Source organism: Theropithecus gelada, chromosome 17 (assembly GCF_003255815.1).
Source record: "Theropithecus gelada isolate Dixy chromosome 17, Tgel_1.0, whole genome shotgun sequence".
In the NCBI taxonomy this organism is placed as follows: Eukaryota; Metazoa; Chordata; class Mammalia; order Primates; family Cercopithecidae; genus Theropithecus; species Theropithecus gelada.
This window is the reverse complement of record NC_037685.1, coordinates 70,262,371-70,334,182: the sequence shown is the minus strand read 5'-3', so window position 1 is coordinate 70,334,182 and position 71,812 is coordinate 70,262,371. Positions and strand designations below refer to the sequence as shown.

The 71,812-nt window shown below is 38.4% G+C and overlaps 3 protein-coding genes across 5 annotated transcripts; 1 reads left to right on the top strand and 2 right to left on the bottom strand.

The window, feature by feature from the left end:
* Positions 1–28,640: 28,640 nt before the first annotated feature.
* Positions 28,641–40,580, bottom strand: NHLRC3 (NHL repeat containing 3). 2 transcript variants are annotated; one of them, XR_003116489.1, is made up of 7 exons: positions 40,171–40,580; positions 39,599–39,751; positions 39,175–39,322; positions 34,752–34,843; positions 32,067–32,179; positions 31,060–31,544; positions 28,641–30,598 (listed from the first exon to the last, which is right to left on the bottom strand). XR_003116489.1 is itself a non-coding variant. In XM_025364292.1 (7 exons), exons 1-7 carry the CDS (start codon positions 40,252–40,254, stop codon positions 31,292–31,294), a joined length of 1,044 nt encoding a protein of 347 aa, XP_025220077.1. In that variant the 5' UTR covers positions 40,255–40,580; the 3' UTR covers positions 30,941–31,291. The 2 variants fall into 2 exon arrangements, 1 of the variants encoding a protein (XP_025220077.1); XM_025364292.1 differs by lacking the exon at positions 28,641–30,598 and adding an exon at positions 36,917–37,117 and having other exon boundaries at positions 30,941–31,544.
* Positions 40,581–40,797: 217 nt separating this feature from the next.
* On the bottom strand, positions 40,798–41,510 carry LOC112610787. The gene is made up of 2 exons (XM_025364293.1): positions 41,367–41,510; positions 40,798–41,255 (listed from the first exon to the last, which is right to left on the bottom strand). Exons 1-2 carry the CDS (start codon positions 41,394–41,396, stop codon positions 40,953–40,955), a joined length of 333 nt encoding a protein of 110 aa, XP_025220078.1. The 5' UTR covers positions 41,397–41,510; the 3' UTR covers positions 40,798–40,952.
* PROSER1 (proline and serine rich 1) lies at positions 40,817–69,846 on the top strand. 2 transcript variants are annotated; one of them, XM_025364290.1, is made up of 13 exons: positions 40,817–41,698; positions 44,683–44,748; positions 47,147–47,215; positions 49,415–49,509; positions 50,489–50,582; positions 52,406–52,516; positions 54,241–54,324; positions 55,667–55,745; positions 56,376–56,471; positions 61,867–61,911; positions 65,252–67,022; positions 67,479–67,629; positions 68,217–69,846. In XM_025364290.1, exons 1-13 carry the CDS (start codon positions 41,654–41,656, stop codon positions 68,337–68,339), a joined length of 2,829 nt encoding a protein of 942 aa, XP_025220075.1. In that variant the 5' UTR covers positions 40,817–41,653; the 3' UTR covers positions 68,340–69,846. The 2 variants fall into 2 exon arrangements, with proteins under 2 accessions (XP_025220075.1, XP_025220076.1); XM_025364291.1 differs by lacking the exon at positions 44,683–44,748 and having other exon boundaries at positions 68,217–69,559.
* The last annotated feature ends 1,966 nt before the right edge of the window (positions 69,847–71,812 follow it).

Here is a 71,812-nt window from a genome sequence, read left to right as displayed (position 1 = left end):
AAGTGGGACGCCAGAGGGCCATCGCTATCGTAGAGGCTGCGAAGGCCCCAAGCCCTGGGAGCCCACGGTATTTATGGGTAATCAGCAAAGAAACAGGTGCTGAGAACGTGGAGGTCAAAAGGACATGTTGCATTAAGCACACGATTTACAGCTGTGATGGTTTAGCATTTATATGGAACATGTTCTGCTACTTGAGATAATGGGAATAGGAGCCTAGGAGCCTAGGAGCCTAGGAGCTTAGGAGGGCTATAAGCAAGGAGCCAGCAAGTCTAGACACATTCCAGAGGACATTAAGCAAGCCCTACCTCAGTTTCCCTCCCAACACTCAGCTTTTTCCCAACACATGTGTCCCAAATCCCCATCCTCAGCTGAGACCTTCTTCCTCAGCTCCAGGCTGGGATATACAGCTGCCTGCAAGGCATAAAATCTTGAATAAACCACAATCATCTCAAGTTCTAATTATGTCCCAAGTTGAGTTTGTTGCTTTTCTTTCTCCAAACCTCCTGGAACTTATCTCTTTCCTTTTCCAGAAACCCCAGCCAGGATCTATCTAGAATCATTCTAAACTCTTCACTGTTCATCACTTTACTCATCCAGTTTCATGCAACCTGTCTTATGGATTCCGTAGTTACAAATGCTATCCATTTCTAGCTCCTCCTTTACACCCCCTACTGACTTAGCTCATATTCTCTTTACACCTAGCTCTAACTACTTCAGTGATTTGAAGAATCCCTGTCATTTGGTCATCTGTGCCCTTTATCTCCCTTCCCAAACATCCTCCCCCACAGTGATCAATCTGACCTTTTCAGAGTGTCATTTATTAAATGACATAAAGGTACATTTACTTTGATGTTTTAACCCTGTTTAACTCCTGTCAATGTCTCCCCATTTCAGAAGTCCCTAAACATGAGTTTAGGGATTACTGCTGGGCTGTGTTCAGTAAGCTGATTAGAGGGGGTGACATAGATGAGAAGAATATGTATTTTTCAAAAGCTCCCACTATAGGATTCTAACATACAGCCAAGTTTGAAATTCTCAGGGCAAAAGGCCAAACCAAAATCACATATACTAAGGGGATTAATCACTCTGGATGACACATTCATACTAATTGGGATGTGGGCCAAGTGGTATCCTGTATTTCTCAGGACTGTTGAGAATCTCTGACCAAGAGGTCCAAGCCAAAACTCAACAGGTACAGAGGGCTTCCTATCATCTGGTCCTTGACTCAATGTGCTGCGTCATCCCCTGCCCCCTCCAAGCATCCTGTGTTCCAACCCTATGAAGCTGTTACAACTCCTGGCTGGGCGCAGTGGCTCATGCCTGTAATCCCAGCATTTGGGAGGCTGAGGTGGGCGGAGCACGAGGTTAGGCAGCTTGAGACCAGCCTGGCCAACATGGCGAAACCCCATCTCTAATAAAAATATAAAAATTAGCCGGGTGTGGTGGCAGGCGCCTATAATCCCAGCTACTTAGGAGGCTGAGGCAAGAGAATCGCTTGAATCCGGGAGGTGGAGATTGCAGTAAGCCAAGATGGCGCCATTGCATTCCATCCTGGGTGACAAGAGCAAGACTCCGTTTCAAAAAAAAAAAAAAAAAATCCCTAAGCTTATTGTGCTGTTTTGTACTGACTGGAAAATTCCTACTCATTCTTTAGACCACTTTGAAGCTTCTTTGCTACACATTCCTAGGCTCAGGAAATAAAAGTGAATAACTTCTCTTTTATGCCCGTATTATTCCTGGGACATGTTTCTATGCACTTGCACTGCACTTTAACTCTGTGTACATTACCCATTAGCCTGTGATAGCCTTAAAGACAGAGATAATATCTCAGACATTTTGGAGGCTCTAGAACCTGAAACATTTGACTCATAAATATTCAATCTATTGAATGAATGTATTCCTCCAAAGAAGATCTCCCCAAAAGATTAAATGCTGAAATATTAGAAAATGAGCTAAATGACAAGGATTCGTTCAGTCTTTGATCTAAATTAATTCAATAAGTCAAAAGCTTGATTAGTATCATCTACTAGTTATTCTAGTCCCTAATACTTTCCCTTCATTCTGATGTGCTAATTCATGGGCCATTTGGTGAAGGGCACAGATATTTATCCAGTGAGACTCTGGAAAGACCAGTGTTTGCAGTGTTTATTTTTTCAGTGACAAAATGAAATAAACTATCTGAGTGATTTCCATCAATGATCAACTATTATCTGTTGTGGAACCTATTATATGCCAGGCATTATACTTGGCATTGAAAATGAAAAGATGACACAAACAGAATTATGCCCCCCAAATCTATTAGGGTTCCAAAGAGATATTTGATGAATTCTGCCTGAAAGACTGCGCATGGTCTATGAATTCATGAAATCTTAGTTTGTGAAAGCCAAAAGGTGACATCTTAGATAATAAATGGCTATTATTCACAACATTTACACAAACAAGATGACAATAATGCATTTGTTAATTGTACTCAGCTTATGGACAGGAGCCCAAGCTGTAGATGGCAATAGTGGCTATTGCAGAAGGCAGTGATGAAGTAATCAGCATAGCCAGGCCTATGTGAAGTTATTTATTGAGAGGTTTAATCATTTATTATATCAGGGAGAGCCTTATGCCTTAATTACAGTTGATAATAGAAAAAAGTATCGACTAGGCCTGGATTTCTGTCATGAAAGGAGAGATTACAAGGTACCTTCTTTATCAGTAGACCTTGTTGACTTTAAGAAAGGCAGACTTTCCTTCAATCTTAGTTTTGTGGAAAAATGAAAACTTATTTAATAAAATTTTTATAAAAAGGGGACCCAAAACCTCAGAGATATAAATAAATGATTCAGAGTCACACACTGGCAGTCAATTTCACTTAGACCCTAAGCCCACCCTCTTTTCACCACATCCAAGATTGGATGACCATCCAAATTGACTGGATCCACAATACAAGTGTAGAGTGTTACTGATTCCCCTCAACCAACTGATCTGTTCTGTTCTAAATATGCTGTGGTGCAGCAGACAGCGCACCAATCAAACATAGTAATGAATGCTACATGTAAAATGGGTGCATTGTATTCACACTTTTCCTGTCTGAAGTAAAATATGAATAACTTGGGAAGAATAGTATTTTAAGGACGTCAGGAGAGTTATGGTTTAAAATTTCAGGCAGCTTCAAGAGCGGACAGGCAAATGAAATTTCCCATTTTGATTTCTGTCTTCATGTGGTGGAGCTTGTGACTTGAAAGGTGGAGAAAATGTCAAGAATTTTGGTTATAAACTATTAGGCACGTATCAGCCAGTAGTGGGAATTGCCAGGCTCTAGAGGCAGACAGGCCTTGGCTGAAACCCAGCTCAGTTACTTCCTATGCTTGTAATACTGGCACTCAGTTTCCTATATAAATGATAATACTAATAGCTGCCTTGGAGGGTGGCTGTCAGGAATAAACAAAATGATGTACCAAGAGGAGCCTGGCATGAAATTCTTAGTGAGGCTCCCACCTTTCTCCTTTCTTTTGTGAGGCCCAAACTATTTGTCAGGTTCAGACTGGTTCCCCAGTCTTCACCCTAAAGCCAATGTTAGAATGAAGTGAGTGAGGCACTCAGCTCAGGCACAAAATTTATGAGAATGCCAAAATGCAGTAATCAAGATAAATAATGCAATATTTTAACAATCAAAATGCCAAAAAAAAAAAAAAAAAAACTATGACGAATACAATTTCAGCAGTTTAAAATTAAGATAGGGTCCAGCCCTTCATTTACATGACTCAACCTCACTTGCCTCACCATAACATTGGCCCTGCCAGATCCTATCTTTATTTACAAGTTTGATATTTTGTTCTTCATGGGTTTCTCACATTGTGATTTTAAAAATCACTTCAGTAAATATTATTCAGATTGATGACTGAGTTTTTTGGTGGGCATTATATTTTATGTCTGAGCCAAGTGTATCACTCACCTCCTCTTAATCTTGAACCTATTTCTTCCTTCAACCAGGCCCCAGGTCTCAGGAGCCTTTCCTATCTATCCTCCCCCTAGGAAGCTGGCATTCTAGTCTTAGAGCTCCTCAGTGCTAGACTTGCTGCAGTGGGAGGCAGTCTATGAAGGGCAGGTTCTTTTTGTCTTATGAAGCACTTTGAAGATATAAGGATAAGACAAATGTAAATGGAAGAGGGCCAATTTATCCACTAGGAGACCCCCACACAGGGCCAGGAACCATTGAGGTAGAGAGGAGAAAAGTGTGGTGCTGAACAACCTAGTAATTCCACCTCTCACGACCTGTGTAACTTCAGGAAGTTACTTAAGCATTGCCCTGTACTAGCTGTGTCATTTTGGGCAAGCTATTTAAGCTTTCTCCTTATTGGTTTTTTCATCTAGGGCAACTTACCTGAGCTCCTTTACTAAAAATTAAAGATAGCTGTTGTATCAGCTAGATTGCAGGTAGCTAGGTAGCTTATGCAGATGTCAGAACTCTGTGTCCCTTTTCCATCTCCTTTTGATGAGAATGGTAAGTCTCCTTACCCTTGTATGTTCACATAAGGAAAAAATTAACCTATTTAAGGTTTGATCCCTGATTTAGCAACAGAGGGATCCTTTGGGCCTGAAAAACTGGCTACTTAGGTCCTAGGGGAACAGTCTTTCCTCTCTGCTCCAGCCACTTGTGAGGGTCTTGCCCTTGACACAGCACTGCTCCTCTGTGCTCAGCTCTGTGCAGACTAGAAATCCCGCCCTATAGCTTTTCTATTCTCCACCATTGAAGAATCTTTGAATCCAAGTGCAGTCGTATTAGTTGTGTGTTTACTATGTCATAGTACTAGGTGAGGCATTCGAATGACATCAAAATTCTGTTCTGTTATTTTACAAATTTGATAAAAGTTAAGGCCTTATAAAAGCAACTGAGAATAATAAATATACTAAGGTTGAAACTAAGGAATAAATAATAAGAATGGAGAAAAGAAGAGAGACGTTTTCAAGAAATATTTCAAAAGCTATTAAAAAATAGTCATGGTCTTGATAGTTCATGACGTATCAAATGCTCCAAGAGAATTTTCATTTAAAATTTGCCTTTCATATTTTTCTAAATGGGAAAAGTAGTGTTCATTTTCTTTTTGTGATAATTATAAGCTCTTGTTTCTACATAAATATTCATAGGTCTGATATATCCAAACGAGGCAGGTAATGACTTTTATGTGCATTTTTTTCAAATTCATTGAAGATTGACTTTAAATATGATTTCCAGCTGTTTCTTCAGAGTCAGCTGCTTTATTGATGATCTGAAACCTCTTTGTCTTCCTTTTCTCCAGTAGAGTCATACATCATCAGCCCTATTAAGGGCCTGAGAGGCTGAAGACATTCTAGCCCATTTTTTTGTCCACAGTAAACTTGTCTTCTGCCTTGTGGAGTTATACCCTAGAGGATCCTCTGCATTACAGACTGAAAGGTCCATGTTAAACTGGGAGACAGGGCACAAAGTTGTCTTGAAAATAAATTGTCGCTAACAGCCATAAGTTAAGGAGAATATAAAACAGTGTCAGAGCTAAAAGTTGAGTTATTTCCTACAGAAAGGACAGGAACTTTTTCTAAGCCTATGACTGACAGAGGTGTTTTATATTTTCAGCTTTGGCTACCTGCCATTGCTAGTAATAGCTTACTATTTCGTAAGTAGCTTAGTAGCTTGCCAGTAGTGATAGTTTACTAACTTGGTAAGATCGTGTCACATAATATATAACTGATCATAGAAAACTTTTCCTAGTTCAGATTATTCTTATCTATCATCTTTTCCTATCTTACATACATGCTCAACCTCTTCTTCATGCCAACCAACCTTACCGTTCCTACCTCTTCCCCATCCATTACGTTTTCTGTTCAAATTTTTTAGCCATATCTGCATTGCTTTTCCTAACACTATACATTCCTTGTTAGTCATATGCACTTCTGTAATCCCTAATCCTTAGTAACTTCTGCTCTTCATGTTCTCTGGGCCACAAACCACAGTGAGAGAAAGCAAGGGAAATAAGAACACTCAACACATTCAGTATTCTTGCTCTCTGATTTCAGTTGGCAATCACTTCATTCGTGTTGCATTTTCTAGTATGCTCTGTGTAACAGATGTTCAAATCCTCTTTACTTTCTCTTACACCCAACTACTTTTCTCACTTAACAGATGTATTATAGGTTAAAGTTACTTTGCAAGTGTTCTCTCACCTACCATTCCTCCACTGAAAAGTCTCTTTTTTGTTGTTTTCATTCTCCATTCTACAACCTTCTGTTTTAGTTTCGTCCCATTCTTTAAATCATTTGATTAAAAATAAAGTTTTAGGTTTAATTTACATTCAATAAAAAATGCTCATTCAAGTATACAGTTCAGTGAGCTTTAACAGATGTATATACCCATGAAAATATCACTAAAATAAAAATAATTTTTTCATAACCTGAAAAAAGTTGACACATACCACTCATGATTAATCTCTGACACCCACCATAACTCAAACACTGATCTGCTTGTATCATGAGAGATTAGTTCTGCCTTTCTAGAATTTCATATGAATGAAATATTTGGTAATTTTTCAGATGTTATTTTGTTATTGACTTCTAATTCTAATTAGATTACAAGCATATTCTGAAAGGTTTCAAATATTTTAAATTTATTGAAACTTGTATTATGTCTCAGCATGTGCTCTATCTTAATGACTATTCCATATGCATTTGAAAAGAATAGGTATCCTGCGGTTTCATTCTTCTGCAAGTGGTTAGCCAGTTTTCTCAGCACCATTTAATAAATAGGGTGTCCTTTCTGCATTGTTTACTTTTGTCAACTTTGTTCAAAAATCAGCTGATTATAAATGTGTGGCTTTATTTCAGGGGTCTCTATTCTGTTCCATTGCTCCATGTGTCTATATTTGTACCAGTACCATGCTGTTTGGTTAAGGTAAGCCTTGTAGTATTGTTTGAAGTTGGGTAATGTGATGCCTCTGGCTTTATTTTTTTGCTTAAAATTGCTTTGGCTATTCAGGCTCTTTTTCAGTTCCATATAAATTTTAGAATAGTTTTCTAATTCTGTGAAAGATTGTCTTGGTAATCTGATAGAAATAGCTTTGAATCTGGAGATTCCATCGTATAGTATGGACATTTTAACAATATTGATGTTTTCAACCCATGAGCATGGGATGTTTTCCCATTTGTTTGTGTCATCTATGATTTCTTTCAGCAGTGTTTACAGTTTTCCTCATAGAGAGCTTTCACCTCTGTGGTTAGATGTAGTCTTAGGTATTTTATTGTGTGTGGCTATTGTAAGTGGGAGTGTGTTTTTGATTTGACTCTCAGCTTGAATGTTATTATATGTAGAAATTCCACTAGTTTTAGTACGTTGATTTTGTATCCTGAGGTTCTACTGAAGTCATTTATCAGGAAAAGGAGTATTTTGGTGGAATCTTTAGGGTTTTCTAGGTATAGAATCATATCATCAATGAAGAGAGATAATATGACTTTCCCTTGGATGTCTTTTATTTTTCTCTCTTGCCTGATTCCTCTGGCTGGGACCTCCTCCAGTACTGTGTCGAATAAGAGTGGTGAGAGTAGACATTCTTGTCTTATATCAGTTGTTAAGGGGAATGTTTCTAGCTTTTGCCCCTTCAGTATGATGTTGGCCATGAGTTTGTCACAGATGACTCTTATTACTTTGAGGTATCTTCCTTTAATGCTTAGCTTGTTGATAGCTTTTATTGTGAAAGGATGTTGGATTTTATCAAAAGTTTTTCTGTGTCTATGGAGATGATCGTGTGGTTTTTATTTTTAATTCTATTTGATGAATCACGTTTACTGATTTGCCTATGTTGAACCACCTTTGCATTCTGTGAAAAAAAGTTTAATTGATCATGGTACATTAACTTTTTGATATGCTGCTGGATTTAGTTTGCTGGTATTTTGTTGAGGATTTTTGTGTCTACGTTCATCAGGGTTACTGGCTCGTAGTTTTCTTGTGCCTTTGACAGATTTTTGGCATAAAGATGATACTGGTTTCATAGAATGAGTTAGAGAAGAGTTCCTCCTCCTCAATTTTTTTGAAATAGTTTCCGTAGGACTGGTACCAGCTCATGTTTATATATCTGGAAGAATTTAGCTGTGAATCCATCTGGTCCAGGGCTTTTTTTGGTTGGTAGTTTTTTTTTTTTTTAATTGTTGATTCAATTTTCAAACCTGATATTTGTCTGCTCAGGGTTTCAGTTTCTTCCTGGCTCAATCTTGAGGGGTTATGTGTTTCCAGAATGTGCCAATTTCCTCTAGATTTTCTAGTCTGTGTGCATAGAGATGTTCTTAGTAGTCTCTGAGGATTTTTATTTCCATGAAATTGGCTGTAATGTCATCTCGGTCATTTCTGATTGTGCTTATTTGGATCTTCTCTCTTTTTCCTTGTTAATCTGTTTATCAGTCTATCAATTTTGTTTATCCTTTCAAAGACCCAACTTTTTACTTCATTTATCCCTTGTTTGGATTTTGGATCTCAATTTCATTTGGTTCTGCTCTGAGTTATCTTGTTCCTTTCTCTAGCTTTGGGTTTAATTTGTTGTTTTTCTGGTTTCTTTAGGTAAAAGGTTGTGTTGTTAATTTGGAATATTTCTATATTATTGATGCTATAGTGATGCATTTAGTGCTATCAGCTTTCAAGATTGCTTTTGCCTACAGTTGGGGCACTGTCCACTCTCATTACTCAATTTTGGCTGTTGGGTCCCTTCCCCCGTCCAGAGTCAGCACTCCAATCTCTGGTCATCTTAGAGGTTTTGGTATATTGTGCCTCTATTTTCATTTGTTTTAAATAATTTTTTGACTTCTGCCTTTATTTTGTTGTGTACCTAAAAGTCATATAGGAGCAAGTTGTTCAGTTTCCACATGTTTATGTGGTTTTGAAAGTTCCTCTTGGTGTTGATTTTTATTTTTACTCCACCGTGGTCCAAGAATATGCATAGTATAATTTCATTTTTAAAAATTTACTGATACTTTCTTTATGACAAAGCATGTGGTCAATTTTGGAGTATGTTCCCTGTGTAGATGAGAAGAATGTGTTGGGAGAATGTTCTGTAGATATCTATTAGGTCCAATTGGTCAAGTGTCATATTTAAGTTACAAATTTCTCTTAGTTTTCTGCCTCTATTATCTATCTAATGCTGTCAGTGGGGTATTGAAGTTCCCCACTATTATTGTGGGGTCGATAGTCCTTTCTTAAGTCTTGAAGTAAATGGTTTATAAATATGGGTACTCCAATGTTGAGTGTGTATATATTAGGATAGTTAAGTCTTCTTGTTGAATTGAACATTTTATCATTATGTAATGCCCTTTGTCTTTTTTTTTTTAAACTATTCTTGGTTTAAAGTCTATTGTATCTGATACAAAATAGTGATGCTTGCTCTTTCTCGTGTTCCACTTGCATTTGCATGATAGTTCTTTCTCCATCCCTTCACTTTGAGCCAATGGGCGTCATTACATATGAGATGGGTCTCTTGAAGACAGCAGAAGGATGTCTTCTCTATGTCTTTTAAGAGGAATGCTTTGGTTATTTACATTCAAGGTTAATATTGATATGTGAAGTTTTATTCTTGTCATAAGATTAGCTAGTTTCTTTGTAGTCTCTATTGTGTAGTTGCCTTATGCACTCTTTGCGCTATGTGCTTGTGCATGCTTTTGTAGTAGCAAGTATTGCTCTTTCATTTCCACATTTAGAACTCCCTTAAGTATCTGTTGTAGGTCTGGTCTGGCAAATTCCTATTTGCAAATTCCTATAGCAATTGTCTGTCTGGGAAAGACTGTTTCTCTTTCATTCATGAAGCTTAAATTGGCAGGATATGAAATTCTTTGCTGGCATTTCTATAAGAATGCTAAAAATGGGCCCCCAATCTTTGGCTTTTAAGGTTTCTGCTGAGAAGTATGCTGTTGGTCTGAGGGGGTTCCCTTTGTAAGTGACCTGATCCTGTTCTCCAGCTGCCTTTAAGGCTTTTTCTTTTGCATTGACCTGGGATCATCTGATGACTATGTTCCTGGGGATTGTCATCTTGTATAGTATCTCATAGGAGTTCTTTGGATTTTTTTTTTTTAAATCTGCATGTTAACCTCTTTAGCAACATTGAGGGAAATTTTCCTGAGTTATGTCCTCTAATATGTTTTCTAAATTGCTTACTGTCTCTTCTCTCTCAGGAATGCCAATAAGTTGTAGACTTGGTGGCTCTATATAATCCCATATTTCTTGAAGGCTTTATTTTCTAAATTCTCTTTTTCATATTTTTGTCTTGAGTGGGTTGATTCAAAGGACTAGTCTGCAAGCTCTGAAATTCTTTATTCTGCTTGGTCTAGTCTGTTGTTAAGGTTTCCTATTATATTTTGAAATTCCTATAGGGAAATTTTCAATTCCAATAGTTCTGTTTGGTTATTTAATATAGTAGTTTGTCTTTCAAATCTTGGTTCATTTTTCTGGCTTCTTTCTGTTCAACTTTCTATTGGATCTCACTAAATTTCTTTTTCATCCATATTGTGAATTCTGTATCTATCATTTCACACATTTCATTCAGGTTTATACATTGCTGGGGAGCTAGTGGAATCCTGTGGAGGTGACAAAACACTCTAGCTTTTTGTATTGCCAGAGTTTTTGCGCTGCTTCCTTCTCATCTGAGAGCGATGATGTGTCTTTTGTTTTTTAAAATTTGCTGTTGTTTGGATGGAGCTTCTTGATTTTTAAATTCTTCTTTCCCTTGGGGTTATGGCTGTTATGTATATTGTGTCTAATCAATTGGCTTTACTTCTGGGTGCTTTTAGGGTGCCAAGGACCTGTAAAGGTTACTTGGTAGCAGCTATGTTTATGCAATGACTCTTTCAGATATTGCTTTTTATAATGATGTAAGTTTATTTGGCAGTATATTTTATGCTGTATTCCAATAGATGGTGCTTAAGAATAAAAGCCAGCAGGTAGGGGAAGGGGTGGAGCCAACAAAGAATTGTGAAAAGTGCCCTCTTCTGGCATGTATTCACCTTGAGAGGGAGAGGAGCCACTGGAGAAGCCTGCAAAGCAGAATTTTTCAGCCCATGTTCCCCAGGCCCAAATGGGGAATGTCCCTGCTGAGCCTGCAACAGCACACTGAGAACGGGGGTTGGGGGGGCTAGAGATGAACCCCTCTCCACGTCCATTCCTGGACTTTGGTGGTGCTGCCTTCAGTGGCTGGCACTGCATTCATGTTTCCTTTGACCCATGGGGGGGACTTTGGTGGGCTGCATTCTGCACTCCCTTAGGGCCAGTCTGTATTGAGGGTTAGCTTTCCAGGGGAATGGGGTCTGCCTCTCTCCTGCTCTTCAGAGCTAGTGGAGCACTGTCCCCCAACTGACCAAGGGAACAGGCTGGGACACCCAGTAATGACACATGGAGACCAGTTCCGGGTCACAAAACTGTTCCTGGCTGCATGTCTTACTGCCCAGGAGAAACCTCGGCTTCAGCAACTCTCCTTCTGTTCTAGTTCTGTGATGGGAGAGATCGTAATTCCAGTGCCTACAGCTGGGGCACTGTCCACACTCATTACTCAATTTTGGCTGTTGGGTCCCTTCCCCTGTCCAGAGCCAGCACTCCAATCTCTGGTCCAAGACTAAAATGCCAGCTGTAACCACCACAGCCAGGTCACCAAACAATGTGTCTAAAGATTATGCCCGCTGTGGACTTGCAACTGCAGAGGTTGGGCCCCTCTCAGACAAGCAGTATGGGCAAGAATCTGGAGGAGTGTGGTCCACTTGTGTCTCAGTCTCACTACAGCCTGTAGCAGAGTGTTGGGCATTATCCTAGGCAGGCGTAGGAGAACCTGGCTTCCCTTCACTTCCTTAGCTGGGTGGCAGCTGAAGCCACATTAGGCAAAACTCAAGCCAAAGGTGGGGCAGGGCTCAGCATTACAATCTCAAAAATGATACTTTGGGCCTGCAACCAGGTAGGATGAGGCACTGTCTGAGCAAGAAGCATGGGCAAGAAGCTGTGGGGAATGCAGTCCAGCTGTGTCGCAGTCTCACAGCAGCTCATTGCAGAATAGTGGGTATTGTCCACTATATGCATAGGATGGCCTGGCCTCTCTGTCCCTCTTTGGCTGGGTGGCAGCTGCAACTACATCAGCACAAACTTGGGCCAAGGGTGGGGTGAAGTCCAGCATTAGCCTCTCAAAATAGCACCTTAACCTGGGGCCAGAGTTGTGGCACCATCCAGGCACGAAGCATGGGCAAAAATCTATGTGAGGTGCAGTTCACTCATGTCTCGGTCTCAGCAGCAGCCCCTTGCAGGGTAGCAAGTATCCTCCTGGGGTTGTACAGGCAACCTAGGAGGTTCTCACCTTTTCTTTACTGGAGCAATGCAGCAGCTGAAGCTCTGCCTGCAGATTCCCAGTATCTACGTTCTGAAAATAGTGCCCAGCTGAGGATGCTCCAGGCTCGGATGCCTGTGGGATTCTGTGTGGATTCCCTTTATGCAGCAACGTCTCTGCAATATTTAGGCAGCTCTGTATGTCAGGCATGAGGCCCTAGTGGGTTGAGGGTTTCTCCTGTAGCAAAGATCATACAAACTCATTTCAGAGCTCTGGGGATTTCTCTCTTACTGTCTCCCTGTGTCAAGGAGCCTCTCTTGGTGCTGTCAGTTTCCAGCTGGGGAGGCTGCCTCAAACCCCCTCCTTATTTACTTCTGGCACTTCCTGTCTCAACTCTGATGAGCTCAAGTGTTCTCTCCTAGATGATCTATTCAAAATGTATATACTTATTATTCTGGTTCTTCCCTATGGAGAAGGAACACACTACCTGTGTCTACTCAGCCATCTTGATCCCTCTAAATGAAAAAAAATTTTAATGAAAAAATGTATTTTCCCTTTAGCTATAAAATTTACCATTTTGGGTCCTTTTTCGTTTTGTAGAGACAAGTTTTCAACTGACATTATTTTCTTTCGGCCTAAAGATCTTTCTTTAATATTTCTTATAGTATAGGTTTGATGGGAATGAATATTCTCAGCTTTTGTTTGAAATGTCTTTATTTTCCTTCACTTAAAAAAAGTTTGCTGGATATAAATTTCTAGGTTGACCAATTTATTTTTCTTTCAGCAAATTTCAGACATTATTATACTGTCTTATGATTTGCAAGGAAGATTCTATTCCTTGCCTCTTCCAGCTATTGGTAGCTGCTGGCATTCTGTAGCTTTTCACGGTCAAGTTGACTTCTCTGCTATCCTGGTTTAGGAAGTGAATATCTTGTAAAGCCATTATTTAGATTACAACAACTACCTATTTCTTTTCTTCAAGTAAAATATTTCCCATCCTTTCAGCTTCACAGAATGTCAGTTGGACACACAAAACTCAGAAATTAGAAAACAGCTTCATCCCCAAGGTGATTTATGGGGACAAACAGTAGGAAAGAAAGTTGGAGATAGCTGTGTAAAATGTAATGTAGGATACAGAATATATCTGAAGTTGCTTTGAAAATTCAATGTTTCAATATGAGAAAGGATTCTTGAGTATATTTAGATGAAGAGAAAGTGAGAGGTAGCATGAAAATCATACATTCACAAAGAAAAATGCAACACAAAAAAAGAAGGCAATGCTGAAAGTCACCATATGCATCTGGGTATCACAGTGAAGCCTAGGATACTGCAAAAAGAAACAAACCTAGAAATGGGAAAGAAGAGGGTAAAATAGTGATGGGTGAAGAAAGGCAGTAAGAAAGGAAAAAAGAAGAAAGGAACTAGGTCTCAAGAAACCAGGCTAGGACTAGTGCAGGCTGGTGGGCGGATCCTGCCCACAAGTCTGAAATAGAATCTAAGCTGATAAATTACTCAGATCATTTGACCTGAGAAGTTTAAATTGAATTGATTAAATGATATAGTGAACTATTAAAAGACATGAAACTCAACAAAGAAACTAAGTTATGATACAAGGTAATGAGAGTCATTCACTTAGTCACACTTGACAAGTACTTACTGACCACCTACTATGTGCCAGGCACTGCAGTACTGAACAAAGCAAACTCATCTTGCCCTCATAAAGCTTATATTCCATTGAGGGAAATAGGTGATACACAAATAAAAAAAATAAATGAGCAGTGTTAGAAAATTATGAGATATAACAAAAATAAGGCAGAATAAGAGAAGAGAGAATGACAGGAGTCGAAATTTATTTATCAATAGAGCAAATGTTCAAGGTGCACCTCTTTGATGAGCTTGTATCTGAGCAGAACCTGAAAGAATAGAGCCATCCTCAGTATCTGCAGGGGACTGGTTTTAGGAACTCCTTAGGCACCAAAATCCATGTCAAGTCTCTGATATAAAACAGCATAGTATTTGTATGTAACCTATGCACATCTCTGATGCTCAAGTCTCTTGATATAAAATGGCAAAGTATTTGCATGTACATATATGCACATCCTCCTGTATACTTTAAATCTTATCTAGATTGCTTATACCTAATACAATGCAAATGCTATGTAAATAGTTGCTATAGTGTATTTTTTATTTGTCCATTTTTGTTGTATTATTTTTCCCTCAAATATTTTCAATTTGCAGATACAGAACCCATGAATATGGAGGGCCACCTGTATGTGGACTGAGTCACAAAGATTTGGAGCAAAGGTGTTCCAGGTAGAGAGAAGAGCAGCTAGGTAAATAAATGGTGATACTATTTTGAGATGAGGAAAAGAGATCAAATATCTATTTTACACATGTTATGCTTGAAATAACCATTACATGTGCAAGTGGAAATGTCAAGGAGGTAATTGTCTATCCAAGTCCATAACCCTGAGGAGCACTTTGAACCACAAGTGTTAGTTTGGGAGTCATTTACATTTGGATGGTAATCTATTTCATCAGACTGATGTGGTGGGATGAGTACAGATAGAGGGCAGGAACAAGCACTGAGTCCTGAGGCACTCCACCATTTAAAAGTCAGGATGAAAGAAGCAACCAAAATGTAAATGACAAGTTGATGGGTGCTGAGGAGTTGATGGGTGCAGCACACCAACATGGCACAAGTATACATATGTAACAAACCTGCACGTTATGCACATGTACCCTAGAACTTAATAATAAAAAATAAATAAATTTAAAAAAAAAAAACAAAAAAAAAACAACAAAGACACTAGGAAAGATTCTGTGAGGTAAGAAGAAGTCCAAAGAATGTGAAACCCTGGAAGCCATGTGAAAAGTGTGTTTCAGGGACATGTAATTTGGAAAACCAGTGTCCTAACTTTATAGTCAATTTTGTAATTTTTACCAGTGAAACTCTCATATTCAAAATAATTCTATTCTGAATTATTATGGAGTGCTAAGATGTAGTGGCTTTCAGAGAGGCATGGGAAAGGAAAAAGGAGAAGTTGAGGGAAGTAGCCAGTATTAGTCCATTCTTACACTGCTATAAAGACATGCACAAGACTGGCAATCTATAAAGGAAAGAGGTTTAATTGACTCACAGTTCCACAAGGCTGAGAAGGCCTCAGGAACCTTAATATCATGGCATAAGGTGAAAGAGAAGCAAAGACACATCTTACATGGTGGCAGGTGACAGACAGCGAGCGAGTGAAGGGGGAAGAGCCCCTTATAAAACCATTAGGTCTCATGAGAACTCACTCACAATCACGAGAACAGCATGGGAAAAACCACCCGTAAGATCTGATCACCCCCACCATGTCTCTCTCTTGACACATGGGAATTACAATTCAAGATGAGATTTGGATGGGAACATACAGCCAAACCATATCATAACCCAAACAAATGTGCCTGGAAGGGTTCCATTCTAGAAGGGTAATTTCCCCCTTTTGCTTTATTGAGTGTGATTGCAAATGAGGTCAAAATCCTTTTGGGGTACATAGGATGATACCTCTCTCCTGTGATTCTGCCATACAAACAGTACCATTATTATCATTTTGATCTCTCCTGGAATTTGTTGGTGCAATGAACAGAACTTTAGTTCTACATGTACACTCTGAAGCTAGATTGCCTGATTTCAAATCCTTGCTCTTCATTTACTGTTGTTAGACTTTGACCTTAGTCTATCTGTAGCCCAATTCCTTCAGATGTAAAATGAGAATAACGATGACAACTACTTACAGGATAATTTCTCTATGATAATTAAGTAATACACAATGCTTAGAACAGCACCTAGTTCAGAGGAAGTACTATGTACATTGTTATTTAGTTATAACCATATTAACATAATGGACATCTTATAGTCTCACATTGATTACTACAAGTCTTTCTCATTTCATGTTGTCATAATCATTTTCCGAGTGGTTTATTACTCTTCATAATCATTTTTAAAGCCCACACACAAGGGTCAATGTAGAATAAACAGACCATACATTATTTATTGCTGTCTTGTAACACCATGACTTCTAAATTTTTGCTACTTAATTAACAAATATCACAGTTTGAGATATTCCTTAATATAGTCACGTTTGTGCACATATGTGTGTGTATCCCTCTGAGAGAAGCAGACTAGCATAATGGTTGAAGCACAGGCGTTACAAACAGACCACAGGTGGTATGACTCCCAACTCCCCTATTTACCAACTGGGGCAAGTTGTTTTCCTTGCTGTGATGCAGTTTTCTTGTCTAATAATGCTTACTTACCTCGAGGCCATGGTGAGGATTTAGCTAATACATGTTAAATGCTTACAGCAGTGCCTGCCAAGTAGAAAGTACCTATTCAATAAATGCCACCTATTATTTCACTTGAAATATTTCTCAAAGCAGATCACTTTGTTGAAATACAATTATTAGCTCAGAAGTTATTAAATGTTTATAGCTTTTAATACATTACTAAACTAAATCATTAAAAGATTGCATTAATTTATACTAACAATATTATATAAGAGTACCATTTCAACACATCTTAATCAGCATTCACCACCCAAATTACATTAAAAATAATAATTTAACAATAATTCCTTGTGGATTTTTTTGCATGCACTTTATTATGCAAAGAATTTAATTGCATTTAACTGCCAGTGCCTTATTTTTCTAATCCTTTTATTTGAATTTCCAAAGTAGTTACTTGATGCTAAGTATGTCATTTCATCCTTTGCTTGTCTTAATTCAAGACCCATTTTACTCAACTTTCATTTTTCTACATCTTGAGGTAGCCTTCTTTCATATACATATATGATCATTTTATTCAGATTTAGGTATGTTTCAAAATATACAAAGTGCTTGGGTACAGTGCAACTCTCTGAAAGATAATGAAAATCTACTTAAGTTCTACACCTACTCTTTGTAAAAAAAGATTGCCCAGAACAGGAAGAAATGTGATATATATGATTAATCATTCATGGATCGCAATCAGTACAATCTGGTTTTTTTTATTGAGACAGAGTCTTGCTCTATTGCCCAGGCTGGACTGCAGTGGTGTAATCTCAGCTCACTGTGACCTCCGGCTCCCAGATTCCAATGATTCTCCTACCTCAGCCTACCAAGTAGCTGGGATTATCGGCGTGCACCACCCACCTGGCTAATTCTTTGTATTTTTAGTAGAAAAGGGGTTTCATCATGTTGACCAGGCTGACCTCAGGTGATCCGCCCACTTTGGCCTCCCAAAGTGCTGAGATTATAGGTGTAAACCACTATGCCTGGCCTACGTAATCTTTTAATCAGGAAAAGTATCACTGAACAAGGTAGTAGGGATGATAGACCACCTGAAGTGACAGAACACTGCTGAAGGGACAGATCTGGGCTCCACCCTCAGCTTACTCACTAACCCTTGCCTCTCACATTGCTTGTCTGAAAAATAAAGGGGGTTGGACAAAATAAGAGGTGTCTTAAAGACTTCTGCTTGGCTTCATGCTCTTCTTCAAAAGTCCAAGTTCCACTTATCATTCCATATTGAACTCAGATGTCCCCTTATGTGTGAAGCCTTTCAATATTCTCCACATTCTCATATTTCCTTTTCTTTGTTCTAATATTCTCAGCCCATACCTCTACCTAAGCACTGCTCAACACTGAAACAGAAATATTTGTCCTCCCTTAAATCACCAAAGGTCCTGAGGGAAGGTACCATATCAGTGCCTGCTATTAAATATGGTACTGGAAGTCCTAGTCAGAGCAATTAGGCAAGAAAAAAATAATAAAAGGTATCCATATTAAAAGGAAGAACTAAAATTATCTCTGTTCACAGATGACATAATCTTACATGTAGAAAACCCTAAAGATTACACACACACACACACACACACACACACAGAATAAACAAATTCAGCAAAGTTGCAGGATACAAAATCAACACAAAAAATTCAGTTGTGCTTCTGTATACTAACAACAAACAATCTGAGATGGAAATTAAGAAAACAATCTCATTCACAATAGCATCAAAAAGAATAAAATACTTCGGAATAAACTCAATAAAGAAGGCAAAAAACTTACACAAACTATACAACATTGCTACATGGAAACACATTCCATGTTCATTGATTGGAAGACCTAATACTGTTAAAATGTGTGTACTACCCAAAGCAATCTACAGATTCAATGCAATTCCTATCAAAAGCCCAATGGCACTTTTTTTGTTGTTGTTGTTGTTGCAGAAATAGAATCAAAATATTTTAACATTCTTATGGACTCTCAAGAAACCCTGTGTTGCCTATACAACCTTAAAAAAGGTTGAAGATTTTATACTTCTTAATTTCGAAACATTACTAAGCTATAGTAATCAAAACAATGTGGTATGTCCAGGCACAGTGGCTCACACCTGTAATCCCAACACTTTGGGAGGCCAAGATGGGTGGATCACTTGAGGTCAGGAGTTTCAGACCAGCCTGGCCAACATGGTGAAACTCCATTTCTACTAAAATACAAAAATTAGCCAGGTGTAGTGGTGCTCACCGGTAGTCCCAGCTACTCAGGAGGCTAAGGCAGGAGAATTGCTTGAACCTGGGAGGCAGAGATTACAGTGAGCTGAGATCGCACCACTGCATTCCAGCCTGGGTGATAGAGCTAGACTCTCATCTCAAAATACATAAAAAACAAACAAACAAAAAACAATGTGGTACTAGTATAAAGACAGACAAATAGACCAATGCAAAAGAACACTGAGTACAGAAATAAACCTTCACGTATACAGCCAAATAATCTTCAACAAGGGTGCCATGAATACACAGTGGGGAAAAGGACAGCTTCACTGACAAATGGTGCTGAGAAACTGTATCTCCACATGCAAAAAAAAAATAAAACTGGACCTTTACTTACACCGTATACAAAAATTAACTCAAAATGGATTAAAAATATAAACATGAAGACCTAAAACCAGGCCAGGCACAGTGGCTCACACCTGTAATCCCACCACTTTGGGAGCTAAGGCAGGCGGATCACTTGAGCTCACAAGTTTGAGACTAGCCTGGGCAACATGGCAAAACACGGTCTCTACAAAAAAATACAAAAGAAAAAAAAATTAGCAAGGCATAGTTGCGTGTGCCTGTAGTCCCAGCTACTGGTAGGGGTGCTGAGGTGGGAGGATCACCTATGTCTGGAAGGCAGAGGTTGTAGTGAACCTAGATCATATCACTACACTCCAGCCTGGGCAACAGAGCCAGATCCTGTCTCAAAACAAAACAAAAAACAAAAAAAGGCCTAAAACCATAAAACTCCAGAAGAAAACACAGGAGAAAAGCTTTATGACATTGGTTTCACAATGATTTTCTGGATATGACACCAAAAGCACAGGCAATGAAAGCAAAAGTAGACAGAAGGTATGGCATCAAATGTAAAAACTTCTGCACATCAAAGGAAACAACAGAATAAAAATAGGCAACCTATGGAATTAGAGAAACTAATGGCAAATCATGTATCTGATGATAAGCAGTGAATATCCAGAATATACAAAGAACTTTCACAACTGACTAACAAAAAAACAAGTAACCTGATTACAAAGTAGACAAAGGACCTTTATAGATATTTCTCCCAAGAAGACATACAAATGGCCAACAAGCACATGAAAAATACTCAACATTACAAATTATTAGGAAAATGTGAAGCAAAACCACAGTGAGATATCAGGTCACACCCATTAGGATGGCCACTGTCAAAACCCAGAAAATAATAAATGTTGATGACAATGCAGAGAACCCTTGTGCACTACTGGTGAGATTTTAAAACAATGGAGCAGCTGCTGTGGAAAACAGGATGGTGGTTCTTCAGAAACTTAAACATAGAATCACCATGTGATCCAGCAATCCCACTTCTGGGGTATAAATCCAAAAGAAGTGAAAGCAGAATCTTGAAGAAATATTTGCACACCCATGTTCACTGCAGCATTATTCACAATAGCCAAGAGGCAAAAGCAGCCCAAATGTCCGTCGACAGATGAATGGATGGCATGCATGTACAGTAGAATATTCTTCTTTTTAAAATAAGAAAATCCTGTTATATTCTACAACATGGATGAAACTTGTATGCTAAGTGAAATAAGCCAGTCACAAAAGGACAAATACTGTATGATTACGCTTACATGTAATATCTAGGGTAGTCAAAATCATGGAAAGAGTAGAATTGTGGCTGACAGGGAATGCAGGGAGGCGGAATAGGGAGTTGTTCTATGAATATGGAGTTTCAGTTTTTAAAGATGAAAGAGTTCTAGCTATCTGCTATACAATAGTGTGAATACTGTTAACATTACTGACCTGTATATTTAAAAATGGTTAAGATGGTAAACTATATATTATTTGGTTTTTGCTAAAACTAAAAATGAAAAATAAAGCCAAAAAATCTCACTGCCTGGCATGGGGCATCTGTTAACAAAAAACATAAAAGGAATAAACTCTCTCCTCCTCAAGGCTGATAACATGGCTTTACAATCAGATATAAGAAGCGACTACAGAAACAAATAAATGTTTTGTAATTACTCAGGAATAAGGAGTCCAATACTAATCATGCCAAAACAAAAACTACTGAAAAAGAGGGAGGAGATTTTTTTCTAAAGTTCAAATAAAAAAAAAAAATACGGAATAACTCATTCATAGGCCGATTTGTTCAGTTACCTACATTTTTGTAGCTAACTTAGTCTGGGTGTTACTCAAAATGAGGTCACCTTGTAAAAGCAAAGTGTGTAGAAGACACCACCTTCTCTTAATTTTTTCTTGGTTAAAATTACCTCCATAAGGACTGAGTAGGTAAAGATTTGTGCTGTTTATAGTCTGGCATGGTAGTTCAGAAACTCAGTTTGGTTTGGATCCAAAATGACTTTTTAGAAATTACTGATCTTCTCCATCTGCTGCCATCCCCTTGGGCTCATATCCACACACACACAAAAATGTAAAATCCAAACACCCCCCACAACTCCAAATTTCTAAGCATGAAGGTCACATTGGATAATACGTTATATTAAGGGGTTGGCAGAAGGCAAATTACACAAATGAACAGGGGAATTCAGTGAAAACAAATGATTTATCATCATTACGAAAATCTAGTCACCTACTAAGCATCCAATATAGTAGCCAATAGCCACACGAGACAATTTAATTAGAAATATGGTAGAAAATTCAGTTCCTCAGACACACAGCTACATTTCAAGTGTCCAAAAACCACATGAGCTAGAGGCTACCCTATTGAACAGCAGAGATATAGCATATGACATATATGTATAAGATGAAATATATATTATCATCATCACTTCTATTGGATAGTGTTGAAAACTAGGCATCCAGTCCGTGGTGTGCGTGCCAAATATGAATGCTTACTGAGTTACTGATTTAAAGACCTCGTCCCCTTTTCATGTCATTCTTGACTTTTCATCACATAAAAAAATGAACATTTCTTTCTATTATATTTTTGTTTAAGATGTGTTGTTTTGTTTCACTGACAAGGATCCATGCAATGAAAATAGAAAATATTTTGTGGAGGGAGGAGGACAAGATGTCTGACTTGATGCAACTGGGAAGTGCCTCTCCCACCAAGAGAAACCAAAATATCAGGTAAACCATCACGATCTCTTGAGCGGAAAAACTGAGTGCTGATAGAAGGGTGATATAGACATTGAGGTGGAAGAGGAAGTTGGGAACCCTGCATGGAGTAGCCAAGCACTGGGACCAGCTCCAGGCCTTAAATAGGTCGTGAGGAAGGGGTGAGCGAAGGAACTGCAAGGCAACACTCTCCTGCTGTGGACCTCCAAGATCCTAGCTACAAGAGCTCCCACCACCCTCACAGATATTCGGATTGGCAAGGGGAGCTGCCCAGAGAGTAGACAGAGGCAGAGTTTGAGCCTGCATGGAGCCCAGAAGGTTTTGCATGGAGGCAGCTGCAGCAAAACACGACTATCAACAACCATTTCCCTGTGGCTCTAACCTCTGCTGACCACCAAGGCCAGGAGAGAGCAGGGCTATCTTTCCCATGAGACCAGGGTGACTCTAATCTGCCACGCCAATTTCTCTGCCGGCCCCTCCCAAGTCTTCTGGCTGGCTGCTCCCATAAAAGCATACACATAGCACAGCTTCCACTGCCCCTCCTGAGTGCTTTGCTGGTGGCCTAGGAGCACTTCAGACCCCCTGCACAGCCTGTGCTCAACCCCAAGAGGTCAGAGGACAAAGTCATAGGTCTGATCCCAATCCCCCAGAGTTCGGACACACAGCCGGGGAATATCCAACCGAGATCTGTGGCCAGAGCTAGATTGGGGTAAGAGCCCCTACTCTCCAAACACTGAGAAGTATAAGGTGCGGGTTCGTAGGCCGGAGCAGGAGCAGAACATGCTTCCGTCTGCAAGACCAGCCAGGGAAAGGTGTAGCCTGTTGGTCAGCCATAGCCTCTGCCAGAAGGAGCCCCACAACCCAGAAGAACCAACAGCTCAGCAATCTGGGTGCAGATGGAATGGGACAAAACTAGCTGGTCAGGCCAGCTACTAGGATAGACACCGTAAGGAGATCCCATTGTGGGAGCACGAGTGGAATGGTCCCCACAGCCATCTGCTAGGGGAAAAAAACCCAGGCTGCAGTCACCACACCAGCGGCATACCCACAGCAACACTGCCCTGCCCAGGGATCCTCACCCTTGACCTACTGCATCAAGGGGCCACCTGTTGACATATCCCGCAACCTGCTCTGACTCTGCCAAGCACAGAGGACCAGTGGGTCCCCAGGGACCTGTGGGTCTCCTGGTAACCTAAACTTTGGCTTGGGTGACACTAAGGGAAGGGAGAACACAACCTACCAGCACCCCACTTTGGGACTAAGAAAACATGAGCATGGCACCAGTGATTGGAGGGGGCTCTCCAAGACCCAGGAATGGATTTGGTGAGGAGGTTATCTCTTGCCCACCCCGTCTAACTCACCCCAGAGTACTGCTGTGAATGCACCAAAATATTAGAGGCATATGACTGAGTGCCTATCTACCAGCCCTTACTCTTTTTTAAAAATTATTATTTTTTATTTATCAGCCTACATCATGCTTTTTCTTTTTTAACGATTTTTTTAAATTAAAAATTCTTTCTCTTTGCCCTTACTCTTAAGAGCCACGTACTAGATCACAGCCTTAATTAAACCACCAAACATAAATTCTTTCACCATACATCACCAGTGAAACCCAATGCAGGAATCTAACCACAAAGAAAGATCCCGCACAGAGCCTTGACCCTCTGAAAGCACTCAGGAATGAAGTCAGTCGACTATAGGCAGCATACACCAGTCAAACCCTCAAGGGAAATAAAGAATATAAAAACAAAAAGCCTCATCCAAACAACAGCCATTTCAAAATGATACGGCAACACCAGCCCTCTCATATGAGAAAGCATCAGCGCAAAAACTCCGATGATTAAAAAAGTCAGTGTCTCCTTACCTCTAAATAATTGCACTAGCTCCCCAGCAATGTCTGGTTCCTAACCAGATTGAAATGGCTGAGAGAGATGACAGACATAGAATTCAGAATCTGTATGGCAAAAAAGCTCAATGAGATACAGGAGAAAGTTTAAACTCAATCCAAAGAAGCCAGTAAAATGGTCCTGGAGAGATGACATAGTAATTTTTAAAGAAAGAAACAAACTGAACTTCTGGAATTTAAAAATTCACTACAAAATTTCATAGTACAGTTGGAAGCCTAAAGAACAGAATAGACCATGCTGAGAAAAGAATCTCTGAGCTCGAAGACCGGTCCTTCAAATCAACCCAGTCAGATAAAAATTTAAAAACAAAATTTTTTTTTAATGAACAAAACCTGAGAGAAACATGAGATTATGTATCAGGGGAACCACTCCCACAATATTTTAACATAGGTTCTTTTCTATTTCCCTAAGTGTCAGCTGGTCTAAGAAATAAAGGGAAAGAGTACAAAAGAGAGAAATTTTAAAGCTGGGTGTCTGGGGGAGACATCACATGTTGGCAGGTTCCGTGATGGCTCCTGAGCCGTAAAACCAGCAAGTTTTCAATAGCAATTTTCAAAGGGGAGGGAGTGTACGAATAGGGTGCGGGTCACAGAAATCACATGCTTCAGGGGCAACAAAAGATCACAAGGCAGAAGGTCAGGGTGAGATCACAAGGTCAGGGCAAAACTAGAATTGCTAAGGAAGGTCCATGTCCCACTGGGCACACATTGTCACTGACAAACATCTTAACAGGGTTCAAGAGCAGAGAACTGGTCTGACTACAATTCGCCAGGCTGGAATCTCCTAATCCTATCAAGCCTGGAGGTGCTGCAGGAGGCCAGGGTGTGTTTCATCCCTTATCTGCAACTGCATAAGGCAGACACCCCAGAGCAGCCATTTTAGAGGCCCCCTCTGCGAATGCATTCTTTTCCCAGGGCTGTTAATTATTAATATTCCTTACTGGGGAAAGAATTCAGTGATATTTCTCTTAGCTGCTTTTTGGTAATAAGAGAAATATGGCTCTGTCCTGCCTGGCCCACAGGCAGCCAGACTTTAAGGTTGTCTCCCTTGTTTCCTGAAAATCGCTGTTATCCTATTCTTAAGGTGCCTAGATTTCATATTGTTCAAACACACATGCTTTATGAACAATTTGTGCAGTTAACACAGTCATCACAGGGTCCTGAGGCGAGATACATCCTCAGCTTCTGAAGATGATGGGATTAAGAGATTAAAGTAAAGACAAGCATAGGAAATTATAAGAGTATTGATTGGGGAAGTGATAAATGTCCATGAAATCTTCACAATTTATGTTCTGTCACGGCTTCAGCAGGTCCCTCCATTTGGGGTCCCTGACTTCCCGCAACATCTATGTAAAGAGACCAAACCTACAACTCATTGGCATTCCTGAGAGAGGAAAAGAGAGAGTAAGCAACTTGGAAAACATATTTGAGGATATAGTCCACAGAAATTTCCCCAATCTCACTAGAGAGGTAGACATGCAAATTCCAGAAATCTAGAGAACATCTGCAAAATATTATACAAGACAACCATCCCAAAGACATATAGTCATCAGATTCTCCAAAGTCAACAGGAAAAAAAAAATCATAAAGGTGGTTAGGGAAAAAGGCCAAGTCACTTACAATGGGAACCCCATCAGGCTAACAGCAGAGTTCTCAGCAGAAACTTTACAAGCCAGGAGAGACTGGGGATGTATATTCAGCATCCTTAAAGAAAAGAAATTCCAACCAAGAATTTTATATCTTGCCAAATCATGCTTCACATGGAAAGGAGAAATGAAATCCTTTCCAAACACACAAACACTAAGGGAATTCATTACCACTAGACCTGCCTTACAAGAAGTACTTAAGGAGAGAGTTCTAAATGTGGAAAGGAAAGAACAATATCTGATACCACAAAAACACACTTAAGTACGTAAGCTACAGATCCTACAAAGCAATTACCTAATTGAGTCTACAAAACAACCAGTTAATAACAAAATGACAGGATCAAATCCTTACATATCAATATTAACCTTGAACATAAATAGTCTAAATGCCCTACTTAAATGGAACAGACTGGCAAGACCCAACCATCTATCTTCAAGAGACCCATCTCACATGTAACAACACCCATAGTCTCAAAATAAAGAAATGGAGAAAAATCTATCATGCAAACAGAAAGCAAAAAACAGCAGGGTAACTATTCTTACACAAGACAAAACAAGCTTTAACCAACACAGTCAAAAAGGACAAAGAAGGGCATTACATAATGATGAAAGGTTCAATTCAGTACTACTTAACTATCCTAAATACATTCGTACCCAACACTGGAGAATTCAGATTGATAAAACAAGTACTTCTAGGAAGGTATCAAATTAATAATCAAACATTGTCCCCAGAGGAACTAGAAAAACAAGAACCTCAATGCTACCAGAAGAAAACTAAAATCAGAGCAGAACTGAATGAAGTTGAGATGCAAAAATACATACAAAAGATCAATGAAACCAAAAGTTGGTTTTTTGAAAGGATAAACAAGATTGATACCCTGCTATCTAGATTAATAAAAAGAGTAACAATACAAATAAGTAGAATCAGAAAAGACAAAGATGACATTACAGCTGATCCCACAGAAATACAAAAGATCCTCAGAGACTAACTACTAAAACATCTCCATGCACTCAAACTAGAAAACCTAGAAGACAGCCTGTGCAACACAGTGAGAACCCATCTTGACAAAATATTAGAAAGTTAGCCTGGCATACTGGCATGCACCTATAATCCCAGCTACTCAGGAGGCCGACGCAGGAGAATCACTTGAACCTAGGAGGCGGAGGTTGCAATGACCCGAGATTGCGCTGCTGCACTCCAGTCTGAGTGACAGAGCGAGGTTCTGTTTCAAAATAAATAAATAAATAAATGAAAGAAAAGGAAGGAGGGTAGGGAGGAAAGGACGGAAAGAAGGAGAGAGAGAAAGAAAGAGAGAAAGGGAGAGAGAAAGAAAGAAAGAGAGTAAGGAAAGGAAGAAAGGAAAAGAAAAAAATCTGGAAGCAATGGATAAATTTTTTCATTGCTCAAGTTCTATTCAATTCTTATACACAAAAGGAGCATCTACATGTCATTTAGTGTTTAGAGGATTAATTTATAAACTCATGGATTCCACAGAGTAGTTGACAAAGAAATGACTTAAGAGCCTTTATAAAAAACTTATTTTTCTTATTTGTAAAATAGCAACCACAAGGTGAAATTGTTTTTTTTTTTTAAACAATGACGACAACAAAAAACACCTACTAGGGAGAAAAAAGAATAATTCCCCACTAATACAAATTCATTCTCTATCGTACTAAACTTACACATTCAGATTATAGTTTCACCTTCATTTAAAATAAGTTAATTCACTTCTGGCTGTTAGTTTGAATTACTGAAAAGGTTTAAACGTTTCTTTTTAATTGTGGACAAGTCCAATTAATCAGTAAAAAATTTCCAACAATGCTTGGAAAATGTTTCACCCATAAACCAATTTCCTCAAGATGTAAGCAAGTTGTGGAAAAAAGAAAAACAATGAAAGTATGGTGAACATGGTAGCTTCAAAAAAAAAAAAAAAATCAAACTATGAAGCTTAGCTCATGTTTGATTTCAAGAAATGCTTATAAGCAGAACACTACTGACCTCTTGTGTATCAAGAATGTAACATAACGCAAGTGCCAAAAATGGTACCTCCTAAAACTACTGAAAGACAAGGTTTAAGTAGCTTGTTTTCCCAACCAGGTAGGGAACTATTAGAGCAGAGGATACCTGCCTGAGTGCCTTTATATGTTTGTTGTCTCAAAACTTTTTACTGAATCAATAAAGCTGATTGATTTTTTTATTGTTGCTGAAAACATATAGCAGATAATACAACAAATTAAAGTAATACATTTAGGACTTTTAAAAACTCTCATTTATTTTGGTGAGCCTAAAAAGCAAAACTTGGAGAGTTTCCATTTTAGTGCTGACCATCCAATCTGTCCTGTCTTCAAATGCAGAAGTGCTTAAAACCAGCAAAGGCAAAACAAGTTAGGACTTGACTGCCTTAGCCTTACACTACATTGCTTGAAGCAGTCTTTTAATCTGTTAAGTGACCTAAGAACATAATCCCAGCAGTTTGGGAGGCCGAAGCAGATGGATCATGAGGTCAGGAGATCGAGACCATCCTGGCTAACACGGTGAAACCCCGTCTCTACTAAAAATAAAAAATAAAAAAAATTAGGCAGGCGTGGTGGCGGGCACCTATAGTCCCAGCTACTCGGGAGGCTGAGGCAGGAGAATTGCGTGAACCCGGGAGGCGAAGCTTGCAGTGAGATCACGCCACTGCAGTCCAGCCTGGGCGACAGAGCGAGACTGTCTCAAAATAATAATAATGATAATAATAATAGTTTGTGGTAAATCTTTGTTCGCCATCAGATTTCATCCAAGTTTTCTCTGCTTGATAAATACTCCACTTGAAAGACCCAATCTGATGGTACAGGTAAGGAAAGACATAGCTAAGTCTACAGTCTTTGGTTTTCTGATTTAGAACACTTTCTCCCCTCCCCTACTCCAAGAATAGACCTAAAAAGTAGAAGTATAAAGATGTTCCACTTTTAATGCAGAAATGTAGACAATTAGCTAGTTAGTACTGTCAGTTGTACCCGCCCACCACCTCAAAACAAGCTACATTCCTTAAATGTTGTAAGCAACTTCTAGTCATATTTATGCACGTCAGCTTACACCCTATATGTGTGAAAAGCAGGATATTCTTTCAGCATCAACTTGTGATTTCATAATTGTTGAAATTCTTTAAATGAATAAAGAGTTATAGACTGCTTTTGTGACAATAAAATCAAACTTTAATTGTGGAGCCAGATAATATTGCCTTTTCTTGCCAAAATTTTAATTTATACTTTTTAGTAGAAAACATAACACATTTCTCATTCATTTAACTAATTAATCCAAATGAAAAAAGTGAAGTACTATAATCACAAGTATACTAATAAACACTTTTACAAAGATATTCAGAAACATTTGCAGCAGGTTTTATAAGACTCTGATATAAAACAAAGTAAAATAAAACATTTTGAATTGGCAAAATCAGTTTACCTAGCCTAAACTGCTTCAAAGAGGCATTTGCACTTCTTGTCCTGGCTTCATAAAACAAAGTAAAATAAAACATTTTGAAATTTCAAAATCAGTTTACCTAGCCTAAATTACTTCAAAGAGGCATTTGCACTTCTTGTCCTGGCTTAAAAACAAACCCTGAAATTACTTTCTTTTATCCAAATCAATTGACCATATTAGCTAATCTGCATAAAGTCTATGAGGATATGTTTTGATAAATGCTATAAACACAAAATTAAGACAAATCTGATAGCTATTGTCACATATATAGCACATTTAGAAGGGCCTTTGTTAATAAAATGCCTCTAATGTATCCAGAGGTATAGATTTCAAAGGGCAAGTCTGTATCCGTTGCACATCTGATTCTCACAGCATTCATGAAAAAGGAGACAATGATGTTCCCATTTCACTGAAAACTAAGGTGACTTGTTTAAGGTCATATAGTCCGATCAGTGGCACAGACATTTATGGAAGGCCTTAGAATACAGAGTACAGGGCTTCCTGTTGGTAGATTTACCTTCTTAACCACACAGAGATGTGATCCAAGCATCAAAACAAGTGTGAGTCCCTTCAGGTCTGGAAAATACTCCAGCCGTAACAGGTGAAGAGCAAAGTCAGCTCAAGATCGGTCATATGCTACACAATTTACAGTAAAACACTGGGAAAAGAGGAAGCTGATGCGAGGAAGAGGGAAGAATGATTTGAAAAATTATAAAATGGCAAAGTTCCTCCAAAACCTATAATAAGCTAAAACAAACTGAAAAAAAAAAGGTCTTAGTTGGGAAGCCAATATTCAGACCAAAGGAGGGGATGGGAGGAGAAGATGTAGAAGGAGGAAAGCAGGAAATTATCCATCTTAACAGCTCAAAGGATTTGGCACATATCTATGTTATCTGAATAATCTTGAAATTTCTTTGAGGTAGACAAATGTTAGGAATAAGTTGAGTTCAAGTAAAACAAAAAAGAAAGAAAGAAAAAGAAAAAAAAAGAGAAGGAAGCTCTAAAATCCTTGGTTATTTGTAAAAACCTCTTTTAGTAAAGTGCTTAGATGCCAGCCATTTTATTCCTACATTTAAAGGCTGATTGACGTTAAGTATCTTATAGGTAACGGACGAAAGCCAAGTTGGGCTTTAAAAAAAGCTTAAAGCCTACCAAACTTTACAGTACGTTTCTAACTTTTTATACCTTCTTTACATGGAAATTATTGTTTTCTCCTCCTTGTCCCTTGGTAAGCTCTTCCTGTTTTCAAGTCTGAGCTCAAATTCACTTCTCCTGCGAAGTATCCACGATTCCCTCAGTCAAATGCAGCGCTCCTACTCCAAAAGTCCCACTACGCTCCACGGTCGCTTTTGCTGTGTTGTGACTGTTTGCCCACTTGTCTCCCCACTGGACTGGAAGCTACTCAAAAGGCAACCCTGCTTCTTCATTTTTACGTGGTCAAGACACAGCACTCTGTGGGTACTCAAATTAATCAATAGTTCATCCTATTTACAATCTCTCAAGCAGCTCATTTTATGTTAGTTGCACGATCTGGAGGTCTAGAGTTCTTCACATGAAATTTAATAAATTATCCTGCAAGCTCATTTTTATTCCCATTTTTTTTACCCAGGGACAATCAGTCTACCCGGGCAAATAATGAGGTTGCGACCTTAGTCCCTCTTCCCAACCTCATTTTTTAGTTACATTCCTTTCATTAACATGTCCTTATACACTTACAAATAAAACTAAGTCCCAAGAGGGNTTTTTTTTTTGAGACGGAGTCTTGCTCTGTCACCCAGGCTGGAGTGCTGTGGCCGGGTCTCAGCTCACTGCAAGCTCCGCCTCCCGGGTTCCCGCCATTCTCCTGCCTCAGCCTCCCGAGTAGCTGGGACTACAGGCGCCCGCCACCTCGCCCGGCTAGTTTTTTGTATGTGTTTAGTAGAGACAGGGTTTCACCGTGTTAGCCAGGATGGTCTCGATCTCCTGACCTCGTGATCCGCCCGTCTCGGCCTCCCAAAGTGCTGGGATTACAGGCTTGAGCCACCGCGCCCGGCCTGCAAGCTCATTTTTATTCCCATTTTTTTTACCCAGGGACAATCAGTCTACCCGGGCAAATAATGAGGTTGCGACCTTAGTCCCTCTTCCCAACCTCATTTTTTAGTTACATTCCTTTCATTAACATGTCCTTATACACTTACAAATAAAACTAAGTCCCAAGAGGGCAACAAAATATATGATTCTTAATGATATAAAAACAAATCTTTCTGATACTAGATCTTTTATACTAGAAAAGTAAATTCTTGTGCTTGAACATCATTTTTAAGCACTTAGTGAATTTGAGAATCTGAACTGCCACTTGAAATATTCGCAGGAAAGAAACATTATGAACCAAATGCAGGAACATAGCTATTCAAAGGGACATATTTTTGTACTTGTTTTGCTCCAATTTCTGCTACATAGACCGCTCCAGTCTTTCTGTCGACTTCCAGGAGATGTGGCAAAACTTGATCTGCTAGTTGGATTGTGCTGATCACAGAACACTCCCCAATGCTTCCCACCGGGGGTGCCGCTACAACCGAGAGCCTGCTAAGATTCAGCTGGGCCACAATCAAGTACTTTCCATCAGGAGTAAATCTAAGGAGAAAGACATTTAACATAATAAATGTCTGTGAAATAAACATAAGGGGTTTTTTTTTTCAACATTTTAATCCCCTACTGTGCCAAACAACAGTAGGCATCTACTTGCTGAATGAATCTTTTAAGGAGAATTTTAATTTGATCTAATTCTGTTTATGAGGGAATAAGATGTCCATGATGGTAAGCAAAGCCAAAGATTAGCTTAAAGTTTTTAAAAGTATCAATATCATAGTCCACAAAATGAAACTAATGAAGAACTGACGTTAGGCTGGGTTTGATTTTTGTCCTGTGTTTAAAAATTTGCCAAGTAAAGGCTAGAGGAGAGGTCTAGCATGTTATTTCTTGTGTTCACTTTATCTGGGATCTGAAAATCTCGGATATCAACTTTCTCTGTATATTTCTATTTTCCCCTGATTCAAAATTAACAATAAACATTTTAAACTTTCAGCTAGCTATTCAGAGAAGTGAGATATGTACACTAACTAAAACAAGCATTTGGCAATAAAATGAAACAATTACCTGACTGAAGAAGGTCCCTCTTCTGTGAAACAATTATTCCATGCTCCTAACCACTCCCCAGTGTCTTTATCAAATACTTGGATTCTTTTATTTCCTCGGTCAGCAACCCACACCTGAAAAACACACAAAAAGAGTCAATTGAAAAATATCCATAATATGAGAAAAAGAAAGGGAAAAGAACATTTATTTTCATTAGTTTCACATACAATATCTCACTTAAGAGGATTCCAAAGAAGGTAGTATAAGTCCCATTTTCAGATGAGGAAAAACTAAAGTTCAGAAAGGTTACCTTCTCTGAAGTGAGCTTGCAAGTGGGAGAGGCACAACCCAAAGTTGTCTTAACCCAAAGCTTATAATACTCTGTCTACTGTTCTAAATGTGTGAATAATTAAAAAGCTGGAGTACTCTACCATAATGCAGGGGATCAGTAGATAATGAAAAGTGACAACATTCATTCATTCCTTTAACAAGCATTCATTTTTCAATGAGTGCTACTGGCTTGTCAGCTCCTGGGCCAGGCAATGTGACAAAGAAAAGCAGCCTTACTTCTCGAGAGCTCAAGATAGCAGGATGTGAGGTATTCATTCACATTGCAGTATCATTAAACCCATACCTGCTATTACCAAGGTATGTACAGAGTGCTGAACCAACTAAAGAAGAAGCTTGAGATATTTTAGCAACACATAAAGAACGGTAACAGGTTTAATTTAGGTTTGTTATACACTGTAATGGGTTATTAAGGAACTTGTTATAAGACAAGAAGTGAGACGCATTCTAAATGATATTTCATGGCTACATGCATGCAACTTAAATCATAAAGGGAAATGGTTTTTGATGACTTATGGCCAGGGTCGTAGAGAGGTATGAAATAATGCACTGGGAGTGGGTCAGTCCCATTTACTTCTACCTCCCTGCTTTTGGTCCTTTGGATTTCTTGGGTTTGTGGATTGAGAGATTATTTCTTCACCAGTAACCCTGACTACAACTTCATCAATGTGTGCGAATTTTGGTAGCCATTGAATTCATCTCCAATCAGAAACAAATCAAAACTCACTACACCATTTAAGAAACTTTATTAATGCCAAAATAAAGCAATTTCTCAAGGTCTTTTCCTGATCTATGATCCTTTACTAAGGATGGGTTTTCTTAAAGATTTTGAGATTAGTATCCCAGACAAATGACCAAGGAAGTAGTACAGTTTACACCCTAGGATGGAATGATACTTTAGATTGTAGTATTATCTTTCCTGCTCAACACTCAGTGAATTTTGATTATGGGAACTCCTGTTTAACACATAACAAGAAGTCTGGAACTGACTAACCTTTCATATACGGTCGTGGTGATGATTAAATGAGTTAATAATGTAAAATACTCAGAACAGAATTGCTATTGTTATAAAACAATTGTGTATAATTGACACTCTTTATCATTCAGGAATGCCAGAGTATCCCCATCAGATGATATCCAAGGCCTTTTAGAAGGGTGTTCCTCACCATGATGAATTTACCTGGGTCAAGGTTTCCCAGGCTCTGAAATTTGATTTTTTTTTTTTTCTTAGCACACAATGAGTCACCCAAGCTCAGAAGGATAATGTGCAAAAGTTTAATTTAAACTTTCCAGTTCCCAATTTACATACAAAGTTCACATGGTTGATTAACGTCTTATGGCAGATCAGAAGATTTAATGATCAAAACATTCTCATTTTTGTCAATCAATTATGATTAGGAAGCCAAGTCATAATTAGAAGTTTGTTTGCTGATCACTGAATCGGAAGTAGAAATGGATTAAATGCCTAATGGTATGAAGGCAAGCAGCCTAATGTATCCATTGTGTGTCAAGACATTTAGTCATTTAATAAATAAATATGACTACGATGTACTAGGCACTAAGAAATAAAGCAAAAGAGATTCAGTAAGCACTCTCAACAGCCTAACATCTATTAGGGGAGACAGACAAATGATTATAATATAGCATGATAGTTACTATGATAGGAAGTACAGGCTGCTATGGGAAAAGGAGGAGAAACTAATATACAAATTTCTTGGTGGGGGTTTTGTTGTGAAAAGGTAACCTCAAAGAAGTCAGATCTATGCTTAGAAGTTGAGTCAAGGCAAAAGAGATAGTAGTGAGTAGGGCAGAAAAGAGAGAAATTGATTGAAATTTGTTGGCTAAAGCTTTCTGTTCCCTAAACAAAGTGGAGCTAGTGAGAACAAGAGTTTGCCTAGGTGACTCTTTTTCAAACTTCCAAGATTAACCTCTCCCACTCCACTTTAGATCAGCACATTTTTTTCTTGAGAAGTGAAAAGATATTCAAACACTTTTAGTGGAGTTTTCCCAGTAAGCAGGCAACTTTTTCTTTCAGGCAACTTTATGTTCAGATCCATTATTTGTTCCTTCTATCCTTTTAAATGGTACAGGATATCCATTGTGCTCATTTCTAAATATTTGGGGAACCCCCTCACTATACGACTCAAACATTTGTACGGAAGTATGTGTGCACACCCAGCCCCAGAGTAATCACCCAGACATACCCACTAACACACATCTCCACATGCCCAGACACACATGTATACAATCTATATATACATGCCCAGACACAGACACACACAGACACACACACACACACACACACGCACAAACATATTCAGATGCATAGTCCCAGAAACAATGACACTGTATTTTTACCCGACCAGCTGAATCAAGTGTAACACTGTGAGGTATGTTGAACTTAGCAGGCCCTGTCCCATTTTCTCCATGCAGCCAAAGGATCATGAAATCTATAAATGGTAAAAATATATAGTCAGAACAACATATAGAACGTCTCAAGGATTTGCATATTTTGTGAAACAGGTTACAAAGAACTATTTAATTACACTGCTGGTTCACTTGACTATGCTTTCTCAGCTTTCCTGTCTATATGGCCACTTGCCCATCTCTTACAATTAATTTTTTTAAAGTTCCTTCTCTGCTTTAGGCAATTAATCTACTTCTTTAATTATTATCTCCACTTGAATTTTTCATGACTGCTTCAAAATCATTATTTAGGGTTTATGTCATCCTCTCCCTAAAACTGGTTCCCCTTCCCAACTTATCTGTTACTTGATATTAGTATTCCACAGACCTTAGAAATTCACATTATGGGCCGGGCGCGGTGGCTCACGCCTATAATCCCAGCACTTTGGGAGGCCGAGGTGGGCGGATCACGAGGTCAGGAGATCGAGACCATCCTGGCTAACATGGTGAAACCCCATCTCTACTAAAAAATTCAAAAAATTAGCCGGGCGTGGTGGGGTCGCCTGTAGTCCCAGCTACTTGGGAGGCTGAGGCAGGAGAATGGCCTGAACCTGGGAGGCGGAGCTTGCAGTTAGCCGAGATCATGCCACTGCACTCCAGCCTGGGCAGCAGAGACAGGCTCCCTCTCAAAAAAAAAGAAAAAAAAAATTCACATTATGATTTTACCGTCTATCTCCTTTATTATCCACTATGATGGGTTCAACTGTGGTCCTTTAAAAAGATGTCCAAGTCCTAACTCCCGATACCTGGGAATGTGATGCTATTTGGAAATAGTTTTTGCACATAAAATTAAAATTAGGGATCTCATGAGATCACCCTAGATTTAGGGTGGTCCCTAAATCCTTATTCAGAGAAAGAAGGAAAAGACTGGAGGCACAAAACCACACAGAGAAGAAGGGGCTGCCATGTGAATATGGAGACAGACATCAGAGTTATGCTGCCACAAGCCAAGGAATGCTTGGGCCACCAGAAACTAGAAGCGGCAAGGCAGGGCCTTTAGAATGAGCACGGCCTACCAGATTTCTGATTTCCGGATTCCAAAACTGTGAGAATAAATTTATGTTGTTTAAAGCCATGCAGTTTGTGGCAATTTGCTATGGCAACCACAGAAAACTAATACACCCATATTTAATCTGTCTCCTAGATTTTGTTGTTTCTTTCATTGAAATTTTTGGATTCTTGCTTTACCCTTACCCTATAAGTCCCTTTTAACTATTATCAACCAAATTCAGTTACTAAATACCAATTGACTACATAGCCTCCAAATGAGAGCTCACTTGAAATAGATCCTAAAAGAATGTCTTATAAAACCTGCTGCTGTAACATTATTTTCCTACTAAGAAAACCTCAAAAACTTTATAGGCAAGAACATGGCTTTAATAATCCTTAAATAAGACTTCAAAAACATCCCAAATTGCATTTTATGCTGCTGAAAAAGTGCATCTTCACCTTCTTTCCTGTTAATAACAGCCTGTAGACCATGCATGATAAACCCTCCATGAATGTTCCATCCATCCTCCCTTCTCCTCCCACCAAAACCAGTTTAGTTCAATAACTACTTCCTTCATGACATCTGGTTCTATTTCTCCAGGCAATTTAGTTTCTCCTCCTAAGTCGATTTTGCTTTAAGAATCAATACCATAGACTACATTGCATTGTTTCATACATAACAGATCTGCACCTCCTTATACTAGAGAGGGCAGAGAAAGGGCATTCAATAAAATGCTTGCAGATTAATCAGCCTGTAGGATACCTGACTCTGGACTTCTAGGTTTCTAATTTCTACACACTTATCTCCTGAGCCCACTAGAAATTCTCATACTGTTGCCAGGTACTTTTGGAGGAATCTCCTGGCCTTTGGTGAAGAAAGTCGGCCTGTTATCAGGATCATTTATTGTGGGCAATCATACATCTGTTTTTCAGTTTTCTGGCAGTAATACACTTAGCTCTTTACACACTGCTTCATACACAACACTTAAAACATTATACCAAGTATCAAACAAATTCAATCCAATTTATAATATTTTTATAATACCATAAACAATTAAGTCATGTACCTTGGGACAGTTTGATCAATCTGTTATTCAATCCTCCATCTCCATCCACAATGTAAATATCTCCTGTGTCCTCTACATATAATTCTGCTGGGTTATCAAACTGCAAAGGATTCAAACCAGTGCCTTTTGTGCCTGGAGTACCCAAGACTTGAACAAGATCACCAAAAGAACTGTATTTTTTAACAGTATGACCAAAGAATCCTATAAAGATAGATATGTACATCTCACAAATAAAACCACTATACGAACATTCAGATTTTTCAAGTAAGCTAAGAGCAAAAATTTGATAGAATTAAACAGTAATAAATGGTTGATAGACTTAGGAAATTACATATAACTAATAAGCACTATAGCTTCTTTGTAAATTATAGCCACATTTGATCACGAATTAAAATCTCCATTAGTACAAAATAAGCGGATTCTAAACTCAAATAAATAACATCCCCATAATTGACTCATTATACAGGAAACTCAGAATGTTAACAAAGTATTGGGGCAGCATTTTCTTTTTTAATCTTTTGACCTTGAATAAGCATTGCTTATGAAAGGAAATCAAGAAGAAAATGTAAAGGGAACAACTTATATTTGAAACTGTTACTTCAATCATTCACATACAGATCTTAAATTTCAGTCAGTCAACAAAAACATTCTCTATGGTACAGAATTTTTTTTTTTTAAACTGCATTTTCACCTTGTGGAGACATTCAAAATACAACCCCTCAACTTTTCTTTGCTAAGAAGAAAATAATCTTTGTAAATCATGAGTATCTTATTTTCTCACGTTAAAATTTCTTTAAGTTAAAATTAACAAGCAAGAGCATAAAGCAGACTATCAATAAGGGAATATCATAAAGCAGTTAACAGAAATCAATTTGAAGGTACATATACCCAATTAATTGATAGGTATTCAAAAGACAAACCGGATACATTGAGCTTACCAGAAAGAAAGTGAATCAGCTTGCATTACAATTCTATGTTAAATAATTTATTTATTATTATACTTTTGGACAGTTGAGCTAAAGTTTATAGCAATAAAAAACACATAAACCTCCAAGTTTCTAAAAACTAGCAAAAAAGACTACCAATAAAAATTTTTTTTAAAAAAAGGCTAATTTGTAGCCATATTTTTCATTAGAGGAAATTTATTCCTTTGGGAAATAGGAACATAAAACCGTCTTCAGATCTCTGGGTAGAAAATTAGCTGTAATGGAAAAAATGAAGAGATCATCTGTGCTCTTTTTATTTCTGGGAATCAAGGAAGTCTTATTTTTAAAAATCACATGAATAAAATGAACTAAAAGTAATGGTCTTTAACAGTGGATCTTCAGGAAAAAAGTGAACATAGACCCTCATTACAGTATTACAATTCACTCAGTGATAATCTATAGATTTTTTTTGGTTGAACTAGAATCTTACTATGTAAAACACAGCATGAAATAAACAGGCCATCAGCTGAGGCCCAGAAATCTTATGGGTTCTGAAAACAGCTGCGATAATGGCACTACTTACAGAAACTGAGAACTCGTTATCTCTAAAAAATGGTATCTGAATCAGCCAGGACTGTAGCACCAGGATGTCCCTGAATTCAAGAACACAACTGAGCCAAGGAATGCCAGAAATAATGTCTTTATAATCCCATTTCTTCCTGAATTCCTAGGGTAATGCCAGGACATCTCAGGTATTGCTTTAAGCTACAGCCACAGGTGAATTGTTTCTCTGAAAACTTTCTCCATAGCTGCCATTCAGCTGTGCTCACTTTATTTTTCAGCTTTTTTGTACTAAAAATATTTGATGGCAGGAAGATTTCAGACATACTTCAGTCAGTAGAATTTCAAAAACATTAACACCAATTTCTGCAATCTTTGCACTTTGAGCAACCAAACAGTTACGATTTCACAATCTTTTATGAAAGAGAACTGGAAAAGGAAAATAAGAGTCAAGGATTCCAGTCATTGCTTTTAGAGACTGCCACTTTATTTGGCTTCAGTTTAGTTATTTAATCTGAGAAGAGCAACTGATGCTTTAAAGAGGAAAAGTCCCTAGACAAGTTCAAGGAAAGATTATATTAACAGGCTCCTTGTCAAATTTCTTAATTCCACAGAAGCATAATATAAAGTTTGTTAAAAACATGTGATTTCATGAATCGTTAAAGAAATTACAATTAGATTCAGCAACTCTGATTTTAAACAACACAAACAAGGACATGTGCAAAGATGCGATTTCCAGTAAGATAATTTAATATGTATTACTATACATACCACTTCCTACATCCGTGATCCAGATGGATTGTTCATATAGAGTACTGGCTGCAAATATACCATGAGGTGTGTCAACTGTGTAATTCCAGGCTCGTAGAAAATATCCATCCTCTGTGAACACTAATATCTTTGGGATGTTATCCCCTCTCTGAAGGTATACAAAAAATAACTAGGATCAGTTTTAAGGAAAGGTAATCTGTATCTTGGCAAAGAAAAAAAAAATAACTGAGAATTTTACTAATATTTCAAAAACCACTTTCAAAATCTAACATATCTTTCACATTCGAAACCAAAATACTTGAAACCAACTCAAAAATAAATTGCACAATTAGCATGATATAAACGCATATGGTCAGTTACTACAGCAAGAGAGGAAGCTTGTTGTTTCGTGTTCATAATTTCTTTAACTCTCTATTTTACTTACTTGACCTATGTAAACCAATCCGTTGAGGGAGTCAACTGCAACACAAAATGTTGTTCCGGTAAAATATTCGGGGTGCTTAGGCCAATCCACATCCAGCCGGTAAAGACTTTTCTCAGTTCTCCAGGAAACTGCAAAAGTAAAGTTCCTCAAAACCTTAAATAAAATCAGACAATTCAGATGTAGTTTACCCTCTAGGGAAGAAAAAAGGGGGGGAGGGGCGGATGGTAACAGGGCTTATTGTTAAGCATGCCTTGACAACTAGAAGTTTGCTGGACTGAAATAATTCCAAAGAAATGGGCTTATGTGCCTAAAGACCAACACGACCACAATAGAAATCTGCAAATTATTTGAGGGTGTAGTAGGAGTTGGGAAAGAGGAAAATGGCGATGTGAGATACACAGATTTTTAAACTCAAATTTTATAACAGTCAAGGCAGTTCGGACCCAGGTGCAAGCTTTGAGACAAGCTACTGAGGGAACCAGGGCCTGCCACCTCCATCCCACGACCGTGGCGACGCCTCCCAACAGGGCTATCCGCACACCCGACAGTCATTTCCTCACTACCCAACTCACTGGAGAGCCACAAAAACGCGAATGCAAAACCAGAAATGCAAGAAAGAAGCCAGCACCGGCTACGCAGACCCAGAATCTCGCCATGACCAGACGGGAAGCCAGGCGAGGGAGGGTCCGCAGGTGTCTGGGGGAGGACCTGACAGCCTCAGGCCCGAACGGTGTGTAGCGGCACAGAGGGTCTGCCCGGGGCCCGAAGACCCTATCTCCGGTTTCCCCTCCCTGGAGGCACAGCTTTGAGTACGAAACGGAACAGAGACTAGGGCGAATGAAAATCAGAGAAGACCAGTTCCGGACTTCGTGTGCATTTCGGGGTCCCCGCCCTTATGTCAGGTGCTTCGGGCTCACCCAGTGACCACCCTTTCCCGCCCTCAGGGCAGTCCTCGCCGGTGACTTCCCGTGGCCACCAAAGTATGGGCGCCCGTAGATATGCCTTAATCGCTCGCCATTTATTCTTTTTAATTCAGACGGCAAAATCAAAAGGTCGCACACTCAAACACGAGGTATAGTGGGGATAACATTCAAAATAATGACAGCTAGCCTTCGGGAAGGATTTTTGCCACATCCTATTCCTACCATCCAGGCATCCGCTATGGATGCCTATGTTCCCACACCAGGACCCCACCTCTGGCTTTCAGGAAAGGGGGGCCCAAGCTGGCGGCGCAGTGTTGAGTTTACTTGGGCGCGACTGGCTTTATAGTAGGTCCCCATGAGCTGGTGGGGGCTGTAGGGGTAACCAGGCAGGGCGCCTGGCGCTGCTGGGGCTGCGTTTTTCCGGAGTCCCCCTATGCGAGGCCGTGCCCCTCTTCGCCCGGCTCCCGGTGCTCTCCAGCCGCCGGCCCGCTCCCGGAAGCCGCAGCAGCTGGTAACAAAGAGCCTGCCGGCCCGCCTGCTGCCAGGGCCGAGGTACCCAGGAGTCGAGCGCAGCGGCTGGGGATGAGCGCGAGCCGGACCATGCGTCCGGGTTCGCGGCGGTGAGGGTCGCGGCCGGCGGCCGAGGCGCAGGTGCGGGTCGAGAGACCGGCGCCTCCCTCCCCGCCGCCCGTGGACTCCGAGTGCAGGTGTTTCTGCTCTGCCGGCCGCTCCACCTGGGCAAGCGGCTTCAAAAGCTACCTGTGGCTGCACCTGGCCCTCAGCTGCAGGGAAACGGCACTCAGCCCCGCCGCGGAGCCCGGGTTTTTCTGCAGAACTCAGGGGACCTGGCTCTTGCCCGAGGTGCCCTGAAGCATTGTGTGAATAAGCTGGGGAAGCCTGACTGGAGTGTTTTTTCTTTTTAATAAAAAAAGTTTTTCTGAATCTCAGTTTTTAGAATTTTTTTTTTTTTGCGAAGTTTGCAATACTCTCTACCTCTTCGCATCCTCTCTTGCTCGTGGAGTCTTTTTCCTCCTCAGCTATAAATATTTTTACTATCGGCGGAGCTGACCAGGGATGAACGTCTTGTAATTGCAAGTATAACTGTTAAAACCACGTCGGGGTAGTAGTCAAGATGGATAAAAAGTCCTTTGAAATGGTGCTGGATGAAATTAGAAAGGTAATTACACTCGATTCCAGGAATTATTTTATGAGATGAATTCTCGTGGTTTAGACTCTCTTTGAGGTACTGTGTGCAGATTGTGCAGCATGAGGATCCTAGGATTGCCAAATTGGTTTGAATTCTCACGTGTAATGGAGGAGTTTGTATCTTGATACGTTTCCAATACAGATAGAAATTAAGTTACGTTAACGCCGAATTTGAGACTCAGCGCGGTGTCGTGGGAATGATACTCAGACGCCCCTCCGTTCCAAAGCCTGCTTTACAAATCCTTAATAGCTCTGTACTTTGGGGCAAGTGGCTTAGTATTTTTGAGTTTATTGCCTCATCTTTCAGTAACACACGAGTGACTGAAAACTAGAGGTAATACGCAGAAAGTTTCTTTTATGGTAGTTATTATGATGGGGTTTTCAAATCTAAGCATAAGGTAGAGTGTATTTGTTGCGTTGGCCATGCAAAATTCGTGTCCTGATGTTAAGTGTGGCATTAAGTTTAGAGTCACGTTCTTAGGAACTGGCCGTCAATAACTTGAGGTTCAAATTTTTTTCTCCCGCTTTCCAAGTTTTTGCTGCTTTTTGAGGCTGTTGTGTGGATCCCATCTCCCAGAGTGAACCAGACAGCAATAATTCTGGAAGGTAGTCTTGAGCCTAACAATATCTCAAGCACAAAAGTACCGAAAAGTTACTTATTTTAAAATGTAAGGACTTGGTGCACCATTGTTACATCAACACACGGTGCTTTCCTTCGGCCTTCCGGGCAATTATTCTTCCTCACCTGCATACCTCTGCGACCCTTCAGTGAAACGGAAGAAATTGTTCCCCTGTGCTCTGGTGCTTATTTCAGTTTACGAAGGTGTTATTGTCTCTGGTCTTGCACTTTTACTTTGGTTTTATACAGCTTTTTTCTTTTTTCAAATTGTCGTGTTTTAGTTTTCATATTTGTTAATACTAAACGTTCTTTTTTGAACAAGTTCTGCTTTTGCAAAACCAATGTGTCCAATTAATTTTTGAAATAAAATGTTGGTTTGCTAACTATATGCCTAGGAATTTGTCAGAATTTGTTCGTGAGCTGATTTTTAATTACTTTTCATGAGAAAATAATTGGTGAGTCCAAGTAGACCGGCAGATTTTTACTTTTGGAAGATACAGGGTCTCAGTGTGCATATTCGCTTCCTAGTGTCATAAAAATGTCACAATAAATTCTAAAGAGAGGAATAGGGAAATTTTCCAGATATGAAAGTCCTGTTCACATGAGATGGCAACTTAAGTCTATATTTCTGGTCAGCAGTTAAAACATGTCTTCTGCTGGCTTTGCCGAATGATTAGATACATCAGCGTTGTCATGGTCTATTAAAATGGAATAAACTATTGGCATATCTAAATATGAGCATTACTATTGATTTTTTTAAAAATTGCTCTTTGTAAATGTAAGTCAGTTTAAACCAGGTCATCTCTTGAGTATCACAGTGAGTTTATATAATAGATAATACTGGTTGTCATTACTGTCATTTGAAACTAGTGGCGTTTAAGAAGCCACTAGCTAGAAGAACTGGGAAAGGGAGTAGAAAGGGGGAAAAAGCAATGCTTGATTGATTACTCAAAAAGGAGGGAGTAATAGCTATTACTTAGTGAGCACTTACTTTGTGAGCCTGTTTTTAAGCACTTCTCCAGTCATGATTTATTTTGATTCTCCTTACAATCCACGAGGTGTAGGCACTGTACTTCTTACTTAAAGCTGGCGGCCTACTCTCTGTGAGGTTAACTAGTCAGCTCAAGACTCCCCAGGTGGGAAGTTGGGGGCAGTGGGCCGTATTCAAACTATGCTTGCAGAGCACCATGCTGCCCTGCCTGGGTTTACAGCTGGGTCTCTCAGGCATTGATGGAAGAATTGAGATATGGCGTGGCATCAGTACAATCCAAGACCTTGTTCAGAAACTTGTATTTGACTGTGTCCGATTATTATATTGATAGTAAAACTCCTAGGAGTACATTATTTAGAATGCCTTTTTCTCCCTTTTCAGTGAATATTGAACTACTGAGCACCCAGGATACTTCAGTTGACTGGTCATAATACTTTTTCCTAGCAGAATGATATATGTGAAAAATATGATTATAATTATTTTGTAGTACAAGCAAAGGGATTCGTTCATTTTTAATGATTAGTGGCGACCGACTTAAGACAGCTGTTTCCATCGCTAAGATGAGCAAATAGCTGCAAGGGGAGCCTATGTGATTTAGTGGGCTCTAGATAGTGCTGCATCAAAGCCACCAACTTCTCCCTCACCCACTGACAGATTCCATAAAGGAAAGGAACCATCACTTACTGATTATCTATTATATGTCACATCTGATGTCCACTATTATGGTTTTCATAGTAACTCTTTGAGGTTGGTGAATGGTGTTCCCTCTTTGAGTGAGGAAACTCAAAGGGAATTAAAATGCCTCTTGAAGTCTACACTGCCAGTTAGTGGCAGGCACAGACTTTGAATCCAGGGCTTCTTGCATTCTTATATCCCTGTAGAAATACTGAGAGCCTCAACTAGACCTTGTCTTATTCTTCCTGTCACTTAGCACATAGATATTCAATAATTGATGAATAACAACATCTGATATGTTTAATCTTAAAAATGACAATGTGATTGGATTTGGAATGTTTTGAAACTCTTTAATTACGTATTTAGGAATTCTAAATGTAGCGCGTACTAATGTTGAATCATGTCTATTACAATTGTATTCCCTTTCCTTGTAGAAGCGGATAGGGAAGCCCAGCAGATCTTCCTGCTTGCTCAGTGTGTCCCTCACAGTAGTGAACCTGGAAAGGTGGAAGGAAGGGCCTCTCACCACAGTGACCTTAGTTCCTCTGCATGACAGGGCTGAAGTAGACCTGCCCCTGTTGAGTTGCTTAGGCAGTTTTGATAGATACTTATTACTGTGCTGTTTACGTATATTAATGCTGTTTTACTGTGTGTGTGTGTTTTTTTTTAGGCTGTTTTGACAGAATACAAATTAAAAGCAATTGAATATGTGCATGGATACTTTTCTAGTGAACAGGTATTCCTCATTATTTGTTTAAACAAAGCCTTCTTTTTATACCAATGTTCTGGTTAATGTCTGTCTGCTGGCCGAATTCAGAATTGCTTTTACCTTTTTGCTGTATTTATTCAGGAACTCGAGAAGCTCCCAGTTTTGGCAGAAAACTTCACAGAATTTATAATTCAGGGACTAAGCACCTCTCCACTTTCACCCCAATTCCTATTTTAAAATGATTTTAAATATAGGGTCTTAAAGCAGTTCAAAGCGTTTATGGTTCTGGGCACAATATCAAAGATTTAGAAAGTTGTAATGGTAAATTTACCCAAATTTTTATAGTTATATGTAAGACAATTACAAAATTCATCATGTAATATAAAAGAAAATGTGAACAAATAATGAAATGTTTTTATATGAAGCCACAAGATAAAAATTTCAACAGTAAGAAAAATACACAGTGTTATTAATAAGTAGTTGCTGTAACTGCCGGAATATTAACATTTTAAGCATGATGGTTTAGTGAAAACTTCATTCCACCTTAGGGGCAGTTTGCTAATTAAAATAAATGTGTGTCACACACACAAGGGGGCATGTTTCTGAGGGATAGTTAGAAAATTCTTGATAGGGAAATCAGGTATAAATATTAATAAGAATGTCTGGAGAACAGCTCAGGGAAAGGATGGACAATAAATTACATATTGAGTTAATAAATGCTCCAATTGAGTTAGTAAATGGTCCAACTTTTCATTGGTTTCTCAAGAACTTCAAAACTGGAAAGCATGAATGACCTTAAGCCTATAGAAGTTCTGCCCACTAAATTCTCAAAAGCTACTTTATGATTTGCATTTATGGTCTTTATGTCAGTTTTTCAGCTTTCCCATTGCTTTACAAAGTTACTTTATGATCTTAAAAATTTAAATGTTTTGGCCAGGCACGGTGGCTCACACCTGTAGTCGCAGCACTTTGGGAGGCTGAGGCAGGCGGATCTCTTGAAGTCAGGAGTTCAAGACCAGACTGGTCAACATTGTGAAATCCCATCTCTACAAAAATACCAAAATGAGCCGGGCATGATGACTGGTGCCTATAATCGAGAATCACTTGAACCCGGGAGGCGGAGCTTGTAGTGTGCCAAAATCGCACCCTTGCGCTCCAGCCTGGGTGACAGAGCAAAACTCTGTCTCAAAAAAAAAAAAATTTTAATGTTTTAAAAAGATTTATAATTTCTTACAGCTAATAGCATTTTTTTCTTGTGTGTATGTGATGTACCACCCTGAGTGATGTTTCCACTTTGCTAAAGTCATTACAAAGTTTATTAAGCCTACTTTCTAAATGAGCTTATTGTATTAAAGATTTTTCTTTGTATCTTAGATGTGGTGGCTTGTAAAATTTTATGGTTGGTAAAATACAGCATTTATTAGATATCAAGAACATTATTCCCATCAAAGTTTGAAGGACTTTTATCAAATTAACTGGAAAGTATACATAATACTTATTTGCTATATATGTCTCTCTTTATAAGGAGTAAAAAAAAATTTTTTTTTTAAGCATATTTTCAGGAACTGTCTTCTTGTATCACTTTTTTCCCCCTTTGGAACGTCTTTGGAGGCAGTGAAACACGGTGGTGGTGATCATGCTGAGATCTCAGTGTCCTGATCTTTATGCCCTGTGCTCCCCTCTTATTGGCTATCTCATAATGCTTCCCTCATTTGTTTGAAGTTCTTAGGTGGTAGTGGGAGCTGGTCTGAGCTGCACAGTCTGAGCTCTCAAATGATGTATCATTTAGGGGCTGCTGGAGTAATTCATGTTGATTCTTGACATTTTTAAGGGACTAGATTTATGATTTGAGTTTATGCCCTCCAGATTCAAGTTAAAAGACCTACTAGGACTAAAGTTAGTGGACCTACACTAAAACATACCACTGTGCCCTTGTGAGTGCTCTTCTCCCCTCACATTGAAAAGTTTTCCATTCACAGTCCATCTTTATATTCCTAAGCCGACATTTGATCTCTGTCTAGTACTTTGAACCATCCTTTTCTTATTAGGATACTTTGTTTTTTCTGTATTGTATATTTTTCTTTCTTTCTAGACCAGTGCTGTCTAGTAGAACTTTTTGTGATGGTAGAAATGTTCTCTCCTGCAGTGTGCATTATTGTAATTATCAGCCTCACGTAGCTCTTGAGCACTTGAAATGTGGCTTGTGTCACTAAGGAACTGAATTTTTAAATTTTATTTGATTGTAAGTGATTTAAGGTTATGTAACCGCATGTTGCTATTCTATTAGCACAGTTTTCAGACTTTAATGCCACCTGTATCACCTGGGCCTGGGCTGCACACGTTGAATTATAATGTCAAGTACTGAAATAAATCTTATAGAAATGTTTGCAAACATGCTGTCATTAGAGCTGTTCTTTGTTTTCAGGTGGTTGATTTGCTGAGATATTTTTCCTGGGCCGAGCCCCAGTTGAAGGCAATGAAAGCATTACAGCATGTAAGTAACTTATTTTTTCCTTTAGAACGTAGAATTTAAGTATTTTTAATTCTCCCAGTTGTCTATAGTTGATTTCAGTTGTAATTTATTTGCATTAGAAAAGCAAACTCTAAGCGTTATTGTACTTTGATTGAAAATAGCTATGTTAAAAAATTAACATTTTCCAAACTGTACATTTGAATTGTATGCCACAGTGTCCTGATTGGCAAGTTAGAGGAAAACTTCACCGGCAAGCAAAATATGGGAATTTGAATTCTTAATGGTTTTTTGCACTTCTGTTTTTTTAATATCCATCTTCACCATCTTTCTATTTAGTCTTAGAAAAGTTAGTACTGTCCAAATAAATTTTCAGTGATGATGGAAATTTTTATATCAGCACTGTCCATTATGGTAGCCACTTGAATGTGCCTCATCTGAGGAACTATATTTAATTTTATTTCATTGTAATTAGTTCAAATAGGTACATGTGCTTAGTGGCTACTATATTGGATAGCACAGCTCTAGAACCTAGGTCAGCAGGAGCATCTAGATCACACAGGCGTATCTGCCTGTGTAGGAAGATTTTTGAAGCAATATCAGGCCTGGGTATCTTCAGTGAAATCAATTTACAGATCCTTGACTTTCTAAACTGATGAGCCTAGGAAAGTATCTGGGTCTGTTAGTGCTACTTTGTGACCTCCTCTTTAATATTTGCTTTTTTACTGCTTTACTAAAGAAAGAGTTTCCGCTCCTGTTCTCTGGGGGTGAAGATGTTTGTCCAGGTTCCAAAAGGACAGTGCTTTGCTCTTGAGAGGGAGAGCAAAGCAAAGAGGCTCGATAAGAAATACTGATAAGGGGCTCGGGGTGGTGGCCAAATCTGTAATCCCAGCACTTTGGGAGGCTGAGGTAGGAGGATCGCTTGAGGCCAGGAGTTCTAGACCAGCCTGGGCAACATAGCGAGACCCTGTCTCTACAAAAATATAAAAACTTTAAATTAGCTGGGTGTGGTGGTGTGCTCCTGTAGTCCTAATTACCCAGGAGGCTGAGGGAGGGGGAATATTGATGAGGGCTTTGCTTTATTTTATCAGGACAACAAACATGACAAAACTCTGAGGCCTGCTTGCCTGTCTCCCTGCCTTAGACTTAAAATTCAGAGGTGAGAAGGGTATCACAGGGACAACTCAATACACTTACTAGAATTAAATTAAGTCTGACCTTTTCTAACAAAGTCAGTCTGATTTGATTGTTTTCTCACTGAAGACTGATTTCACCAATTAGTTTACATGGTAAATATTTCCATAAATTAAATGAGCTAAATTAGTAGTTTCAAAGTTCTCACAGATATATAAATGTATTTAAGAAAATCGACCTTTTATGAGTATTTAAACTTCTGATAAAATTGTTAGGTATCAATTTAAAAATATGCAAAGGGGCATATAATTTTATCAATTCTTCTGGTAGTGCATAAATAATAGTATGTGGAAACCACTGTTCCAAATTTTAGGAACTCTTGGATATTGATTCTAGCCAGTCTTACATCTTATGTTGATGTTGCTTTTAATTTTCCTTCACTGTTAACATAAATCTCCAAATTGGCCAAATCTTCTGGATGTACTTCAAAAATAAAGGTACCCTATTCAAATAATCATGTTAACTTTCCACACAATCTTTTTGCATCACAATGCACATTAAATTAAAATAAGACTTAAAGTTCTGCAGTAGAGAAACCTGTTTAACCCAGCTTTTCCCCTACCTCATGTGGCTAGTGTAACCTTTTTTTGAAATATGTTTAACACCATAGAAGCACTGATCTGTGGCATACTTAGCCCCCTGAGGAGCATAATAATGTTTTTCTAACCTTTGAACAATTTAATCTCCCATATGTATAACCTTTTTATATAACCTTTCTGAGGAAAGTAATACTTCTAATTTTTTTAATTCTGTAAGTGAACACATCGAGAAATGTGGATTAAAAAAAGAGCTTGTAGGAGAACTTAGATCTTCATTAGATCTTTAGCTGAAATGGTTACATTGATAGAATATGAGTATAATTCATTTATTTTTAGAACTTTCTTTTGAGTAAGTGGTTTTCACCTAAAATGTGATATATTTTATCTAAAATGTTTATATTAAGAGCATTTAACTATACTTCCAGAAAAAGGTAATTTCTGGCATGAAAATTTCACGTGTTAAAAATAAAATTATTTTTTATATTAACAGAAAATGGTGGCTGTTCAGCCGACAGAAGTGGTCAATATACTCAACTGTTTCACTTTCAGTAAAGACAAACTAGTTGCTCTTGAACTGTTAGCCTCGTAAGTATTTCTTTTTCTTTTTACTTCATTGGGAAAAAATGTGGAAGCCTTTTAAGTGTCTAAGTAGTGTGTGTTAATGTGTCAAAATTCTGGTAGTAAAAGGAACTCTAACAAAATACAGTCAAAAGCATAGGGATACATTCTGATTTCTTCATGAGAAAAAGTATCTAGTGTACTTATTACACACATGGTTATAACTTATAAAACGAAGGGGCTTAACAAGATTGTTTAATTTGATTTTTTGTATTTCAGTTATTTGCTTTGCCTTCCTACTCTGAAAAGACAGGAATTTAAGAATTAGAGATTCTTTCACTTACTGACACAATAATTTTTTTTTTTTTTTGGCAAAGTGCTTATTTTTTCTGAGCCTTATTTGCCTCACTTGTAAAAATAAGACTCTTACCCACTTAATAGGGTAATGAACTCTAAATATCAGAAAGTCTGTGAAAGCACCTACCACAGCATTTGACAGATGACCGTAATGAATGTAAGCTCAAAAAGACAAGGAAAGAACCTACTCCTTTGCGTAACTGAAGAGTGGATAAGTTATTTATTTGTAACACATACATTTTTAAGTCCTTTTTATATTCATAGGTGTCCATGAAAGCACAAAATTAAAATAAAGCACAAGATAAAACTTTATACATTTAGCATAAAATGACTCTTATGCATTTTGCACGTGGGTGGGTTCTCTTGCCATAGCTCTCCTATCACTGAAGAGAGTATATTTTGAAAAAACTCAAAATAGTGATTTTTATTTACAGTATTACTGTTTTACTTTTCAGTAATCAGATAAACCTCAGTTATTATATTTATATGTAAACATATTATTTAAATTGAGCTATTAAAAGTAAATAGTCACACTTTTCTGCCTATGTCATGGGGAAAGCTTACTCAGATATGTTTGTGCGGTAAACAAAGATTGCTTACCTCTATGTAAGGTTTTTAAACAAAAAGCTAAATTGTGTTTTCTTGGTAGGAACATTATTGATGCACAGAATTCTCGTCCTATTGAAGATTTATTCAGGATAAATATGTCTGAGAAGAAACGATGCAAGAGAATACTTGAACAGGTAGTTTTCTGAAGATTGCCATGTACTTGGTATGCTGGTTTTTCTGAACGTTGAAGGCGAAAAAGCACCTTTCTTCTTACTAACTTTGGTGAATAACTTGAATGCTGTTGTACAATGGGTTAAAAATGAACATCCCTATGGAGTGGAAATAGAGCTGGTTGACAGCGACAGTCAAGGGGGAAGAGATGGCTTGAGAGTGAGAAGTTGGTTGGCCACTCAGCTTGAACCTCATGGAAATGTTTATGTCTTGGTCCCTTGGTACCTTTGTCATGGCTTCAAGTTTTTGCTTTAAACTTTATTTAGGAACTTAACTTTTCAAAGTTGCTTTGTTATCCAGTTTATTTTAAATCAGATTCATAAGAGATGAATATTAAAGCAAGTTTATTAGTTAAAACTCCAGTTTATTAGTTAAAAATCTATAAGAATTGGAGCAATAGTACTTGTCCAACCCTGGAAAACTTGATTTGTCATCTAAGATAGTTACTTCTAAGGTAGGATTGTGATGGCTGGAAGCTGAATTAATTAATTATTATGAGCCTGGCAGTTCAGTTGTATTTAATACTCACAAACTCCTTTAAGCCCAGGGATGGTTTGTGAGCAAATTTGCCTTAGTCATACATTGTTGTAGAAGTGTTAAGATCTGAGCCATGTTTCTTTACTTTAGTAACTTCCTTATCACTTTTCTTGACTAAAACCTTTAAGGCAACATGGGTATTACTACTGTAGTTTTCTTTCTTATGAAGTGTTCCGATCATGTCACTTTCCTTCTCAGAAATTTTCTGGGCCTGAGTGTTCTGTGGAATAGGCCCTCTGGTCAATGTAAGTTAGTACAGCTTTTCTACAAGGTAAACTTGAAGAGCCTTTAAAGTATTTATACTTTTTGGCCCCAAATTTCTACTTCTAGGAATTTATCTGAAGGAAATGTTGAAATATACAAATTTATATATAAGGGCATTCATCCTGGTATTCTTTATTATAGCCAAAAATTCAGATGATTTCAGGGTTGGGGTATTTAGTAGAGGGGCTGAGTTATATAGCTAATTTACATATATGGTGTTGTGAATGGACTTATACAACCAATATGTAATATATATAACATTGAACATACTTGGGAATATATATATACACACACACATATAGCTGGATATTTCTATAACATAACATAGATACATTGGAATATGTGTTGCCTAATAGTGTTTTTTCATTTATTAATATGTATTGAGCACCAACTCAGTATGTGTGTGGCATCATTTAGAAGCTGAGGATACAGTAATAAACAGACCTAAATCCCTTCCCTTACTATTTCTCATAAATACGTAACAGTATGTTGAACATTATTACTTGGTTTTTCAATGGTATTTAGCTCTTTGGACCACCCAATGTCATGTTATTTGTTTATGTTGTCCTCCACTGGGTTGTAAAGAGCAGGGACCATGTTTCTTTCATCTCTGTGTCCTCCTTTCCTCAAATGTCACATGACCTTGGCATTTGTAGATTTGAACTGTTATTTCTTGATAGTTGAAGAAATGGGACAGATTAGATAATAAAGACTTTTTTACACAATTTACAAAATCTTTTGTGAAGACATTCTTTGAGTCTGTTAGTTGCAACATTATTATGTTACCATTTTAATTGTTCCGTTTAAATAAAGTGATTTTACTTATTACTTTTGGTCATATTCACCACTGTAAGTGCTGAATGATGTATGAGCAGATTGAATGTAGTGCTGTTCCTTAACTCGTTTTTTTTTTTTAGCTGAGCTTCCCAATGTTCAGAATACTTTAAGAATTTTTTTTCTACCCCTCTTCTTTGTTATATTACAGGCTTTCAAGGGGGGCTGCAAAGCTCCTCATGCTATGATATCTTCTTGTGGAACGATCCCAGGAAATCCATATCCCAAAGGAAGACCTAGCCGCATAAATGGCATTTTCCCAGTAAGCATACTTCTATAGCTATATATGAAACTTCTCATGGTTAAGTATGAAGTGTAGAATAAGTTAATGGTATTTAAAGGAAAGGAATTTTATGTCAGTAACTGAATTCCTAGGCCCACCACTGATTGAAAGTTCATGTCTAAACTTCATTAAAGCATTAAAGATATTTATATAAAATCTATAGAACAAGACAAATAGAAGAGAGGATGATTTTGTTTTATTTTTCAAAGTACTTTAGAAGCACTGATTTACATTTAGTAAAGGAACAGTTCTCAAATTCTCAGTATTGTTACAATCTCAGTTTCATTCAGTGAAGTGTGTTTGGGAAACTTTGCATGCAGCGGTTCCTTCCTGGAGAATCACACTGCATATAAAGGCTCTGAGAAGTATATAAAAAAGAAACTTGTTTTTATATCATCTAATGTTCCTCGAACCTCTTTGTAAAACAACTTTCTCAAAGAATGTTATATTTCTGTTGCTGCATAACAACCCCATAGCTTAGTGAATTGAAGTAATAAACGTTTATCACCTCACATGGTTTTTGTGGGTCAGGAATACTGGAGCGCTTAGCTGGGTAGCTCTGGTTCAGGTCTTTTCATGAGGTTACATTCATCTGAAAGTTTGATTGGAGCCCAAGAATAGCGCCTCAAGGTGACTCGTTTACATGCTTGGCAAGGTAGTGTTGGTGGTTGGCAGGAGTCCTTTGTTGTCCACCACAAGGACTTTTTTGTAATGCTGCTTGGGTGTCCTCATGACATGGCAGCTGGCTTCTACCAGAGCAAGTAATCCAAGCAAGAGAGGACAAATGGAAGCTGCCTGGAAGTCAGATGCCATCCTTTCTGCAGTATCCCATGTGTTACACAGGTCAGCCCCATTCACTCTGGGAGGGAATCTGCAAGGGCAGGTAGGAGATGAGGATCGGTCAGGGACATCTTGGGAGTTGGCTCCCACGCTAGTATATACCATTTAGCCACACACACTCTTAGGGTGATGGCACTCTGCAATAATCTATCAACTTATTCTGATCTGTAAATTTTAGCAGTCTTAAATAAGGTCTCATTTACCCTTGACAATATAAATAATCACACTTAATCTTTATAGAGAACACCATTTTTTCTTATCCACTTTCAACTGTAACATAGGTACTCTTATTCTTTGAGGATTATGCATACTGTGGCATTGGAAGTTAATTTCTGATTGCTCCTTTTTGTGAAGGAAAAAAATTAGAACATACTGTATTCCAAAAAAAAGCAGTAATATAGTAAAACAATGCAGCATAACAACTATTTACATATCATCCACATTGTGTTCAGTATTGTAAGTAATCTAGAGATTATTTAAAGTAGATGGGTGAATATGTTTAGGTTATATGCAAATACTATGCCGTTTTATATAAGAGACTTGAGCATCCATGTATTTTGGTATCTATGGGGGAGGCCCTAGAACCAGTCCCTCTGGATACTTGATCTTTTCCTGTCATTCTGTGTTTTTCATGTTCACTTCTGAGTACCTTTGCATGTGATACGAGAGTTCCATAGCATAGGAGGACTGAGGACCTTATCAGGGTCATGCTGCCAGGCGGTGCAGAATTGAAATGGGAATGCAAGTCTTTACCCTCTTACCAAGTCCTTTTCTTCAGTGTAATCCAGTGAGGTTGGTTATTGTTATTGGTTTGAGGGGTTTTGTTCTTAATTTTGAATTATCTTTTTTTTTTTTTTAAATAGGGAACTCCTTTGAAAAAAGATGGTGAAGAATGTACTAATGAAGGCAAAGGAATAGCTGCACGAATTCTTGGACCATCCAAACCAGTATGTTTAGAAAAGGATGAAACAAGCCCAAACTCCTTCCTACTTAAAGTTTTCTTTTTACTCAAAGCATAAGTTTTATTTTTGTGTTGCAAAGTTTGAAGTATTCTAGAAATTGTAGGAGAGTGAGAGAGTGAATGGTTGAGGGAAATATAAATATTTAACAGTATTAAGAGCCCCTTTGAGGTTAAGCTTTTTATTTTAAAGTAAAATCAGTCAAATTGCTTTCAGTTTTTTTCTCGAGACGCATTCAGCTGCTCAGTTGCAGATACGGAGTGTGAAGAGTTTGTTTTAACTCAGTTTGTAGTTTAGCTGAATTAGTGTTAGTGAAACCACAGTGAAGCCAGGAGGTTGAAAGTATTTACAAGATGGTGATTATAATGATTGCACTGTAAACAGGACAGGAGAAGACACCCCATGGGTTGAAGGATCTTTGGAGTTGAAGTACTAGAGGCCTGCATACAACCACCTTGCAAAACCTGCCCGTCCACATGACAAGAACTCCAGTGGAGTAGTTTATGGCAGAATAGTCACACATCGTGGTTCTTGCACAAGACTTCAGATAGGGCCACAATTATGGGAACTGGAAATAATCTGGCTACCTTACCACCAGGAGACCCTTTCCCCTGCCTCGCAGGCATGCACAGGCTCTCTCTGTAGGTAAAAAGTAGAGCATTTATTTAGCTTAGCTTCAGGTACTTCCAGTTTTCTAAAGACCAGTTCTTTGAATGCTTTTTGTTACTTAGATAAGCTCCATCAACTGTAAAATAAGTACTGGTGGATTTATGGATTTCAAAGGGCGGAACAACTAACATCCTGAATTCCTGATTCCAGTCTACATTCTACTAGAGTTGTCAGAATGCCAAATGCTAAAGCAAACAGTGCTTTTTGTCTTCCAAAAGGAGAAAAGAGGGTGGGACTGAGGATGAATTCTTGTCACTTTAGGAGGGTGTTGCCACTGGGAGTTCTTGCGTCATTTGAAATTGTAAAACCTAGAAGACTTCTTGTCTTTGTTATGTAGGAGGAAACAGGAATTCTTGGTTTAACTTAGTCTGGGCCTGGGAGGAGTTTGCTGTTTACGATGAGGTCTGACCCCTTATTGGAGGTGATTTTTAAAAATAAACACCTTTGTGACCATCTTTGGCAAGATCTACGTTTGGAATTTAATAGCAACCACATTTATTAAAGCAAAGAAATTTCCGTCATTTGTCGTCACATGTAGTCCAGTAGTTGGTATGCTGGGACATTTTTAGCATATTGGGACTAAATATTTTGAAAGACAAGTTGCCAAGGAGACGGCTTACTTGGTTTTCTTCTAACTGCTGTGTTTTCCCCCATCTTTTAGCCTCCTTCAACATATAATCCACATAAACCTGTTCCTTACCCAATACCTCCATGCCGACCACATGCAACTATTGCACCAAGTAAGGAGTTCCCTTATTTTTTACTTGTTTTTCTTTTTTGCTGTTTGTTTATTAAATTGAAAGTAAGTGCTGGTCTATGTGCTTGGGAAATCTGTAGCACCTCTGATATGCTACTGTGAGCTTAATTATGCCCATAGTTAGCTAGTAGTGTCCTGGCCTCCAACACTGTAGCAGACAGTTTATTTAGGATATTTTCTTTATGATAAATTACAGATTATTTTTAGTCATTCATTATTTATGGGTTTTCACTTTGGTAAATCATCTTGAATTCCTTTTTTGGTAGTTGGTGTTCGGAGGCGTCATTAATGCATTTAACTTAAAAAAGTCAAGTATATGTGTTTGGCAGGAAAGACAAATAATTTAAGTATAGCAGGTTCTGCCTGCCATGCCATTCACTGAGCTTATCCCTGCAATGAGCATGCAGTGGGAAATAGGAATGTCTGGTTGTTTCATTTGGTGTCAGTTTTCACTTAACTCTAGACCTAGACCTCTATCTAAAATCAACTCTATTAAATAGGAGTTTTTATAATGCATAGCTGCATTAATATAGTTTGAACTCCTAGTCACAGAACAATACTAGTCACAGAACAGTGCTAACTTATATTTATTTCTGTTGTGTTTTTATTTTAGGTGCTTATAACCATGCAGGTCTGGTACCATTAGCCAGTGTCATAGCTCCAGGTACGCCCCCTCCACCTCCATATACTCCTAATCCTGTAGGAACAGGTAAAGTCATGTTATTTGGGAGTGTTTCAGTAACTTATTCGTACACAAATGTATACTTGGAAGGGACAGTTGTTTGGCATGACGTAATATTCTGACAGAGGGAACATAAGCTCAAGAGTCTGAAGGATCTGGAAGTGAATCCTTGGTAATATTGGATAGTTTTCGTAGTCTTGATGGACTTCACTTTCTCTATTTGTAGTATAGGATAACATTTTAATAGCATTTATTCAGTAACATATTTAATGAATATTAGGTGATTCTATCATGTGCTGTGTGCTGTGGATACAGAGGTGCACAAAGAGTCATGTTTGCAAAGAGTCTAGTGAAAAAATACAGATGAGGAAAGAGAAGGCCATTTCAATATATTCTACATTATTGGTTCTGAATTGCACATTTTTTATAGTTTAATTTCTCTGAAATTAGAATGTGATTTATAGCAAGTGGCATCTTAGATTCAAAGAGAGAAGTTGGAATGATCAGTGCTGTGATAGGGTTAGAATGCTATAGAAGCTCATAGGAGAGGCATCCAAACCAGCCCTACTAAGGTAAATGTGAGCTGCTTGCTTAATATACTGCTAAAGGTTGCTGACCCAATAATGAAGCTGCCATTTAATTGAATTAAGTTGAGGAGGAAACGGGTAAAAACAGACTGATAATCAAATATGAGGAATGACGAAGCAACAATGAGGTGGTTTCTCTGTAGTCAGGAACTACCTGGGGCACTTTAAAAATATATCCTTAGTTCCCCACTTGTAGAGATTCTATTCAGTGTATTGTGGTGGGGTTGCCTGGTGTTTTTATTTATTTTTAATGATCTGGTGCTTCTTTAAGCAAGTTTGGGAAATGCTAGAATTTGTGCACAGAGAACCCAAGAGAGATCAAAGTATCAACTTTTTTTTTAAGGATCTTTATTAAGTGCTAGATTGAAGAGAGCTGGAGGACTTTCTGCCTCCAAACTTTTATTAAGAATCTTTGGACACTAGGGTAGGCACCTTTCTGACTCCGCAAAGGAATTGTCAGAAACTGAAATTGATGGATGAATATGTATGGAGTTGACAGCGAGGTAGCAAAGGATACTCTGCGCAAAGGCGGTGTATCACATGCAGATTAGAAGGGTAATTACTTGGGGAGGGGGTGAATTGGGCACCCCGTGCCTGGCAGAGATAGGGCAGGAGCTGGAATTCAGCCCGCTGTAGCCTAAGTTCCACTGCCAGTTGGCATGATTGTCTCCCCATTCACTTTGCTAATGACATAAAGACTCCATTTGAGTGGCCTTGGGCCACCTATGCAAACACCAGCTAGTTACGGGAAAAAGAACTGTTTCTCATGAGTGGTAAAACTTTGACGTGCTATGGAGAAGTATCATTGACTTAATGAATGCCACCATTTGGGTAAATTACTCCTACCATGGAGAGGAAGGGGTCATAAAAAACCAGTGAGAAAGGACTGAGAAAGGACTAAAACACTCCAACACTTGCCAGGCCAACCTTTTTCTTTGGGTGTTTTGGTGGTATGGGATATGAAGAATAAATGGTTTCCCATATGTTGTCAAACTATTCTCCAAAAACCCTATACCAGTTTATACCTGTCCATAAGAGTATGTGAGAACACAGTTTCTTCACACCCTTTCAACATGGAAGATTTTCAGTTTTTTAACTTTGCCAATCTGGTAGACTAATTTAGCTTACATTTTTGTTTGTGTTTTTTAACAAAAAATTAATTTTTATTTATATCAGTTGTTGTTTTACTCATGAGTTTGTATCTTGCTTAGGAAATTCTTCCTTACCCCAACAATATGAAAATATCATGTATATTCTCTAATTAGTTTTATAGTGATCCTTTTAAATGTATAGCTTTTAGTTTGACCACCCTTCATATTTTTATATGTGTGTGGGGTAGGAATAGAGCTTAATTATCTTCTTGTCCTTCCTAGAGACTTTTATAGTCGCTCGATAGTATATAATTATTTTTTTCTTTACTAGCCAGGAGTGGATTCTGTTGAGTACACTGATGAAAGTTGCAAAACATTTTTTCCAAAATTTATCATTTTAGTTCTTGCCCTTTCTTGTGGTACCTTTTGCCCTTAGAGTTTTGAGTTTTACACTTTTGCCTAGACAAAAACAGGCTGTGAAAGCAAAGCTCCAACCAAGTTGCCTTGGTTAAGATCTTCTTATCCCACGTAGTTCAGATATTCTAGCTCCTAGAAGATACCTACTCCATCTGGAACTTCATTTCATATAGAGGATGAAATAGAAGTTCATCTTAATTTTCCCCAAATGGTGGCCAGTTGTGCCAGCACCATTGATTAATCTGTCTTCCCCACTAATTTGAAATACCACATTTATCTTAAGTTTCATACACACATAGGTATGAGTTCTTTATTAAAATTCCACTGTAGTTTATTTTATGATTATATCATACTAATTTTACTAGCAGATCTGTAGTGTGTTCTAATGTTTCATAAGGCAGGCTCCCCCTTACTTTTTGTATTTTTCTTATCATTAGAAATCTTGCATCTTAACCTTAAGATCATTTTCTGCAACTTAAAACAACTCTGTGTGTGTGTGTGTGTGTGTGTGTGTGTGTGTGTGTGTGTACAGAGAAAGAGAGTAATTTCAGAAGAACTGGCATTTTTATGATAGTAAGTCTTACCTTTCAGTTATGTGTGTATATCTTTATATCATGTCAAGCTGGTAGTGTTTTCTTCCCTGGGGTTTATTTTATTCCTTTCAAGAGGATATTGTAGCTTCCTACATGCAGGTTCTATGCCTTAAATTTGTCTATAGAATTTAGAGATATTTTTGGTTACAATTATAAATAGAATGTTTAATTTCTAGGTGCTTATTACTAATTACCCTCTCTAGTTATTTTTCTTTTGTCTCTTGAGTTTATAAAATAAATATATAAAATAAACTTGTTTATAAAATAAATTATAAAATAATATCAGCTGAGTTATAATCTTACTATAAAATATTTCTTTGTTTCCTAGGCCTTATTGAGTGATAATATTGTCCTTATTTTTATTTTTACTTCATAAAAAATATTTTGCCTGTACCTTTATTTTAAACTTTTTTCCCCTATGATTTTATTTGGTAGATTGGCTTGGTTTGTAAATTATATATAGCTGAATTTTTATTTTTAAGCCTGTTAGACTTTTAATAGGAATTTGTAATGATAATAAATATTACATGTTTGTTCTTATTTCTTCTATTTTTATTTTCATTATTCTTTTATTCCAGTTTTGTTTTTCTTACCTTTGCTAAATTGTATTCGTCAAATTGCCATTTTTTTTTAACAACTGTTTTCTCCTTGACCCCACCTAAACTTAGAAATTTTCTTTAATATTGCCAGCTATTACCTTCTTATTCTTAATGGTTGTTAGTATACACAAACTTAAAACTGTTTTGTATATCATTTTACTTCCATATTATTTTTGTTTTTGTTTTGTTTTGTTTTTTTGAGATGGAGTTTCGCTCTTGTTGCCCAGGCTGGAGTGCAGTGGCACAATCTTGGCTCACCACAATCTCTGCCTCCCAGGTTCAAGCAATTCTCCTGCCTCAGCCTCCTGAGTAGCTGGGATTACAGGCATGTGCTACCATGCCTGGCTAATTTTTTGTGTGTGTGTTTTTAGTAGAGACGGGGTTTCTCCACGTTGGTCAGGCTGGTCTTGAACTCCTGACCTCAGGTGGTCCGCCCACCTTAGCCTCCCAAAGTTCTGGGATTACAGGCATGAGCCACCATGCCCAGCCTCTCCTTTCTAAAAATCAATTTGTGTGTTTTGTTGGGATACTAGACATTTTTGCTTCTGATACCTAATTTCTTTAAAATTGCTTTTGATCATGACTTGTTACTGTTACTTCTGTTTGTTTTATTCCTTGTCTTGATATGCCTGTTCTAATTTTCTTTTGGTAGAAAATGACGTTAAGAAATTTTTTCAGAAAGGACACATGTATAGGTTGGGGATGGAAAATTCAATTCCAGATAATTTTCTTTATTGGGAACTTGGTCTCTTTCTGTAAGCTTACAAAGAATTTTTTAATCTTTGGATTTCAGAAATTTTACCAGTATGTTTAGGTGTGTATCTGTCATTAATCTTTTCTGGCACTCTGTAAGTTCTTTTGATGTGAAAACTCAAGTCTTTAAAGCTTAGGAAAATTTTGTTTTTATTCCTTTAATTGTTGCATTTTCCTCTGCTCTTCCCCCCCCCCCCACCGCTACTCTTTTTTTACATTTTCTTTTTTTGCCTTCTAAGCCTATTACCTATTCATTTATGACATCTTTTCCATTAAAATTTTTTTTTTGGCATTCTAAGTGATACTTGTTTCTTATTTCCAACCATTATTTAACTTTTAGTCATTTTATTTCTAATCTTTATTATTCTTTCCATTTATTAATTTGGAATCAGATTTTTATATGTAAAAGGCTTCTCTGCTAATTTCCCAGTAGTTGTGTGTGTGTGTGTGTGTCAGGTTTTAAAGTCCTTTTTCTTTAATTAAATCTCCATTGTTCTGGTGGTTATTTGTTGTCAGCTCAGTCAAGCTCATGAATTCCTTAAACAAGCTGTGGTTTTACTTTGCTCATTATACCAGGACATGGAGGTTTCCTATACACTGTATGCCTGTCACAATATTGGTTTCTTGGGCAGTTTTTGTCAAGCCAGAAGATGGTACATTTTTCTCCCTTTGTATCCTTGGCTAATGGGCTGTTTGGATAGATCCTTTCCCTTGAGGGGTGTGCTTTAGGTTGTCAGTCTCACAGGCTTCAAGTCAGCCTCAACTAGGCTAGTTCCCCATGGCAGTTCCTAATATAGGGCCTTTCCCAGAGCTGAGTACAGCAAATGGGCAGGACAGTTTCTTTCTGTTGGCTTGGGCAATCCACAGTGAATGGCAGTGAATTCTACACTCATTCATCCAGCTGCCACCTTTCACTTCTCAGCCTTCCCACTCCTGTAGGCACTGGTACTCAGAGGATCTGTCTGTCAGCTCAGCCAATGATAGTGGTCCTCGCTGCACTACAGCTGCAGGGTACACTTTCTCCTGGGTGGCACCCTTAGGCCAGCGTCTTTCCAGAAAGTGTTCTTGAACACTGAGTGTATATGTAAAATTAACTGTGTGTATTTAAAACCTGACAAGCTCAGGTGGAGGTGCTAGGGGAGAAAAGAGCAGTTGCTCAGTTGCTGGTAATCCTCTTACTCTTCAGATAGAGTAGTAAAGTAGTAGTAGTAGAGTTACCACTATTTTTATTTCCTTTCTTTTTCCACATGTATACATTTTTTTCCTAACACGGTATACATATATTTATATCCTGTGTTTTTCTTTGTATCCAAATATCTGTTTATTATGGTGGCAATTATTTGATTAAAGTTTAAAATGAACTTTTATTTATTTTTATATAGAGAATGAAGACCTTTCCAATCAGTCAAAACCTATACAGAATCAAAGTAAGTACCAAATTTGATCCAGAGATAACAGATATCTGTCATGGTTTGCTCTGTTATTCACTGAGAATAATTTGAGTATATTTGGAATTGTTATGTTTTAGGGAAAGTTTCTGGTTAAAGAATATAATTCATACTTGTTAAAAGTGGTTTACTAGTGTTACATGTTATATACATAACATGAAATGCATGTATTAACTGGACTTAAAATTAATCTTAGGACTTTTATACAATTTGCAAAACTTGCAGTGTAATGTAAGTACTACGTAGCATTGCATTCACATTCACTTTACATTCTGTGATACTGGAAACCTCATTTGTTTTTTGATATAAACACATGGGATGATAAAAATCCTTTTTGACAAATGCTAGTTGGATTCTACTTTTAGAGTTCATTATTTCAATAAGTATTATTAAGCATATCTTAATATAGAAAAGAACAAGGGGCACCAAGGCAGAAAATGGAATTGAAAAATGAAAATGAAGTGTGTCCTACATAGTGCCTCCAGATGGCAGCAATGCTGCCGTGTATTTTTTCCCCTAGGTGAGGATCCGTGTGGTCAGGCAGGAGAGACTTTCTTGTGTGAGACAAAAACTGACATCAGTTCTTGTGCAGCAAAGTATCACAATAGCCTGACCATTGTAGTACATAGTTAGGAGTCTCAGTGGGAGAATTCCATTCCCTGAGAACAGTGCCTAGCAGGTGCTTCTCAGCTAGTGGTTTCTAAAGGAGGTCGCAGAGTGGGGTGTAAAGAACACTAAGTGAAATGTCAGGACATCCAGTTTCTTATCCTGCCTCTGCCACCACCTAGTTTCGTGACCTTGAACAGGAAATTTAACTCCTTTGAAAAGGAGATTGAGGAAATTTCAGCAGTTATGTTGAACTTTATTATTTTATGTTCAATTGTTTTTGAAGGGAGTAATCAGGTTAGTTGTTGTAAGTACCATTGGCAGGAATAGCATATTTTGTTTTCCTATGTTGTATGATGTTAGCATGATTAAGATTTTATTTTTTCCTTTTGGAACTGTATTAAGAAACAGAAATTGGCGCTGTGGCTCACGCCGGTAATCCCAGCACTTTGGGAGGCCGAGGTGGGTGGATCACGAGGTCAGGAGATCGAGACCATGCTGGCTAACACGGTGAAACCCCGTCTCTACTAAAAATACAAAAAATTAGCCAGGTGTGGTGGCGGGCTCCCATAGTCCCAGCTACTTGGGAGGCTGAGGCAGGAGAATGGCGTGAACCTGGGAGGTGGAGCTTGCAGTGAGCCGAGATCGCACCACTGCTCTCCGGCCTGGGTGAACAGAGCGAGACTCAAAAAAAAAAAAAAAAAAAGAAAGAAAGAAACTAAGACAAACTAGTATAGCAGTTAAAGATGTGGGTCTGAAAGACCCAGGCTCAAGTCTTGGCTCCACCATGTAGTATCTGCATGATCTTTTATCGGGGTGCTTAGTCATAGCAAGCCTCAGATTGCCCATCTATAAAATGAGGGTATTAGTTTCTATCTCAGAGAGTTATTGTGAGGACAAGTGAAATGATGGGCCTAACTTAGCACAGGGCTTGACAGATCGTGTTTTATGGTTAATAACCAAATTAGATGATTGGAAAGTGCTGTTTATTATGGTATGTGGTTGGGATTTTTTAAATTTTTGTTTGTTTCATTTTTACCTGCAAGTGCTATGATTAATAATGCATAGCTTTTGCTTTATTAAATAAAAAGATATCCAACAGAGGCTGCTATAAAGAATACTCTAGGATAGCTTGGTTTTACCTTCAGATTTGTCATTAGCTACATGGTCTTCAGCATATAGTTTAATAAATAAGATAGTGAATTCTCAAATGGTACCCAACACCTACAGACTTAAATACCTTTTTGGTACATTTTTTACAAACATAAGATTAGGATTATTTTCCTTATGCTTCTAGTTCTTAGAAATTAAGTACAAAAAAGGTACAAATCCATTTTTATAGGTACTGTTAGTTTAAAATGATAGCTAGTCTTATTGCAACCAAATCACTGCTTACAACCATTAATATGGTGAAGACTTAAGAACTTTGGAGTTTCAGTTTATATACTTAAATATGACTGTTTGTCAATTTTCCAATCATATTTTTTTTCTAAGACAACTACAAAATGTGTTCAGCCCAATGTGATGCCCCTTGGCCTTCACGTAGTGCAAATGAATTATGTGTGTGTCGTTTACTTCCATTTTCTTCTTAATGTCCCTTCCCATCTATGAGTAGCATAGTGTACTCGTTGACCATGTCAGCTTGCTTATGTCAAAAGAATCTTAATTATACATGAATTTTAAAATGTGTTAATCCGTGAAAATATTTCTCAGTTGGTTATCACTGCAACAGGAACATCCTCTGTTTACAACTGAAACAGAATTTGATGTGGGTACAGCATCAGATGATGGTTGTCTTCAGGACATTAGCTACCTAAGTCATGGTTTCCTTTGACACCAAGATTATCACAGGTGGGGATAGCCATTGAATACATTCAGAGGGGAGCCCACATCATCCCCCAAAATGCTTATTATTTTAGAGTTTATCAGAATAAAAATACTAGAGCAAACTAGAAATAGTGTTGGGAATAGTCCTTGAGTGGGTTTGGGAACTGTAGTTTGGGGGAATTATGATATATCCAGCTCAGCAGACACTCATTAAGTATGCAGGTGCTGTATTCTGTGCTAGGTAATAGGACTATAAAGATGAAGTAGACATAGCTTTTGCCCCTAAAGGAGTTGCCAGGTAAAGATTGGGGTTTAATGTAGTACAGAGTGGTCAGTATGAGCAACTGTTTGGGGGTTGAGCGGGACAACTGTACAGATTAACAATCTGGAATATTAAATTCAACTCACAGAATGGCAACAGACAGTACTGGAGAGATGCGCATGAATCCTGGAAAGCCTTGTATGGCCCTGCAAGGGAAGCCATGTTCTGAAAGCTCCTATGAGGGGGACTGACTTGTGGTTATTACTCTAGATAAGTAGATTGAATTAGAGGTAAAGTCAGTGCAGCAGCACTACTCACAATGAAAAGAAATGCTTTAATTTTTAAAAAGTGGAAAAATATGAAAGGACACTTTGTAAGCTTCTCAAAACTTCCTGTGATTTGGAGAGCTATTTTGAGCAGAGTCTAGACAACAACTGAATCTGGTTCCACAGTAAAGATCTGAGAAATGGAACCCAGCAATTTAGACATTACAAGAGCCTATTATACCTGTCATTTTTTATTTGGTATTTGTTAAATATTACAAAGATGGTTATGCTTTTTAATTTAAAATTTGACGTTTCAGCATGATGATACATTCTTGCCTTTTTTCCCCCTTCCATATAGCATTTTCCACCCCAGCAAGTCAACTCTTTTCTCCTCATGGTTCTAATCCTTCAACACCTGCTGCAACTCCTGTTCCTACTGCATCCCCAGTCAAGGCAATCAATCATCCATCAGCATCAGCAGCTGCCACCGTTTCTGGAATGAACCTGCCGAATACTGTCCTTCCTGTGTTCCCAGGGCAGGTGTCCTCAGCCGTTCACACACCTCAGCCATCAACGCCAAACCCAACAGTTATCAGAACCCCTTCATTGCCCACTGCACCTGTTACATCCATCCACAGTACAAGCACCACTCCTGTTCCTTCCATTTTTTCTGGCCTAGTGTCACTGCCAGGTCCTTCTGCCACTCCTACCCCAGGACCTACACCACGGTCCACTCTTGGTTCCAGTGAAACATTTGCTTCTACTTCTGCCCCTTTCACTAGCTTCCCCTTTTCCATCAGCTCTACTGCTGCTTCTACCAGCAACCCAAATTCTGCTTCATTGTCATCAGTTTTTGCAGGGCTCCCTCTGCCCTTACCACCAACATCCCAAGGCCTATCCAACCCAACTCCTGTAATTGCTGGTGGCTCTATTCCCAGCGTTGCCGGTCCACTTGGTGTGAACAGTCCTCTTCTGTCTGCGTTAAAAGGCTTTCTGACATCCAGTGACACCAGTTTAATCAGCTCCTCTGCTTTGTCCTCTGCTGTCACAAGTGGGCTGGCTTCACTGTCTTCTCTTACTCTTCAGAACTCTGACTCTTCTGCTTCAGCCCCTAGTAAGTGCTATGCCCCATCGGCCATCCCTCCCCCACAGAGGACTTCCACTCCAGGGTTGGCCCTGTTCCCAGGCCTGCCGTCTCCTGTGGCTAACTCTACTTCCACTCCCCTGACTTTGCCTGTACAGTCTCCTTTAGCCACTGTTGCATCAGCTTCCACATCAGCGCCAGTTAGCTGTGGCTCCTCAGCCCCCCTTTTGCATGGCCCCCACCCAGGTACCTCAGATCTGCATATTTCATCTACCCCTGCTGTAACAACTCTTCCTGTTATGATCAAAACTGAGCCCACGAGTCCTACTCCCTCGGCCTTCAAAGGCCCATCTCATTCTGGGAATCCCTCTCATGGCACTTTAGGTTTGTCAGGGACATTGGGCCGTGCATATACTTCAACATCCGTGCCCATCAGTTTATCTACTTGCCTTAATCCTGCATTGTCAGGTCTCTCCAGCTTGAGTACTCATTTAAATGGTTCAAATACCCTTTCCTCTATTTCCCTTCCACCACATGGTTCCTCCACTCCCATCGCACCAGTATTCACTGCTCTTCCTCCTTTTACTTCTTTGACCAACAATTTTCCTTTAACTGGCAACCCATCTCTTAATCCATCAGTATCTCTCCCAGGGTCATTAATAGCCACCTCATCTACTGCTGCCACCTCCACATCTCTCCCTCATCCCAGCTCAACGGCAGCTGTTCTCTCAGGGCTTTCTGCTTCTGCACCAGTCTCAGCAGCACCTTTCCCCCTCAACCTGTCTACTGCTGTTCCCTCACTTTTCTCAGTTACTCAAGGACCTCTGTCATCTTCAAATCCCTCCTACCCAGGCTTTTCTGTCTCTAATACCCCAAGCGTTACCCCTGCTCTTCCCTCATTCCCGGGGCTGCAGGCACCATCTACAGTCGCAGCTGTCACACCACTACCTGTGGCTGCCACAGCCCCATCCCCGGCTCCAGTCCTCCCAGGATTCGCCTCAGCATTCAGTTCCAATTTCAACTCCGCTCTTGTTGCACAAGCCGGGTATGTGGATAGTTTGGAAATAGGATAAAATTATTCTTCACCTAACTTGTAGTTCACATTTCATTTCAAGTCATCCAACTGAATGTCAAAATCTAAACGATGTTTTCCTGGGCGGAAACTTTAGCACTCAAAAAAATGTTTTATGAGCCACGTTAAGATAAATATATAAAATATTAATGCCTGTTGACATAGTTTTGGGATTTGTATTTGGTAGTTTTATTAGACAGCAGAAAGGATTATATGCAAAACAGACTTACTGAATTTTGAATAATATACTTCACAGAAAGTAAGTTTCATATCGGTGAATGGCTGATTTTTATGGTCCTTCCAACAGAGGAATAAATTATAATGTTTTTGTTTTGTTTTTAACATTTTAAGATTGTATTTGACAAATATGGAAGCAGTAGCTTTTATGTCTTGTCTGCAGTTAACTTGTTTTTCTGTCAATTGTTTTAGTTTATCATCTGGACTTCAAGCTGCAGGCAGTTCTGTTTTTCCAGGCCTTTTGTCCCTCCCGGGTATCCCTGGGTTTTCTCAGAATCCTTCACAATCATCCTTGCAAGAATTACAGCATAATGCGGCTGCACAGTCAGCATTGTTACAGCAGGTAAGCAGCAATGGCTGGTGTAAATAAAATGGTAACATGTATAACTAACTTCTGTAGTGAGAATGTTGCAGTATCATTTGCGATATCCCAACATCGGCCAAAAAATAGCTCTTAGGAGAATGCATGGAGATTTGATAATTAGTTCTTCCCAAATTTGCAAATTATGCTTGTCTTCTTTCAGGAGAGTTACAAAGGCGGTAGGATATAGACATCTGTATGAATTGTTTTTCCTTCCTGCTTATAGATTTTACTTGATAAAATTTAAGAATCTATTCATGACAGTTAAATGTTAACTTGTCTTCTATAATTTAAGCTAAATAACTGACCATTAAGCACATTATCTGTAGAAAACCTATTGACTTTTGAGAGAATATTAAATATTTTAATGGTGATTCTATGCATCTCCTTCACCTGAAGAAATTTGAACATTTTCTTAAAAATTTTAGGTGACTGAGCAGACTTGATTGTGCCTCCGAGTTTTGTCTTTCTTTCCTATTCTGAATATCTCTGTGTGGCATGGGTAGAAGCAAGCGTAGGCTTGAATGAACTTGGCACTCTGCTAAACCACATGCTCTTCTTTCCATCAGGTCCATTCAGCTTCGGCTCTGGAAAGCTATCCAGCTCAGCCTGATGGGTTTCCTAGTTATCCTTCGGCGCCAGGAACACCATTTTCTTTGCAACCAAGCCTGTCCCAAAGTGGGTGGCAGTGAATACTTTTAACCTTTATTCTCCTTCAGAGCAACATCAGAATTGCCTAAGAACTGCAATGAACAATCTGACAAATGTGAAGCTGGCCAAAAGTCAGAAAATGAGAATGAGGATAATCCTGGAGAAATTATGACAACAATTTGAAAATTGTGGTTGCATTTTAAAAAATGGTTTTAAGTATGAACACTCCCCTATGTAAATATGCTGACAATAAATTGTATGGAGAATGGTATTTAAAAAGTGTTTGGAGACTTTTCACCTGTCCTATAAAATTTTGGATTGTGTATGTGATCTACATAGAAAAAGTATTAAAGAGTAGATTGAACTCTTTATAGCCGAATACAGCCTTAAATATGCTTGTATAGCATCCACTGGCAGAAGTAATAGTTGTGCCTCAGACTTAGGGGTTGCATGTGGCCCTGGGGGAGTTACTACCCTTGGTATGCATGAGCGGTTCCTATTAGCATCAGTGGGAACTCAGTACTCTATCTGTATCCACAAAAGGGAACTTGAGACCCACAGTTATTCTTAATTTCTGATACTAACAACCATACATACTGCTGAATTTAACTCAATATATTCAGGTAAGTGGAAGTGGTGCTTAATGTAGTCTTCAGAATGACTTTCAGGTGTTTTCAACTAAAAGTATATATCCAGAACTACATCCTTATCAGAAATACAAGTAAGACTTAGGATAAGTTGCCTTCAAAACAGTTCTAATCTCAGCAGTATCCAACGAGTGAAGAACACTTGACTGACTCTTGGGCCACCTCTATTACTTACTGCACTATGGAAGCTCCTGGTGAATGTTTACAATTATGGGATGTAGTATTTCTACTTGTACTTTAAGTCAAATGCTTATATGAAATATGTGACAACAAATAGAGAAGACTGGCTCTGTTAGTAATTATGCAGTATGTACTCTAAGGATTGTGGTAGTGTAACGAGCGAATGTCATTAATTTTGGAGTAATAACTGCCACATGTGGGGAGTAGGGGAGTAAGGAGAGTGAATTCCAAACCTGTGATTAAAAGTGTAAACTATAGACTCTACTGTAGTACATTTCAGGATCTAGAAGTTTTACTTTTATAAAGATGGTGTCTGGAAGATGTTGCTAATGTATTTTACTTCAACATAGGGAACAAACTTTTTAAGTATATTAATAAACCTGTATGGTTAGTTTTTAACAATTTTTTAAAATAAACTTTATGGATATGACAAATATTCTGTGTTTTTTGCTAAGTGCTTGGATAGGCTTTCTAATTTTGTATACGTGCTAGAGTTAATATATTGAACATTTTTATCCAAATTTAGTTTAACTCAGTTTATACTACTGATTGCTCATTCGTTTAAATGATATCTTAATGTAAACTTCATAACCAACACATGAACAGACTGATTTATGTCTTTAAACACACAATGTAAGCTATAGTTTAATCTGATAACAGTTGCTAGAAGTTGCCATTTGTTTTTCTTAAATCTATACCCATAAAACTTTTTTAAAGATTATATTGTGTTTTTTTATGTGTTGACCATTCATTCAGAAAATATTGAATGAGTAGTCTTGATACAATATGATGCCACTACAAGGTGTATTTCTGCTATCCTATGAGCCCCTTGAGAAGAGGAGCTATATCCTGTTCATCTTATAGATCCCTGGCTTCACACATAATTGGCCATTCAAAGGTGTATTTAAAGTGAATGTTTTTAGAATCCTTGCACTATTTCCTGGAGGCTAGTTTTATGTGTATGTTTCCCAACTATATGGGATAAGTAACCTAATTCACTTACATCCGAGATGTAAGTCACATAATAAGTGGTAAATCTGAATCAAGCATCTACTATGAATGCTTCTACTACCAAGTGCTAAGAAAACACGAGACGTGAGGGGAGTATCTTACTACCTGAGGGAGTCTAGAAAGATGTATCAGTGGCATTAAAGTCTTAAAGAATGAGTAAGAATTAACGTGATTTATAAAGGCACAAAGTATGACAATAGCATAGCAATATAATATATCTGGATGGAGCATAGTAGTTTAAGGATGAAAAGCAAGAGAGGTACCTGATTATGAAAGACCTTTAAACCATGCCAAAACCTGGGGATTTGTTCTATGGATAGTTTGGAAATGTATTGGAGTGCTTTAGAAAAATCACTTAGGCTGCAGCATGGAGGTTGGATTAGAGGTTATCGGAGAAACCCAAAAATGAAGACTCTGAAGACTGTGTTCCTCTCTATCCCCTTTGTGTGAAGGCCAGTAGCGTGTTTAAGATTTGCAAAAGCTGTTAGTTAACTCATAAAATTGGTGAACTTTAAGCCTCACCATTTGATTTGCCAGATTACTTGTATATTTATAAAATATAGTTGGTGTCAGAATTGTAGAAAAGACTTAACTCCAAATTTAATGAGGACTTCAAATTTCTGTTGTTTTTAGAGGTGACACAACATATTGGCAAACTGGTCAGTTACAAGGCTAAATATTGAACATTAGCAAGTAAGTTGGGAAGGGCCATCTAAATTGTCCCTGATAAAAACTCCAGCCAAATTAAATTTAAAGGCGTTTAATTGAGCAATGAATGATTTGCAAATTGGGCAGCCCCGAGAATCACAGAACATTCACAGAAACTCAAGTGCAGCCACGTGGTGGAAGAAGATTTATACACCAAAAAAGAGGAAACGATGTACAAAAATCGGCAGTGAGATACAGAAACAGCTGGATTGCTTACAGGTTGGTGCCATATTTGAACACAATTCGAACACTCAGCAGTGGTTGAAGTATGGCCGCTGAGGTTGGCCAAGATTCAGTTCCTGTTATAGGCACATACATCTAAATTAGGTTTCCAATTTTGTCTGACTGTTAAGCTAGATTACAGTTCATTCAGAAGGACTCAAATATAGAAGTACGGAGTCCTTCTCAGGCCATATTTAGTTTGTGTTAACATCCCCAAGGTCCTTTCAGTCAGATGAGGCATGATAGTAAGTTTTTAAGTATCTCTGACAAAATTTTATGGTAAGAGGTAAAAGTCAGTGGTATTTATCACTCCTAATTTGTAGAGAGGGCAATTGGAATAAAACATCCAAAAGACATGAAGAAAGGCACAGACACGTGTAAGAAATAAGCACACGGTAAGACGTTAGTTAGGCTTTCCTGTACAGTAAGTCTTCATTTGGGTCATCAATAGGTTTTTGGAAACTGCGACTTTAAGAGAAACAGTATAACGCAACCAATTTTACCATAGGCTAATTGATGTAAGCAAAATTAAGTTCCTATGGAATGTTTCTGGTCACAAAAACTGCACCAAATGTCTGAAGACCCACAACAATTCTAATAAGACGTTGAAATAAATATGAGCTAAACATACATTTAAGAAAGAGTAATAAAAACTAGATACCCCATTTTTCGTTGGTGACTGGTGGTGGTCAAGGTGGTGGACTAAGTATACGCGCACCTATCCTTTACAAAGCAAAAATTGTCAG

Bases quoted from the DNA above. Each gene is read 5' to 3' on its own strand.
- NHLRC3 (XM_025364292.1), bottom strand. From the start codon at position 40,254: ATGGCGAGATTCTGGGTCTGCGTAGCCGGTGCTGGCTTCTTTCTTGCA. The intron at 39,752-40,170 runs GTGAGTTGGGTA...ATTTTATTTAAG, and splicing joins CGCGTTTTTGTGGCTCTCCA to GTTTTGAGGAACTTTACTTT. The intron at 32,180-34,751 runs GTAAAAATACAG...TGTGTTTTTCAG, and splicing joins CACTTGATTCAGCTGGTCGG to GTGTGGGTTGCTGACCGAGG.
- LOC112610787 (XM_025364293.1), bottom strand. From the start codon at position 41,396: ATGCTTCAGGGCACCTCGGGCAAGAGCCAG. The intron at 41,256-41,366 runs GTCCCCTGAGTT...CCGCTTGCCCAG, and splicing joins GCACCTCGGGCAAGAGCCAG to GTGGAGCGGCCGGCAGAGCA.
- PROSER1 (XM_025364290.1), top strand. From the start codon at position 41,654: ATGGATAAAAAGTCCTTTGAAATGGTGCTGGATGAAATTAGAAAG. The intron at 52,517-54,240 runs GTAAGCATACTT...TTTTTTAAATAG, and splicing joins GCATAAATGGCATTTTCCCA to GGAACTCCTTTGAAAAAAGA. The intron at 54,325-55,666 runs GTATGTTTAGAA...CCCATCTTTTAG, and splicing joins TTCTTGGACCATCCAAACCA to CCTCCTTCAACATATAATCC.